Source organism: Gossypium hirsutum, chromosome D05 (genome assembly GCF_007990345.1).
Source record: "Gossypium hirsutum isolate 1008001.06 chromosome D05, Gossypium_hirsutum_v2.1, whole genome shotgun sequence".
Taxonomy (NCBI): Eukaryota; Viridiplantae; Streptophyta; class Magnoliopsida; order Malvales; family Malvaceae; genus Gossypium; species Gossypium hirsutum.
Window position 1 is genome coordinate 25,206,207 of NC_053441.1, and position 72,089 is coordinate 25,278,295.

A 72,089-nucleotide genomic window follows, 5' to 3' on the forward strand; every position below is an offset into this window, starting at 1 on the left:
TCCCTCTGTCTAATTTTGTCACTAAAGTTAACGGTATCAAGGGTAAAATAATTTTTTTACCCCTCAATATTTACAATTTTTTTTTATCAATTTGGTCATTACCCTTTAAAAGTACATACAAAATTCAAAAAAAATTCACATTTTAAATAGAAACTTAGAAATTTTAAAAAACTATAATTTTTAAAAAGTTAAACTAACAATTGAACCAATTTCAAAATGATCTAACCAATCGGTTAGATTGTTTTGGGAACAAATTGGTTAGACCATTTGAAATCTATTAAATTGTCAGTTTAATTTTTTAAAAATTATAAGCTTTTAAAATTTCTAAGCTTTTATTTAAAATAGGAAAAAAAATCATTTTTAAAATTTTTTATGTACTTTTAAAGAGTACGAAGCAAATTGATAAAAAAACTATAAATGTTGAGAGCTAAAAAAGTTATTTTACAACTTTAATAGAAAAATTAAACGAAAAATAAAAATTTTTAAATAAAAAAAGTTCAAGAACTTAATGTCTCAAAATTAAAGTATAGGGACTAAAATTTTAAATTTAAAAAAAAGAGTAGAAAAACCTTCTAAATATTTTTTTTTGGTTTAGACGCTACAATGTTACTCTTTTTAACTTTATAATTCATTTTTACATATTTAAAATATCTTAATTTTTAAGAGACTTTATAACATGTATTTGGTTTAATTCCGTAGAATTTAATATACGTATTATAAGGATTGGCAGATAAATGAAGTTGTATTCGAGACGTCTTCAAGCTCCATAGTTTTAACAGGGAAGAGTTTTTCTTGTATGTTGAAATAATTACAAATAAATCTAAGATTTTACATAAACTTGATGATCAGGAATGTCCCGTGGAATTGTTAGAAATGGCAGTAGAAACTTTCTTAACATGTTTGAGGGTGGATCTGATCCAACTCTTGCCACTAATCATGTTCTTAGTCAAGAAAATCTTCGCCTCTTCGGCCGTCAGCTTCTGCGACCATTCAACTCTTTTACTTGTATTAGCTCCTGGTCCGTAACATTTATACTCTCTATAGAACACCGTGCTACAAATATAAAAGAAATCAAAACAAAATGGTACTGCACCCTTTAATGAAATAAAATTTATTTTGGAAGTGAAAACTATTTTCGCAATTTTGTGGATGCCTCGATAAAGAAAAGGTGGTTTACTGAAGTCATAGTTTAATTACTCACCGATGTAGGAAGTGGATTGAAGATTTATATTAATAAAAAAAGGATTACCTTTTTTTTTGAGACATTAAAGCATAAAATTGTGAAAACCGTCCTCACAATATCTCATAACAGATATAATTTGAAAATTCTTAGATCAATAAACAAAGTGTTAATCTTGATTGATTTTGTCAATTTTTCGTTTACCTTTGCTTGGTTGCGTCTCCCCAGTCATCCCATCCTCGTGGCAGAATGACATTAGACATATAGGTCAAGACAAAAATGACCCTGGAATAAGAACCCCATGGCCTTCCTAATATAGCAGTCCTCTCCCCAGTTATCTTGCAACCCAAGAATATAAACCCTGTCTCCTCCGTCAGTGACCCCCTTTGTTGTGCTGTAATGGCTGAAAATTCTTCTGACAATGTATGCAAATGGCACCTCTAAAATAAATCCAAAAATAAAAATGGATTCCCAAAAAAAATTATAGTTTAATCTTCAAAGTACTTCAAATAAATAAATAAAAAGTTCGAAAATATTAAACACATTATTTGACACTTATTCGAGTAACATAAGTAACGCATACCTCAAAAAGGGAAGCGGCATTCCCACAAATGAAGTCAACAGCTCCTTCAATGTAACAGCCGCGAAAATAGTGTCTACCATTTTCATCTAGCAATGTATCTTGGTAACCTAAAATTTTGCATCCTAAGAAAACTACCTTATCTCCAGATACCCTTAATGCCACTGCTTGAATTCCATGATATCGGAACGTATTCTATTTACAAAAATAAAAAAAAAATCGATTAACTCGAGCCAAAATGTTTTAATATATGAACGGAATAGATGAATAAGAAAGTATAGAATCAATGTGATGTTTTATATACCTTAATCGTTATATATTGACCAACAAAATTCGAGGCCAACACAGTAAAAGTAGCGGATTCAATTATATTTCCACTATCATTCCTCGTTATTACCGTGCTATTTGTCTTGGAACCGCTTACCGTAATGAAAGGTTTGTCTTCAGGCACAATGATCTTTTCATTGTAGATTCCAGGCTTAACCAATATGAAAAAAGGTTGTTTGTTGTTTGATGGCACGGCATCAATAGCGTCTTGTATCTTTTTATAGTCTCCTTTCCCTGATTGGTCAACTCTTATAACTACAGCCGCAGCTGAAGTTTCAGCAGCATCTGCTCGAGGGGTGGTACTCGCCATCAACGTGAACATAGTTACAAAAAAGATGAAAGCAGCCATTGTTACAAAACTGAAGATTGTAATGAGCAGATTATGAAGGATATTGTTGTTTTATATAGTATGTGGGGGCCGATTTCTTGCCATGGAAGTGTTACACATAAACACATCAATTTTCAAGCAATCGTGTGTAGATTAACTCAACATTATGTCAGAAAAAAGAAAAGGGTGCGGTTTTCCCAAATTCAAGCAGCCGGCAACTGGAAAATTTGGCTTTTTTCCACCACTGAATGATTATAAAGGTGGATTTAGTTGAAAATGAAGATAAATTAATTATTTCTCTATGGTTAATTAATTGTTGGACTACTGTATCGTATTCATTAAACTAACATCTGATTTGATTTAATTTAACCCCAATTGAAAGGAATTTATTAGGTGCGGCTACTTGAGATTAAAGTTAGAAATGTTAATTGGAAAAATGAATTTTTTTTGCAATATCTTAATTTTTTTAAAAGATAAATTCATTAATTTATTTAATGAATAAGACCATATAAATTAGGGGAAAAATAATAAACTTCAACAACACAACAAAAACTTCAACTTCAGCATAAATCAACAAAAGAACCGAGCATCCACCAAACTAAAGAGGATGGCGACAAAACCAACCTAAAATCACTTGCAAAAACAAGACTTTATGCATAAACAAGACTAAAAAGCGTACTATAAGAGTAGACAAAAACTTCTAAAAGTGAAGAATTATAAAACGATGAAAAAACAAACAAAATATATATATAAAACTTAAGATAACACGAGTCCAAACCGACTTATGAAATCATTTATTATTCTGAAATACTCTCAAACTAAAAAAAAATTAAGAAGTCAATAAGGCACCATCATCTGTCCATCATAACTTGTGAAGACAACAAAAATATCCACAAAATAGATCTGCAAATTGAAAAGAGAGAAGACACCTAAAGCGAATGAGAAAGAAAAAGAGAATTGATGAGTAAGAGAAAAAGGCAGATGGTAGCTAACTTAGAAGCTAACACGGCTGCTAAATAAAAACAAAAAGATAAGAAACAAACAATTTTAAAAAAAAAAAGTTTTTGCAATATCTTAGTGTTGCAAAGCTTTGAAATTGCTTAAAATCTAACTACCCTTAGGATCTACCCTTTTCACCTGCTTGGGCTTTGTTTATATTTTGGTACTTTTGGGTCAGCCCATTGTTTAAGCTCCAAATCTAGTCAAAATGTGCTGAAAAGGTATCCATTAATTAAGGTTCAAATCTTTATCAGCCCAAGATCATTCAACTTATGTTGGATTAGACTTGTTGATGGATCCAATTGTTCATTCAAGCTCGTTATAGAAATCAATCTAACCTTGAATGTAGCATTTTATCTATGTTGGTACCAGCGTTTTTACTAATATGAAATTTTGAGGAAAAAAAAATCTTCTCCTATACTTGAAAGAAACATTGGGTAATTAGGGATTGAAAATTGGTAGAGCTGTAGTTGAACTCTTAGACATATGTCACTTGAATTCATTTGCAAGAAAATCCAAATTTTAGTTCAAATCAAATGACATTATTGGCTCCAATCATGTTCTTTGCCAAGAAAATTTCCGCCTCTTTGGTCGTTAACTGTTGCGACCATTCAACCCTTTTTCTATTATTGGCTCTTGGTCCATAATATTTATATTCTCTATAGAACAGTACCGTGCTGCAAATATCAAACAATAAATTTGTTAAGCATTGGTTCTGTCGAAACCTTTTTTTTGAAATCAACCTTTTATTTTTATTTTTAAAATGAAAATGGGAGTTGCCACCAATCCTTTTTATTAAGTGTGATCGGATCACCTCATAATTTGATCATTTTAATAAAAAGGTTAGATTTACTAAAACGATGGTTTTCGGTCTACAAAATCTAGGCAATGGGTTTGGGAGCCGGTTATGTATAAGGAAAGGTTATCACTCTCGTAACGCCCAAAATTGATACTTAGTTGATTAATTGATGTCTTAGTATCGAGAATAGAAAATTTAAACACAATCCTACATTGCATGATGATATTTGGTTAAGGTATCGCTTAACTAAATTTTGTGGAAAAAGGGCTTTATGTCGAGTTAATCGAGAAGGAAAGATCATGCCCCGTAAGTTAGAACACAATCCCTCAAATTATCGAAAAAAGTTAGAATAATCGCCATTTTGATCGTTACTTAAATCTTGTTTTTTTTGTTATTTTGAATAGGGTTTCGATTACTTTGGTTCTAGGAAGATGCTATACTCCGTAAGTTAAGAGCACGACTTCTTCGAATCCCAAAAATAATGAACATTGCCTTGGTTTTGAATATTTACTATGTATTACGTAAAACGAATATATATATTTTTAAAACGATATACATTTATTTGGACATAATGTAAAAACGGATAAATGTATTTTAACGGGACGGCACGATGATTAGTAAAATAAGGCAAAATAATAGGGGGTGAAGAAATAAAATAATGACATAAATAAATAAATAGATGAATAGAGAAAATAAATAAAAGGTAAAATAAAAATGTGATACTTGTGAGTAATAATAAATCAGATATAATGAAACATCAATTTATAACAATGATATCATGTTGTGATTGCTTATCATAACACGAATAATGGAATAATAATAATGACAAAAAAGAAAGAAAACAAATGCATAATGAAAATAAAATATAAATAATATCAAATTTAAATATTTTAAAGGTGAAAGAATAACAAATAAATAGATATAAAACAAATATAAATAATATTAAATTTAAATGTTTAAAAAGTAAAAGAAAAAAATAAATAGATAAAACAAATATTAGTAATATCAAAACTAAAATATTTAAAAATGTAAAAAGTAAAAAATAAATAAATAAATAAATAGATAAAACAAATATAAATAATATCAAATTTTAAGTATTAAAAAGAGCAAAAGAATAACGAATAAATAAATAAATAGATAAAACAAAAATAGATAATATCAAATTTAAATATTTAAAAGTAAAAGAATAACAAAAAAATAAATAGATATAACAAATATAAATAATATCAAATTTAAATATTTACAAGTAAAAGAATAAAAAATAAATAAATAGATAAATAAAATATAAATAAAATCAAATTTAAATATTAAAAAAGTAAAAGAATAATAAATAAATAGATAAAACAACTCATAAAAGGATGAAATTAATTGAAGGAAGGACTGAAGTGAAATTTAAACGAAATTAAAAGTATAAATCATAATAAAATAAATAAACTAAATAATAAAACAAAATAAAAGACTAAAATTGAACACGCGAAAAAGGACAGAGTTGGTAAAACTTTTATGAGGTTGATATTCTATAAACTAAAATTTTAATATTGCATAAAAATATATTTTAAAAATTTTATATAATATTATGACTTTCACGAGTCTAAGATTATTTGAAATTAAATTGAAGCCGATCATTAAGTTTGACAAATAAAAACATCACATAAATTAATTTCTTTCTTTAACTTTTCCCTTACAGAACTCTTGACCTTTTTACTTAATATATTACACAAACCCTAAACAATAAAACCTATAATTTGTGTGTGTGTTTTTTGTCAAATCTTAATAAGTAGGGGAGGATAAATTTATAATGATTAACTTTTAATTTGATATACATATCAAAATAACCGAATGAACGAATAAAATTTTACTTCTAATTAAGTAAAATACTTAATTCCTTTAAAATAGACCACTTAAATTTAGACTTAATTGGGTCCATCAAAATCAAGTAAAATTTTTATAAAATTTCCTTTCTGTTTAATGTTTAACTCGACTCAATTCAACTTATGAATAATTGACATTTGACAAACATGAATATTAAATATGGATGTTTTGGAATAAAAATAAAATCACCTTCAAATCAAATCAATGGGAGCCTCACATGTCATAACCCCCAAAATCTTGTCAATTAAGGTCGAATCTGCCTAAAAATTCATGCTGAAGCAGCTTCCACGTTTGTCCTTGCGACCATCGTACCCCTTTTGCAAACTTCCAAGCATGATTTCCCAACCAAAATTTTCAACTACACACACTGCATGCATCCATGCATGAAAACACCAAGACAAAGAAGGAAAAAAGATCGAAGGCCCAAAAGGGCTCCACATATCACTTCCCCATGGATCATAATTCTCAGGTTTACTAAATGAGACAATAATATTTTGCTTTGCCCCTACTTAACCTATATATAGTTCTATAGCTTTCAACTGAATTTATTTGTTTTGATTGGACAGAAAAAGAGTAAAAGTTTAATTACTAAAGCGAAAAGTTTCCACTTTCTTATAATATCTTTTTATGTTTAAAAGTTTTTGACATAATTATAAATGAATAAATGAATAAGTTTAATATGATTACATATACAAACGAATCTTATAAGAGGTAGAGAAAAAGAATAAAGAAATCAATATTACAACATGGGCTAACAATAATAAATTAATGTTGTGGATGATAAAGAATTAATGGGTGGTGGAATTGTTAGAAATGGCAGAAGAAGCTTTCTTGAAACGTTTGGGGGTAGATCTGATCCAGCTCTTGCCGCCAATCATGTTCTTTGTCAAGAAAATTTTCGCCTCTTTGGTCGTCAACTGTTGCGACCATTCAACCCTTTTCCTATTATTGGCTCCTGGTCCATAACATTTATATTCTCTATAGAATACCGTGCTGCAAATATCAGACAAGAAAATTGTTAAACTTCGGTTCAAATTTAAAATGATAAACAAATAGATAAACATATTACATTGCGCTTCTTTTATGTTACCTTTGCTTGGATGAGTCGCCCCAGTCATCCCAACCTTGGGGTAGTATGACATTGGACATATATGTTAGGGCAAAAATGACTCTAGAATATGGGCCCCATGGCCTTCCTAATACAGCAGTCCTCACCCCAGTTATCTTGCAACCCAGGAATGTAAACCCTGTCTCTTCTGATGGCGACTCCCTTCGTTGGGCTGTAATTGATGCACCTCCTTCTGAGAGCGTATGCAAATGACACCTCTGAAATAACCGCCACACAAATCCATATATAAGTTACTTTTCATTCAATTAAAATTCTCATATCCAACACGTACTTGGACATGATCATATGGGATATAATCACTTAAAAGAGCCTCCAAATATTTTGAACACATTTATGTATCCAACACTTATAGAATATTACCAAGTAACCGATTGCTAAAATATGTTACCTCAAAAAGGGAAGCGGCATTCCCAAAAATGAAGTCCACGGCTCCTTCAATGTAACAATTGCTGTAATAATGTCTTCCGGTGTCATCTAGCAATGTATCCTGGTAAGATAAAATTCTGCATCCAAAGAAAGCAGCCCTATCTCCAGACACTCGTAATGCCACTGCTTTAGCTCCAGCCCCGCACGTATTCTATTCACCAAAGTTGTACACAAACATTCAACTAACTCGAAAAATTAATTGTGCATTCTACACTCTACATGAGCATGGATGGAGATGTTATATATACCTGAATTGTGAGATATCGGCCAACAAAATCTGAAGCCAACACAGTGAAAGTAGCTGATTCAAATATATCCCCACTGTCACTCCCAGTAATTACAGTGTCATTTGGCTTTGAACCACTTAACGTAATAAAAGGCTTGTCGGCAGGCACAACAATCTTTTCATGATAGATTCCCGGATTAACCAATATGAAAACGACTTCTTTATTGTTTGATGGTACTGCATCAATGGCGTCTTGTATCTTTTCATAGTCTCCTTTCCCTGATTGGTCCACCCTTAAAAGTAAAGCTGCTGCTGAAGTTTGAGCAGCGTCTGCTTGAGAGGTACTCGCCATTAACGTGAATAGTGTTACGTAAAAGATGAAAGCAGCCATGGTTGCGAAACACAAGATTGCAATTAGATCAAGGATACGGTGAAGTAAATGAAGGAATGTTCTAAGATGACTGGTTTGTAATGAACAGATTATTGTGGATAGTGTTGTTTTATATAGTATGAGTGGGCTGATTTCTTGCGATGGAAGTGTGCTCTATAAATATCAAATTTGAAGCCACCGCGTGTTGATTAACATAACATTATATCAGAGAAAAGGCTGGGGTTGCCCCTAACACAAGCAGCCGGCAATTAGAAATTTTGGTAGAAAGTCGATAAGCTGTAGCCGTCATTTGATTGTGGTTCTAGCTAGCAACTTAATTTCACTTGTACTTTAAAATGAGTTTAATTAATATGGTTCATGAATCTCAATTGGAACAACATTAACACTAAAATTTATGCCAATTCTAAATTACAACAACAATTTTCGATGATTGACTGATTTAATTTAATTTAATTTAGCCCCAAATGAAAGGAATAGAATAAGTTGGGCTACTTGAGATTAAAGTTAGGAATGTTAATTTGGACAAATGTTGTAACTATTTTTGCAATATTTTAGATTACAAGTCTTGAGATTGCTTAAAAACTACCTTGCTATCCATTAACTTTCTGGTTCAAATTCTTTGTAATACTTGCTTCAATGTTTGAGTTGACCATCGCGTTGGTGGCTGTCCATTTGTCCTTTTACCTTTTCGCGCAGCCTTCGGCTTTGCTTATGCTTTTAGGATCTCATAATAAAATTGGAGTTAATTTTTTTTTTGAATTAAACATTAAAATTACTTTATAATTATTTTTATTTTTAAAATTAAATATATTACTCACCAACATTATCAAATCACCCCCAAAATGGATAGAAAAGTTAATATTTTTAACTTTGCTGGCGTCATCCATGCGGATGCCATGACAACAATTAGTTATTTTTCAAATATAAAAATTTAAAAAATATAATCATTATTAAAAAATATTTAAAATTTATAAAAATTAAATGAATGATTAAAATGATTTTTTTTGAAAGGAAATGAAATAATTAAATATAGAGATTTTTTTACATAACCTTTTTATAATACAATTATATAAAAATAAAAAGGGTTAAAAGTATATTTTACATATTAAAATTGTTTTTACCTTCCTTTGCCTAACTTTTGCTCCAATTTGAAGTAATTAAATAAAAAAATAAAAATAAAAACTATCCAACGAGAGAAATAAAATTTCTTTCTGTTGATTTTCTTACCTTTATTACTTCAATCCAAACATAAAGTTAAGTATTCTAACTTCGACTTCTTAAAAAGAATTCCCTTTTACGTATCTAAAATTTCATAATTAAGGATTATAATTTCCTTCACAAATTGATTTTGTATTATATACTTGTTGCGATTAAGGCAGTGTAAAAAGTTTAAAGAATGATATTTTATTATTATAGAATTACAGTACCAACGTAAGTATGGCTAACAAATTAAATTAGGGATTCATATCAAAGTATGTTGCGCGGAAGCGTGTGAAAGAGTAAAATTATTGTACTGAAAAATCACACTAAGTTCAATTCCCAGGAAAGAGAGGTGGATCACGAGGATCGCTTACATACCAGATCTTTCCTAGCCAGAATATCCCTCTATCGTAATTTAATAGCACAATAAATCACTACAATGACACTTGCAAAATATGCAGAACAAAAAATAAAGAACACTAGAATTTTAACGAGGTTCAGCAAATTTTGCCTACGTCCTCGGGCACTACCAAATATATTTCATTCCAAAAATACAAGTGAAAGTTTACAAATAGGGAGAGAGAACAATTGCCTTAAGTAGAGAATGGCAAGTGTGGGATGAAGAAAGTAAGAAATGGTTAGGCCTATTTATAGTTGAGGTTTAAGGATCAACTTGCAATGTCCCTATACAATTAGGGACCAAAATTGCAATTATCCCATGCCAACTAATCTTACTTTCTACTTTCGGTGCCTTTCGGTGACAACTTTCTGCCACTATTCATCTTTGAAAAGTCAAAGATTGTAGGTATCCAATAATCTCCACCTTGAAGATTTGATTAGGATAATCTTATCTTCACACAATTCTTTCTACCTTTGACAACAATACTTGATAGTGCCTTCTTCAACTGTTAAACTTGCAGGATATTGATCAAGTTCAAACAATGTTCGAACTTGGTTGTTGTTACCACCTTGGTCATCATATCTGCGGGATTATCTGCAGTCTTGATCTTCTGAAGACAAATTTTCCCCTCTTCAATAATTTCCCGCACAAAATGGAATCGTACGTCGATATGTTTTGTACGTGCATGATAGACTTGATTCTTTGCTAAATGAATAGCACTTTGACTATCACAATACACGTTAATATGCTCCTGAACCAACCCCAAGGTTTTAGCCATACCTTGTAACCAAATAGCCTCCTTTACAGCCTCTGTTACAGCCATGTATTCGGCTTCTGTGGTTGACAATGCAACTGTAGACTGTAGTGTAGACTTCCAACTTATTGGTCCTCCAGCAAGTGTAAACACATAACCGGTGGTTGATCTTCGCTTGTCCAAATCACCGGCATAGTCAGAATCAACGTACCCAATAACACCTTTACCAAGTGTATTATCCTGCTTGAACAGTAATCCAACATCCACGGCCTTCTGAATATACCGTAGAATCCATTTCACAGCTTGCCAATGTCCTTTTCCAGGATTATGCATATACCTGCTCACTATACTAACTGCCTGTGAAATGTCGGGTCTTGTACACACCATTGCATACATCAAGCTACCCACTGCATTAGAATACGGAACTTGCAACATGTATTCTCGTTCCGTATTCGTCGAAGGAGATAGTTGTGCAGAAAGCTTGAAATGAGAAGCCAACGGGGTACTTACAGGTTTGGTCTGCTCGTTCATGCCAAACTGCTGTAGTACTTTCTTCAAATACTGCTTCTGAGACAAGCTAACTCTGCCATGAGCTCTATCTCTACATATTTCCATGCCGAGAATCTTTTTAGCTTCTCCTAGATCTTTCATCTCAAACTCGAGATTGAGTTGAGTCTTCAATCTTTCAATCTCAACTTTGCTCTTAGATGCTATTAGCATATCATCAACATATAAGAGCAAGTATATGAAAGTTCCTTCTTGTAGCTTCTGAAAATACACGCAATGATCAAATTTACTTCTTGTGTACCTTTGCCCTTTCATGAACTGATCAAATCGCTTGTACCACTGCCTCGGAGATTGCTTCAATCCATAAAGCGACTTTGTCAGTTTGCAAACCCAATTTTCTTTTCCAGCAACCTTGAATCCATCTGGCTGAGTCATATAGATTTCCTCTTCCAAATCACCGTGTAAAAACGCGATCTTCACATCAAGCTGAACTAGTTCAAGATCATATTGCGCAACCAAGGCTAGCAAAATCCGAATAGACGAATGCTTCACAACTGGAGAAAACACTTCATTGTAGTCTATTCCTTTTTTCTGAGCGTAACCCTTTGCTACCAATCTAGCCTTGTATCGAATTTCATTTTTACCAGGAAATCCTTTCTTCTTTGCATATACCCATTTGCATCCAATTGCCTTCTTTCCCTTGGGCAGTCTCACCAACTCCCAAGTCCTATTTTTATGAAGAGACTGCATTTCTTCATTCATAGCTTGCTTCCACTTTACACCATCAGAGTTACTTATTGCTTCTGTGTAAGTGGAAGGAACATCATCATCTGCAATTGGAAGTGCATAGGCCACCATATCATCAAAGCGAGCAGGCTTACGAATCTCTCTTCTTGGCCTCCTATATGCAATTGAATCTTGTTGCTGTAGAAGTTCTTGGGTCGAAACTTCTTCATCATTTGTTCTTTCAATATTAGCTGGATCATCATTAACCTTTTCAAACTCCACCTGCTGCAAAGTACTACTGGTTTTGTCATCCTTTTGTGAATCCTCGTTCTTCATCATGGTTGATTCATCAAAAGTTACATCTCTACTGAAAACAATCTTCCTTGTATCAGGACACCAGAGACGGTATCCTTTTACACCACCAGTTATACCCATGAATAATGCTTTCTTTGCTCTTGGGTCTAACTTAGATTCTTTTACATGATAATATGCAGTGGAACCAAAAACATGTAAAGAATCATAATCAGTAGCAGGTTTACCAGTCCACATCTCCATAGGAGTTTTTCCATTTATTGCAGCTGATGCCAATCGGTTAATTAGATGGCACGCATATGTAACTGCCTCAGCCCAAAATTCCTTGCCCAATCCAGCATTGGACAACATACATCGAACTTTCTCCAGTATAGTCCGATTCATGCGTTCTGCCACCCCATTCTGCTGTGGTGTATCTCGAACAGTGAAGTGTCGCACAATGCCCTCATCTTGACATACTTGTAGAAATGGATCATTTTTGTACTCAGTACCATTATCTGATCGAAGTCGTTTGACCTTTCGACCTGTCTGAGTCTCCACTATCTTCTTCCACTTCAGAAATGCATCCAAAACTTCATTTTTTCTTTTCATTAGATACACCCATACTTTTCTTGAATAATCATCAAGAAAAGTGACAAAATAGTGCATACCTCCCAAAGAAGCCACTTTGGTAGGTCCCCACACATCACTGTGAACATAGTCCAGAATTCCTTTCGTATTGTGAATTGCTGAACCAAATTTTACCCTCGTCTGCTTGCCCAGAACACAATGTTCACAGAATTCCAATTTGCAAGAATTTGCACCTTTCAACAAGCCTTGCTTCGCCAAAGTCTGCAAAGCTTTTTCACCAGCATGTCCCAATCGCCTATGCCATAACCTGGTAGCCTCTGAATCTGCATCTTTCGCAGAAGCTGTTGATGTTGATCCAATAACTGTACTTCCATTTAAATAGTACAAGTTATTTCTTCTAGTGCCTTTCATCACCGTCAATACCCCAGCTACTACCTTTAGTAATCCATCTCTCAAAGTGATTGTGAGCCCTTTAGATTCTAGGGCCCCTAATGAGATGAGATTTTTCTTCAAGCTGGGTACATAGCGGACATCTGTCAGAACTTGGATTGAGCCGTCATGGTTCTTCAATTTGATTGTACCTACACCCATTGTCTTACAGGCACTATCATTGCCCATAAAAACAACTCCACCTTCTAGTTCTTCAAGACTAGAAAACCAGTCCTTATTAGGACACATATGGTAAGTACATCCCGAATCCAATATCCACTCATCCGTTTGACATGCCATTGCCATGCCAACCAAGCTAAAGTCTGACTCCTCATCATGCTCCGCTACACATGCATTAGAAATAGACTTGCCCTTTTGTAACTTAGGACAATTCTTTTTCCAATGCCCTTTCTCACGACAAAAGGCACATTCATCTTTGGCGGGTCTCCCTTTGGACTTACCCCTTCTACCAGGTTTGCTGCTGTGTGAACGACCTCTTACTGTTAAGACTTCTGCAGTTGTATCTCTGTGATCTCTTTTATCTTTCTTTCGAGTCTCAGATCTATACAACGCACTACAGACTTCATCAAATGTGATTGAATCTTTCCCATGAAGCAATGTGGTGGTAAGATGATCATATTCATCAGGAAGGGAATTCAACAACAATAATGCCTTGTCTTCATCTTCAAATTTCTCATCCAAATTTAGCAAGTCTGCTAAAATTTTATTGAATGAGTTCACATGGTCATTCATCGACATACCGGGTACATACGTGAACCGAAAAAGTTTCTTTTTCATATAAAGCCTATTTTCAAGACTTTTCGTTAGAAACTTTTCTTCCAATGTATCCCACAGCTTCTTCGCTGATGTCTCCCTCATGATGGAGTACTTCTGCTCTTTGGCCAAACATAGGCGGATTGTACCACACGCTTGTCTATTGATCTTGGCCCACTCCTTGTCATCCATCTTGTCAGGTTTTTCTTCAAGGGCTATATCCAGCTCTTGCTGACATAAGACATCCAAGATCTCACACTGCCACGTACCAAAATTATTGGTACCGTCAAATTTCTCTACTTTAAATTTTGCATTTGTCACAGTAGTCCTTGCTGATGACGATGCTGCTGCCATTTTTCTCCTCAATCCCAACTACTGTATACGTGAACAGTACCGTATACGTGAATAGTGCCGTATATGTGAATAGTACCGTATACGTGAATAGTGTCGTATACGTGAATAGTACCATAAACGGTCGTATTCCCCAAGTACGAACCTGGCTCTGGTACCAATTGTTGCGCGGAAGCGTGTGAAAGAGTAAAATTATTGTACTGAAAAATCACACTAAGTTCAATTCCCAGGAAAGAGAGGTGGATCACGAGGATCGCTTACATACCAGATCTTTCCTAGCCAGAATATCCCTCTATCGTAATTTAATAGCACAATAAATCACTACAATGACACTTGCAAAATATGCAGAACAAAAAATAAAGAACACTAGAATTTTAACGAGGTTCAGCAAATTTTGCCTACGTCCTCGGGCACTACCAAATATATTTCACTCCAAAAATACAAGTGAAAGTTTACAAATAGGGAGAGAGAACAATTGCCTTAAGTAGAGAATGGCAAGTGTGGGATGAAGAAAGTAAGAAATGGTTAGGCTTATTTATAGTTGAGGTTTAAGGATCAACTTGCAATGTCCCTATACAATTAGGGACCAAAATTGCAATTATCCCATGCCAACTAATCTTACTTTCTACTTTCGGTGCCTTTCGGTGCCAACTTTCTGCCACTATTCATCTTTGAAAAGTCAAAGATTGTAGGTATCCAATAAAGTAGTCACTATTGTGTTAATGAATATATCATTTTTATATTGGTATTAGTGTCACGGGTCACAGATCAAAACTCGTGACGATTGCACAAAAAACGTCTCATAGAGGTCAACTGATAAAATGAAGCTCATTTTATTTTATTTTGAAAAGCATAAATCAGACGAACTATTTAAACCATTTAACTAATATCCGACAGAAAATCCAAAACCAAAACTAAAGCCCGAAAATTAGTTCAAAAGTCCAAAAAATTTAATTAATAATTAAATTAAACCATCTTATGCAAGGGAAATCCAATCCGAGTCTATGAGATGTCGCCAATCCCAAATCCTGCGAATTACCTGAGGAGATAAAGTAAACGGGTGAGCTTTGAAGCTCAGTGTATGACTTAACTCAAGCATAAGTACAAATAATGTAATAAACAGATCATAATATCACAAAGAATTTTATGACGATCAATCAAGCAGAATTGAGAATGCATGATTATGTCAATGCAGTATTTTCTCAGAAAAGCATAATGCATATTTTAATTTCAAAAATTTCCTACTCAACTCCGCTAGACACCAAATAAAATTCCCCAGAATTTGTGTATCTACAACGCACCAACAGATAATTGTGGTCGAGTTACCATCTTTGCAGTCAAGCTACCAGAACAGATATGTGATTAAACCACCAGATATATAGTGCAGATCATTAAACTATCAGAACTTCCTCCTTACCATATCATCCCAACCCCATGCAATGAACGATAAACATGTTGAACATGCAATCTTATATTTAACATAAATCAATAGGCATGAGATTCCATGCCTTACAGAACAAATGTGTTAAACTCCAACAATAACAAATCAGATTCGCCATAAGTTACATGCAATATCAAATCTCATATCATGATATACCCAGATTAATCATGCTTAATTGCAAACACAGCAGACCAGAATGTGTTGATAGTGAATACAGATTTGTAGATCAGATATACCATTTTACACAACTTAGCATACTTTCAAAAAAATGTACATACATCATTAACATACCAAGCATTCTCTATCAGTTACAAACGTAACCATATAACAGATACAATACTATTGCTAACCTCGAACCAATAACCCAAACACAACCTATACTAATATGCTTGGAACGGACCCACACGTCCGTGTGGCCTACACGCTCTTACTGGCCACACGAGCCAACTACATGCTCGTATGGCTCACATGGCCCGACACACGACCAACCACGCGCCCGTGTGGCTCACACAACCCGACACACAACCGTGTGGCGTCGACTGACAAATTTGATTTTTGCATAGTTTTACTAATTTCCGTGTTAAAGACACACACCTGACTATTTTCTCGAGATGTTCACACCACAACAACAACCAAATTCTACAGACATATCAACAATTTGACCAATTAATAACCACATATAAAGATTCAACCCTTACTTCCTAAAACATTCGGCCATTATAAAAAAGGCATTCGACCCTAACAAGTTAATTTATCGCCAACCAGACCCTAACTTGGGTGTTTTGACACTTACCCTCGAAGAGAAAATTATCGAAACCCTCAACTCGTCGAAAGAGTTTGCGCCTTACAATCCCACCTAACCGAGTCATCATCAATTAGAACATCATTCAACCAAAATTAATCCAACAAACCTCCCAAGGAAACTGAAACAATCTTCTTAAAACAAAACTAACAAATTACACTTACTTGAAGATTAAAATAGGAAGAAACACAATCGAGATGGTGACAAGACAGAATATAGGGCGTCAATGAAGTGAACACCATAGTGCTATTTGCTATTTAATGGAACAAAAAAAAAGAAAAGAAACAATAAAAGAAGTAGGAAGCAAAAGAAGTTCGGTAGAAAGAGTTATAGCAAAAGAAATCACGTGAAAGAAAAAAAAAACAACAAAAAGAAGATTGAGGGGAAAGAAAGTGGGATTGTAACATCCCCACTTTAAAAAAAAAGAATATTTACGGTAGAAGTGTTTGAATAAGTGATCTATAAATAAATATTAGTATAAGAAATTGTGATGTTTTTAAAAAAACCGTCAAACATGAAAACACAGAGGATTATTAGTAGGAGTATATAGTTAAGTTATCGAGTTCAGGAATTAAATTGAATATGTTAGAAAAGTATAGAGACTAAAGTACAATTATTCTAATTTATTTTGATAGAAAGGACTTAATAGCAATTTTTCCACTACATAAAAAAACCAATGGTTTCATGATGACTTTTAAATAATTTTTTTATTAAGTAATAATATTTTATTAATTAATATTATAATATATATAAAAGAGAAAAAAAAGAGAGAAAGGTAACATCTTTCTCATCTTCTTTCTTTTTCACGTCAAACAAAGGAGGGGGGGGAAGACAAAAAAAAGTTCTTCCATCATTCTCCTTTAAATTCAAGTGGAAGGTATGGTTTTTCTTCAAAAAAAAAATTAGGTTTTGAATTTTTGAAGCTTGCTTTACATATATATATACCAATAATTTTTTATTTTATCAAGTATTTTGAAAGTTTTCATTAAAGGACATGGATGGAAGTTTAGAAAACTTAAGTGAAGTAGATATATTTTTGGGTAGAAAATTATTAGAAGATGAGTTCTAGCTTGTTAGAAGTATGAAAAAGAAACAAAAATAGATGAAAAGTTTATTTGGTATATTTGGCCATGTTAAAGGGGAAGTAGAGAACATTGGCCACTTTGTGTAATAATATTGGTGCTAAATGATAGCTTGTGTAGCAGTGAGTACTCTGGTGAAGACAGAATTGAAAACGGATAATCGAGCCTAAAGATATGCGAATTTCGGACTAGAAAACTTAAGTTGTCAATATGAATAATCATGCATATTTAAGTTTATTTTTATTAGTTTTTGTTTTAGAATGGATAAATGATGTTGTTTCGTAATGAATTACTCCTATTGTAGCTAAAAACAATGCGAACATCTTGAAGGAGAAAGGCGAAAAAAGAGTAAAGCGATTAAAACTTCGGTTTGTGCTAATATCTTATTTTCATTACATAAAGCTTTAAAATATTTAATTTAATATGACTAGTTATATTTATTTTATTTTTATGAGTTTTGGATGAGTTTGAATAATTTAGTTAATATTTATAAAATTATGTTTCGAGATGAATACTATGTTTTTCATAAGACTAAATTAGCGAATTCATTGTTATGATTTGAATTTGAGTATTATGATTTTAGATGATTGAGCAAGAAAATATTTAATATGTTTCAAATTGGAAGCCTATTTTACATTAGGCGATTTGTGATTTGAACATGAAACAGAATTGAAACTAGAATTATATGAAAATGGAATTGAAATGGATCATGGAATTTGGTTTTTACCCCGTTTCACTAAGTTAGACTAAATCATATATAGTTGGCATGCCATAGAGTCTTTATGTCAGAGAATTTAGATCTCCCCAATTCCCAGAGGGTTAAGGGAGAAAAGGCCAAGTCGGTCAGTTGTTATTATTGTTAGCCCCAATTCCCAGAGGGTCGTGGGTAGTCCCAATTCCCAGAGGGTCGTGGGCTACTCTGATAGCCATTGTTGCCAAACAATTCAGGGTGGTGGATTCGTGTATTTGGTTATGAGTCTAAACTTTAGTACAGGGTCTAAATTGAAAGAAAACAAATACAAAACTTGAATTTTTTTGATTTTCCATATTGTGCAAATTAAATTAATTCCTCGATTTTCTTTTATTGTGATGCTATTAATGATATTTATATTCATGTTTTAGTTTATTTCTATTAATTAGTTTGTGTCCAATGCTTATGTAATGATTTATATGATATTAGCACCACTGAGCATAAAAATTGCTCAGCATACAGTTTGTCTATTTTTCCGTGCGTAGATAGTTAGATTCGTTAGATCATTCTAGTAGCATCTGAAGAACCGAAGTTCAGCTCAAATAATGTTGGTGAAGAGTTTACTTTATAGTTGATGTAAATGGCATGTACCTAGGCTTATAAATATATAATATTATGACGTAAACTGAATTTAAATATTTTCATTATGTTTTCTTAGCTAGTATTTTATAACTAATCTTTTGATAAAATAGTAAAGTATAGAAATCTAGTTTATTGATATGTTTTGAGAAATCGTAATGCTGGGAGTTGATTTGGGAGATAATTTGTGAAAATCTAAATTTTGCAAGGGGTTTTATATAAAATAGGCAGAAATGCTGCTGAAATTTTTATAAAATAATTTTACCGCTACGTTTCCTTTTCAAAAAAAAATGGAAAAGTGAGTTGCTTCGGCGATGAAATGTGACATTTTATATCTGGATCCAACAACTGGGTTAGGTATAAGGTGTCACAGGGACGATCAAACGTTAGAGGTCTAAATCCTAATCAGATTTTCTCATTTTTAAATTCAATTCAATTTCTGATCGTATGAGTGACACAGTAAGGAGAAACAAAAATAATTCACATTTTGCACATAGTAAGATTCAAACTTAAAACTTAAGGGTCAGCTAAAGCCTTACCACTAAATCAACAAGCTTATTCTTGCTAACAACTCACCAAAAATAAAAGATAATCTAGATGTGGCAAGCTAGATATAGGAATAAAAATACTTAAAATTCAAGAGAAAAAATTTAACACAGGGCCTCAAGCACATAAAAAAAACTCTTAACCATTAAACCTAGCCAATTTTCTTTACATGATTCTTAGAACTTTAATCCCAAAATTTTTAATGACACACACTGCATGCATCCATGCATGAAAATACCAAGACGAAGAAGGAAAAAAGATCAAAGGCCCAAAAGGGCTCCACATATCACTTCCCCATGGATTACGGTTCTCAGGTTTACTAAAGGAGACAATAATATTTTGCTTTCCTTCTGCTTAACCTATATATAGTTCTATAGCTTTTAACTGATTTTATTTGTTTTGATTGTACAAAAAAAAAAAAAGTAAATGTTGACACCATTTTTTTTGACAAAAACGGGGTCGACTTGGGTTTTAATGAAAACAGAAAAAAACAGGAGTCGCCACCAATCCCTTTATTTAATGATGTGTGATTGGATCACCTCGAAAGTGGTTGTTTTTAATAAACGGTTTGATTTTATTAAAACAACGATTTTGGTCTACGTAATTCAAAAGAACGAGTTCGGGAGTCGGTTACGTACGAGGAAGGATTAGCACCCTCATAACGCCCAAAATTGGTACCTAGTTGATTAGTTAATGTCTTAATGTCGAGAATTGAAAACTTTGAAGAATTAAAAAAATACGATTATTGTATTAAAATGTTGAGAATTTTTGGGAAAAGAAGCATATTTCACGTTAATCGAGAAAAAAACATCATATCCAGTAAGTTAGGACACAATGTCTCGAATTCTCGATACGCGAATGAATGCCAAAATTTACTTGTTTAAAAGATATTTAATTATCTCGGGTTTAGAAAAGGGATCATGCCCAGTAAGTTAGGACATGATCTTTTCTTAATTCCCGAGATTGCTTAAAAAAATTGAGTTTGAAAAGAATCGTGTCTTTAGATTTATTGTGAAAGTCGAAACCCAGTAAGTTAGGGTACGACTTTCCCAAATCTAAACACGAAATTTTGTTTATTCAAAAAGTCATAATTCATACATTGAATGAAATAATTTAACACGAAATATTAGAAATAAGATACGATGTTAATATGCATAACTAAATAAATATGAATACGATGATGTAAAAACAACACGAGTAATTGCAACGAAAATAAGAAAAATAAAAAGCACAGACCAATAACATACAAAATAGCAATGTATACAAGCAAATAAAATTAAAGCATTCGTTCAAAATAATAATGAAAGTGTAAATAAATGAATAAACAAAGAAAATGTATAAAACTTTAAAAGTATAAAAGATATATATATGTGTACATACATAAAATTATGGAAATATAAAAATAATGAAATACATATAAAAAGTAGGTGTATATGTATAGGTTTACAAAAGTTAAAATATGCACCTATGTATTATAAGAAAGGTATGCATGTATATATATTTCCAAGAATAAAATAATAAAAAGTATATAGGTATATATGAATATATATATATATGATAAAACGTATGTATATAAGCTATAAAAAAAGGTTTATAAAGAGATATATATATAATAAGACATATAGATATATAATAAGATATAAAGATATATAGATATAAGGTATATATATATACGTATACGAAAATTAAAAATGGCATATAAATATGTAAATATGTAAGTAAATCTTAATATATATATATATAGAAATAATATACGCGCATATATAGTAAATGTAAAAAAAGAAGTAAGGCCTACTTATGATATTTTTTACTATACGTAGGTACATATACATATATAATAATCTTTTAGACATAAAAAAAAAAGAAAAAAAAAACACAAATGAAATAAAGACAATAATATCAATAAGAAAAAAATATTTAATTTAATGGGGAGAATAAGTATAGTAGTCGATTTAGGATCACAACAAATTTTAGGGCCGTAATTAAAGATAAAAGAGACAAAAAGGACTAAATTATAACACGCATGAAAAGCGGAGGACTAAATAGGGAAATAACCCCTGTCGATTAAACGACGCCGTTCCAACGAAGTCAAAGCGCATGGTTTAGGGACCAAACTGAAACAGAAACAAAATTCGATGCCAAAATTGCAAATATAAAAAAATTTGCATTGAATACGCCGCAAAGGAGGGAGGACCTATGTCGCAAATATCCCCCTAAGGCAAAACGCGCGGATCCTTCCCCCTGGGCCGGGTCACCGCGCAGGTCAAGGGGTCTCAAAACGACGCCGTTTTGTTAACTCATTAAAACTATTTTTTTTACAAAAATTCATTTTTTTAGTTGAAGATAAAAAAAAATTTCAAAACAATTTTTTCTCCTCTCTGTTTTTTTAAAAACGACGACCCCTCCCCTCCCTTCTCTCAAAACTTCGACCATTAAGGCCTTTTCGGCCTCCGGCGCACCGCAATCATGGCCCTAGGCCGACGGCGAGGGAAATGGGCTACTCGGCCCTCCCATCGCAGCGCACCAAAGCTCGGCCAACAACCCAAAGGACCGAGGGCTTTAGATCCCTCTTTAGAAACCTATTCCGACGACAGTAAGAGGTCCTCCGACGACGGAGCCACGGGTGATTCAGGTATATTTCATTTCCTTCTCCCCTTTTTTTGTTTTCGTATATACAAAAATAAAAAAAATAATAACAATAATAAGAGATCGAAATCTAAAAGAAACTAAGATGTAATCACCTTGAAACTAGTTTCTCTGTTTTTATTTTTGAATCTCTATTTCAATCTGTTTTTTTGTTACAAAAGTTCCCCCTTTTACAATCAGATGATGGAGGCTCTTATAGCCTGTTTACAATATTTGCTACTGTCTTTTTTTTCCTTGCTTGCAGGTGTTGACGCTGATGGAGTAGGTGGTGTGGTAGGGTGGCCGACGTGACAGAAGGCCAGGGGTTAGGTGCGGCAGTGGCATTGGCAATGGCGGCTGAGGGCAGGTAGGCTAGGGCTTCAGTTTTCTGAAACCCTAGTTTGACTGGGTTCTAGGCCTGTTGGGCCTATTGGGCCAACTGTATTGGGTCGTTTGGGCTCTGCTGGTTGGGCTTGTTTTGTTTGGGTTAGGCTGGGCAAATATTGGGCTGTACAGTAAAAGTTTAATTACTAAAGCGAAAAGTTTCTACTTTTTTATAATATCTTTTTATGTTTAAAAGTTTTTGACATAATTACAAATGAATAAATGAATAACTTTAATATGATTACATATACAAACGAATCTTATAAGAGGTAGAGAAAAAGAATAAATAAATCAATATTACAACATGGGCTAACAATAATTAATTAATGTTGTGGATGATAAAGAATTAATAGGTGGTGGAATTGTTAGAAATGGCAGAAGAAGCTTTCTTGAAACATTTGGGGGTAGATCTGATCCAGCTCTTGCCGCCAATCACGTTCTTTGTCAAGAAAATCTCCGCCTCTTTGGTCGTCAACTGTTGCGACCATTCAACCCTTTTCCTATTATTGGCTCCTGGTCCATAACATTTATATTCTTTGTAGAATACCGTGCTGCAAATATCAGACAAGAAAATTGTTAAACTTCGGTTCAAATTTAAAATGATAAACAAATAGATAAACATATTACATTGCGTTTCTTTTATGTTACCTTTGCTTGGATGAGTCACCCCAGTCATCCCAACCCTGGGGTAGTATGACATTGGACATATATGTTAGGGCAAATATGACTCTGGAATATAGGCCCCATGGCCTTCCTAATACAGCAGTCCTCACCCCAGTTATCTTGCAACCCGGGAATGTAAACCCTGTCTCTTCTGATGGTGACTCCCTTCGTTGGGCTGTAATTGATGCATCTCCTTCTGAGAGCGTATGTAAATGACACCTCTGAAATAACTGCCACACAAATTCATATGTAAGTTACTCTTCATTCAATTAAAATTCTCATATCCAACACATACTTGGACATGATCATATGGGATATAATCTCTTAAAGATCCTCCAAATATTTTGAACACATTTATGCATCCAACACTTATAGAATATTACCAAGTAATCGATTGCTAAAATATGTTACCTCAAAAAGGGAAGCGGCATTCCCAAAAATGAAGTCCACGGCTCCTTCAATGTAACAATTGCTGTAATAATGTCTTCCGGTGTCATCTAGCAATGTATCTTGGTAAGATAGAATTCTGCATCCAAAGAAAGCAGCCCTATCTCCAGACACTCGTAATGCCACTGCTTTAGCTCCAGGCCCGTACGTATTCTATTCACCAAAGTTATACACAAACATTCAGTTAACTTGAAAAATTAATTGTGCATTCTATACTCTACATTTACATGCATGGAGATGTTATATATACCTGAATTGTGAGATATCGGCCAACAAAATCTGAAGACAACACAGTGAAAGTAGCTGATTCAAATATATTCCCACTGTCACTCCCAGTAATTACAGTACCATTTGGCTTTGAACCACTTAACGTAATAAAAGGTTTATCAGTAGGAACTACAATCTTTTCATTATAGATTCCAGGCTCAACCAATATGAAAACAACTTCTTTGTTGTCTGATGGCACAGCATCAATAGCGTCTTGTATCTTCTCATAGTCTCCTTTTCCTGATTGGTCGACTCTTATAAATAAAGCTGTTGTTGAAGTTTGAGTAGCGTTTGCTCGAGGGGTACTCGCCATTAACGTGAATAATGTTATGAAAAAGATGAAAGCAGCCATCGTTGCAAAACACAAGATTGTAATTAGCTCAAGGATATGGTGAAGTAAATGATGAAGAAATGTTAATGTACGATGACTGGTTTTGTTATGAACAAATTGTGGTGGATATTGTTGTTTTTATATTTTCGAGGGGCTGATTTCTTGCGATGGAAGTGTGACATATAAACATGAAATTTGAAGCCACCGTGTGTGGATTAACATAACATTATATCAAAGAAAAAGGCTGCGGTTGCCGCTTACACAAGCTGCCGGCAACTAGAAATTTTGTTAGAAACTCGGCACTTGTAATTTAAAATGAGTTTAATAATGGTTCATGAATCTCAATTAGGGATGGGAAACTAGTACGTAACCGTTGATTCCGACCAAATAATCTTAGTAGAATTTTCTTTAACTGGGTTATATCGAGAGAATTGATTTTTTATTAAATATATGGTCTGTACAAATTAATTTTATTTATCTAAAGATATTAGTGTTTCTTACCGTATGTAATTGTGATATACGAGTCTCTGTCTCATCTTCTTGTATGTTATATGTAAGTTTTGTTCAATTGTTTTTGGTTTTTTATCTAGTTTTACGTCTTGTGCTTTGTACTAGTTTAATTTTACTTTGTAGTTGATCACATATATATCAATAATATATTGTACTTGCGAATGTACTGTATTTATAATAGTAAACTCTAAAAAAAAAGACTTATTTCATCACATGCGATTCATAAAAAATTTTAAAAAAAATTTAACAAATCTCGAAAAATAATTTTTTTTGCACCAATAAAAAAGTATACTTAGATTGAAAACAAATAAAAGTTTAACAATTCAGTCAACTTTTACATCTAAAAAAATTTATCTAAACTTTAAGGATTAAAACTAAAATTTCTAAAGAAAATAAAATAAAAAACAGGAGAATGATAAGGATTAAATACGTCAATTATAAATTAGAACAAAGTTTTTTAAGCATTGAATGATTATAGAAGTACATTTAGTGGAAAATTAATAAAACAAATTAATTTTATTAATTATCTCTCTACGGTAGTAATAATTTATTTAATTGTCAAATTCAAGAAACTAATTTAATTTAGCCTCAATTGAAAGGAATAGATTAGGTTGGGCTTCTTGAAATTGAAGTTAGAACTGTTCATTTGGACAAATGTTGTAACTATTTTTGCAATATTTTTAATTGCAAGTCTTGAGATTGCTTAAAAACTACCTTACGGTCTATCAACTTTCTGGTTCAAATTCTTTGTTGGCTTTTGACCTTTGCAAACTGGCTTGGGCTTTGCTTATGTTTTAATACTTTTGGGTCAGCTGATTGATTAAGTTTCAAATGTAGTCACAATCTACCTGAAAAGGAGTCTATTGATTAAGGCCAACTCTTCATCAATCCGGGTTAAATTATCTTATCTTTAAGTTGAAATGTTAGAGCAGTTGAATTAAAATGTTAAACTAAATGAGAATTAGATGTCAAAATTTTTAATTATATTTCTTCTCCAATCCCATGCCGACGACTCTTTGTATTTTTTTTAAAAGGTATACAACTACTTATTTAAAATTAAATTAGTGTAAAGCACAATAGACGAAGGATTCAAATTTAGCATTGCTCCAATTGAACTATTAGTAGAAATATGTCATTTGAATTCATTTGCACCAAATCCAAATTCTACCTCAAACAAACAACACCTTAATTTTGAGTTTTGTGACGATGGAAAATAAATGTGGGAGAGAGTGGTAATACTTTTATGAGGTTTGTAATAGGCCAATTTGCCCGGCCCGTAATAAAATCAAATCAAAACAATAAAATAAACCAAACAAAATTAATAACAGTCCAAATGTCCATTTACAGACCCACCAAGCCCAAATAACCCAAAATTACATCAAACCCAAGACCCGAAAAATAGCTAAACCTAACCCAAAACCAAATCGGCCCAAATGGCCCAACACCAGAAAACCCAAATTGGAAATGGAAAATTCCTAGGGTTTCCAGAGGATCTAAGCGCCGCAAGCTCTACCCCCGCACAAGCCACTCCCCACGCACGCAGTGCCATCACGAGCCTCCAGCTGGCCTCGTACGGCCTCGCACCTGCAAAGCAAAGGACAAGCAAACGAAAACAAACCAGCAACAGCAGAAATACACACGAAAAAAGGTAGCAAAGAGGAGGGGAAAAAAACAGATAACTGGAGGATTTTGATTTTTATTTTTTGTATTTTTTTGGGGGATATAAAACCCCATTTTTCTGTATTGAAAGGGGCTTCTTTTTCCTCTACACACGAGATCAACACACACAGACACACATTGTAAAAAAGAGGGGTAGAAAATCAATACAAAAAAGAAAGGTTTTCTTTTCTTCGGTTCTCTTTTCTTCTCCGATGGTTTTTTTTTCTTTTTTCGTTTTGTTATTAGCCTCGTATAAGCATATATATATATAGAGCAAATAATAAAAAAAGGGGAAGTTAGAGCTCGTAACTGGCAGTGCAGTTTTAGCCCTCTTCGTCGTCACCGGAGAATGGGTTAAGACCGGCAACTGTTCGAATGCTCAGTACCTAGAGTGGCGCCGAACCCCTCCTCCGTTCCGGCCGAGATGAATAGGCGAAGGGGGGTTTGATTTTGAAACGGCGCAGAGTGCTTAGGGTATTTTGGTTTTAGTTTTTTAGCACATTAGGTTTAGATTAGGTTTTTTTAGTATTTTATGTTAATTATAGAAACGGCGCCGTATGGAGCCATGACCCGATGACCCGATCCGATCGTGGCTTGACCCGTGTGTTTTGGAAGGGGAGGGTTATTTGCGCTCCAGGTCCTCCTTGTTTGTGTTTGGTTTCAAGTTAGTTTATGCTGCTTCTTTTAAATTTGGCTTATCATTTTATTTTTGTTTTATTTTAGTCCAGTTCAGACGCTGCGTTTTGAGAGGGCGGGGATTATTTCTGATTAGTCCTCCATGTTATTCGCGCGTTGCACATTGGCCTTTATTTTGTTTTATTTACGATTATTCCCCGATTAATTTCGTTTTAGTTGCAATTTAATCTTTTTTTGTGTTATTTGTTTCTTTTTAGTAAGTTTAATATTAATCTATTATTATTATTTGTTATTTTTATTGACATTATTTTTATATTTGGTTACATTTTCGGTTACCCTTTTTTTACATATGTATATTACTTTATTATACACTATTACTTTTAAATCTTTTTATTTTATTATTATATATTATTATCTTACTTTGTGGTGAATTATTTTTTATTAATCTAATATAATATATTTTTAATAAATTTTATTTTATAATCTACTTTTAAATTTATTGAGATACTATTATTTTATGAAGTATTTGTTTTTAACTATATTTTCGATTTATTTCAAGCTTTCATGTATATATATATCATTTCAAACTTATTTTAATATATAATTTCCCTTCTTCCATGTTTTTTTTTTTGTTTTTTTTATTTAAAAACTTGTTACATTTCATTTAATTCGCTTATTACTTTTTTTTAAAATTAACTTTTTAATTCATTTTGCTTGCTAATATGGATGTTAGTATTTGCATAATGTAGGATATAAAATTGTTGCTCTTATGTATAAGATATTGTCTATTCGTATATGTTGTACCTTTGCTATTCATTAGTGTATGTTTTAGTTATGAATTATTATTTCGCGTTGTACGTTATTATCCAATCGTTTTTTTTTAAAATATATTACAAATGTCAAAGTTATCTCATGCAAAAGTTTTCAAAAATCTTCAAAATACTCGAAGTTTGGAATCTTCGAAGGAATTGAGCCCTAACGTATTGGGTTCAAATTTTCCTCATTGAATCTAAATAATCGAGATTATTCTTTAACCAAAACACCATAAATAAAAGCTCATTCTCGGGAATTTGACGCGTTGTGTCCTAACGCATTGAATATGACGTATTGTTTTCTCGAGACGAGGATTTTTCTAACAAATGCAATATTCGATATTTAGGAATATTGTGAAATCGAGCCCTAACTTACTGGGTCTTGATTTTCTCATTTAATCCAAATAATCGGATATCCTTCTCAAAACGCATAGGTTTTGAAAAATCAAAGGATAAGCTTAATTTTGAGGATTTGAAATGTTGCATTCTAACTTACTGAGTGTAACAATTTATTTCTTTAAAATAAATGAGCCTTATCTTCCAATTCATTCAAAATAAAAGGATCGTATTTTAAAATCTTTTCAAAATTTTGACATTAAGACATTAAACAATCAAATTGGTACCAATTTTGGGCATCACGAGAGTGTTAACCCTTCCTCGTGCGTAACCGACTCTCGAACATGTTTTCTCAAAATTCGCAGACCTGAAATTGTTTTAAGGTGTACCGATCACGCCTTCAATAAAGGTCGGTGGCGACTCCCATTTCTATTTTTAAAAGTCGATCCCCATTTTTCAAGTTTAAAAATGGTTTCGACAGCTTAGCGACTCCTCATGGGACCCATTTAGAGAGTCAAGCCGTAAAATTGATTGTTTCTTGTCTTATTATCGAAAATTGAAAATTTGATTTGAAAAATTTCGATCCTTTCTTTGCATTTGTTTGTATAATTACTGTTTTATACCTTGGCATCATATTGTATAAAGACTGTAGGTCTTTCCTGTTTAAGTGGGAGTGAGAAACTAGTCCTTCGTGAGGTTTTCACCTCCGTGCAAGATAGTGGATCGCTTCCGGGATACATCCATACCTATGTCTTCGTGAGATTTTCATCTCCATACAGCCATAGGGAAATGTGTTCCCCTAAACCAAACTCGGTCTGTATGAGCCTATAATGGGTAAAGATCGAGGAATCTGCTGGTTCGGGTACCCTATCTTTAGAACCAACCCTCATATAGTGGACTTAGGAACTTAACCTATGTAGAACCACTCCAAACCCCTAGTGGTTACCTGATTAGGTACTTTTTGTTTTCCGTACTTGCTTATGTTTTGTTCTAACCCCTCTTGTTGTGTTTTGATTATGATTGCATTACATTGCATTTGCATCTTAGAAGAGAGATATTGATTCAAGTCCAATTACTAAATTAGAAAGCTTGTCATGGAATACGTATTCCTTGATAAAGTGGAAAATAATACGACTTCCCGAATATATTCTGAGAAACACAAGAATGGCAATGGAAGAGTTCATGACCCTGCTTCGTGGCCTGAGGATTCAAGGCGATCGTCTGAGAGTCTTCGACGTTCCAACCCCTTAAAGAAGCTGACTAGCCTTATAAAGACGGGTAGGTGGTGGATCGCGGCCAAGATCAAGAGAATGAGCTAGCAATGGCATCTATTGGCGAGATTACCTCAAACATGCAGATGAAGGAAAAGATCGATCTTGTTTCTTGGAATATGAGGGTGAGGCCGTACATGTATCCGTTTTATGTAAAGGAATTTGCTTTCTAGAGAAGTTTCCTGAATGTAATTGAATCAAAATCAATATCTCTTTAGGCATACATTTCATGCATTCGCATTACATGCATTAAAGTCCATTGAAAGGGTCTAATTGAGTAAATTTGTTTCAGCTAATCTAGAAACCGACAAAAGCTCACCCATTAAGCACCAATACGGTACTCGTCGAAAGACTAAGGAAATGGACCAAATATTAGAGAAACTGGAGCAAATGCAAAAGGATATGCAAGAATAGTTACAAGTACAAATGCAAGAGCGGCTAGATAAAATTCAAGAAGACATAACGAAAAAATTGATCAAGGCTCAAAAAGATGCGATGACTGAATTGACCCACCTACTGACTAAAGGTGTAAATAAGAGGAAGGGTCCTATGGTTAAAGATGAAGGAGAAGACAATGATAGACCTATCTATCCTCTAGACTTTACGCCTCTACAAGCGCAGATTCAGACCGAGGTACCTCCGCGCAGATCCTCTGTTTCAATTGAGCCTCAGCGGTTTCAAACTGATGATTCAATACCAATGAACTTTCAGGCTGGATCAGGTTCTAATCTTAGAGATAACCCAGTGAATCTTGTCATTCCTGATTTCGATGAAATGGCTGAAAAAGAGAAGGCAAATGTCGAACTGTCAAAACAATGGGAGGATAGGTGTAAATGGCTGGAGGAAAAATTCAAAGCCCTAGAAAGCGCCGATAGTCACCATGGAATCGATGCGAAAGATTTGAGCTTGGTTCCAGACTTAGTACTCCTTCACAAGTTTAAGATGCCTTAATTTGAAAAGTATAGTGGGACCAGTTGCCCAGAAGCCCATATCACCATGTTCTGTAGGAGAATGACTGGGTATATTAACAATGATCAGCTATTAATACATTGTTTTCAGGATAGCCTCATTGGAGCAGCGTCGAAATGGTACAATCAGTTGGGCCATACCGAGATTGGTTCTTGGAGGGACTTAGCACAGGCATTCATGAAACAATACGGTCATGTAACGGATGTGGTTCCCGATAGAATCACCTTGTAAAACATAGAAAAGAAATCGGGCGAAAGTTTTAGGCAGTATGCACAGAGGTGGAGGGAAGTTACAGTCCAGGTTCAGCCACCCCTCTTGGAGAAAGAGACAACGATGCTTTTCATTAATACATTGAAGGCCTCGTTTATTACGCACATGTTAGGAAGTGCTACAAAAAGTTTTTCTGACATAGTCATGAGCGGTGAAATGATTGAAAATGCTATAAGAGACTGAAAAATTGAGGCGAAAGAGAGTGATAAGAGGTCAACCCCAAGAAGAAGAGAAAATGAGGTGAATAACACAGCTTACTCAAGGTCAGTAAGTCATCCAGGTAAAGGGATTGCTAGTCAACAGGGTTCATCAAGACAAGAATCTTATGTGAAACAAGGCAATGAGAACCTCCAGTTCACGCCAATTCCGATGTCGTATAAGGAGTTGTATCAGAGCTTATTCGACGAGCGCATTGTTGCCCCTCTCTACACAAAGCCTCAACAGCCTCCGTACCCCAGATGGCACGACGCAAATGCACAATGCGAATATCATGCGGGAAATACGGGGCATTCTATAGAAAATTGCATTGCCTTTAAAAAGTTGATTAAAAGGCTTATCAGTATGGGCTCGTTAAATTTGATGATTCCTCCAGTACGGAAAATCCATTACCCAATCATAATTGATAATGGAGTGAATGCAATGCATGGAGAAGAGTGGGAGGTGTTCACATCGATGAAAAGCAACTGAATGAGGGACTTTGTTAGATATCCGCCCTTATAAATGTAGAAGTGTTCTAAGCAATTAGACTGCGGAAGAAATCCCTATAGTTTTTAGAGCTTATCTAGAGTAATGTTCAGAACGTGTTTGTTGTTTTTAGCCTAAAAATGATAGATATTCCTTTGTGAAATAAGCTTATATCTGAATGTTATTATTTCAATGAAATACATCTTTGCGATTATTTTTGAGCCAATATTTTCATTCTTTACGGATAATTCTATATTCTTTCATTCTTTTAGATTTTCTTCCAAACCATCATTCATAGTCATATTGTATAAATAATTATTCATAAATTTATACATTCTTTTGTATATTCTTTGGTGCTTATTATGGGTCCTTAGATATCAATGACATCAATGACACTGTTACAGACTCAGATTTTCCTTTTGAGCAAGACATGTGTTCAAAGGGATTTTAGGACTTTGAAAATGACAAAGATTGTAGCTTACCTCCGGACTTATTGAGGATGGTTGAGCAGGAGGATAGACAGATCCTACCTCACAAGGAATCATTAGGAATTCTGAGCTTGGTAAAGATTAGAATTGACTTGTCCTCAAAGATGAAGCAAGACCTTGTTCAAAGATGTCTTTGTAGGATTATACCAGGATATTCCAAGGATAAACACTGATAATGAAGTTTGCGCAACAACACAATGTGCAGTGTGAATGACGCAATGAAAATTCTTTGCCGAGGCAATGCCTTTCTTGTTAACTCAGTATAACTTTGCCCGTTTGAAGTCGAGTTTCTACCTCTTCAAGTTTTGTTGGATTTTATCCTGATTGAAGAGGAGGATCCAAAATCTTCTATCGTAGTTTCGCCCCAGAAGGCTCTATGAAAGAAACCTGATACCAAAGAGGGTTTTTCGCATACAAGATGAAAGTGAGAAATCTCATCTGTAAAAACATTGATTCTGATCGAAAGGGTTCATATTGAAAATAAAAAAAATCAAGATCAAAACGAAAAGAAAAATAAAAAATCAAAGTCAAAATGAAAATGAAAAAGAGAAAACAAAAAGAAAAAGGAAAAAGAAAAGGAGAGGTCAAGGCGAAAACCCGCAGAAGGTGCTTTGTGACCAAATGTGGTTTTGAGTTGAAAACCCGAAAAGGGTGACTCAAATTTCGAGCAAATTGGGGCATGGGCATCACCATTATCGAAGACTTCTAATGGGCATTGCTTCACTATTGAGATCATTAATTACTTCATCAAATGGATAGAGGCTACTGCATGCGTCAATGTCATCATATGCCGATATAATACTCTAGAGAGGGTGGTATTGGAATTTGCATTGAACTTGAATGACAGCACGATAGCTGAGGGCTGTAATCAGTTCAAAATTAGACATCACAATTTGTCATCGTACTGCAAGACAATGAAAAAAGATGATGAAAAGTGAAAAATGAAAGAGTAAAAATGGAGAGGCTAAGGGGAAAACCCGCAAAGGGCGCCTTAGGCCAAAGGGGATTTGAGTTGAAAACCCGAAAAGGGCGGCTTAAATATTGTTCAGAATGGGGCATGAAGTGATCAGAGCAACTCAAATCTTGATCAAGATTGGGGCATGTGGTAATGTTGCTATGCCTGAATCGACAGGAAAGGATAGGCGACATCTTGGGGCATCGACAGAGCACTTTAGATCTCCTAAACACATGTCCAACTCAAAATGGTCCTCAGAAAGTTTGTACAGAGAAGTTCAAGCTACGATATCTGGGGCACCCAATTCTCATATTATTTGTTGTTCTCGGAATACCTTTCCTTTCCAAGATATACATTCTCAATTAATTTCTTTGTCATCCTTCTTTACTATTTTCGATAATTTGTTCTTTCGAGCTATGCTCAGAACCAAATTTATTCTAATCCATTGTTATGACCTTTTTGCAAACATGTTGCATTGGAATAATGATTAATGAACTAATAAAACTTTCACAAAGGAAGTTTTGCATATTACTCTGAAAAGTTTCTAAATAATATAGGAGCCTGAAACAGGACTATTGTTTAGAGCACACCAAATTTAAAGGTTGGAAATTTGAGAAGGAATAGTCTAAATTTAGACTTTTTCTTTGGATTTTTGTCAAATGCGTTGATTGACAAGACGCCATGTTGGTGACAAAGCTTACATAAACGAGCAAAAAATGATCATCAGGAAATAGGAAGAGGTTACCTCAGAAAAGAGAGCCTCCATTTGCGCAAGAGTCTTTGGTACGACACCCTGGGAATGGTATAAGGAACCAGAACGACATAGATCTTGTATCCTTGAATTGGACAAGAGAGGATTGAGGAAAAGCCATATTTCTACCCTTGGATTACAGTGGGAGAATGATGGTACAATTTTTGTGCCCCAGTGGGGGGCAACCTGGCTAAATGTTTTTCAGAAAAGCCGGTCAAGCGAGAAGGCGTTGTAGCACGTCAGTCACAGAGCCTTAATAAACTTCGAGTAATGACAACCTGAGCAGGATCGTTCTCGAAAAAAATAAAATTATGCATTCATGCAAACACCATTCACACATGTCTAGTTATGAGCATTTGATTCATTTTGATCATGTCATCCTAATCATTAGGCATAATTAGGTTCATTATACAGGTCATGTTCCCCAGAGAACAGATCAGTGAAGATAAAAAACAAAGCCTTGCCTCCATCGATTGCAGTGGAGCTAGTTAAAGAAGTAGATCTTGCCTTCCTACAGATCAGCGAAGCAGATCGAAAACAAAGCCTTGCCTCCATCAATTGCAGTGAAGCTGGTTAAAGAAGCAGATCTTGCCTTCCTACAGATCAGCGAAGCAGATCGAAAACAAAGCCTTACCTCCATCGGTTGCAGTGGAGCTGGTTAAAGATAACAGATGTTGCCCTCCTGCGTCGACAGTGAAGCAGATCGGACATTACAAGTCCTATGTCCCTGACCAGCAGTGGAATAGGTTGGAAATTACAAGTTTTATCTCCCTCAACAGTAGTGGAGCGGACAGAAGAAATCGATCATATCTCCTTGAAGTTGCAGTGGAGCGGATTGAAACGATAGATTTTATCTCCCTAAGCAGTAGTGGAGCAGATCGCATCAAGTCTTGCCGACTAGAGATAGCAAATTTTGTTCTTTTTAGAAGCCACAAGCTACGAATCCTATCTCCCCGACGTTGCGGTGGAACGGGTCAAGACACTAATTCCTATACCTCTGAAGATGCAGTAGGATGGAATAGATCCACTTGAAGAAGAAGAGCACCAAGGTTCAGCATGACCGGGCAAAATTGGCCATTTTGAAGTCTTTGCTTCATTCCCATTACACGACAATGAGCAAAGAGGGGCAGCTGTAATAGGCCAATTTGCCCGGCCCGTAATAAAATCAAATCAAAACAATAAAATAAACCAAACAAAATTAATAACAGTCCAAATGTCCATTTACAGACCCACCGAGCCCAAATAACCTAAAGTTACATCAAACCCAAAACCCGAAAAATAGCTAAACCTAACCCTGGCCCAAGTAATTTACCCAGACACAAATACCCAGAAATGAAACCTAACCCAAAACCAAATCGGCCCAAATGACACAACACCAGAAAACCCAAATCGGAAATGGAAAATTCCTAGGGTTTCTAGAGGATCTAAGTGCCGCAAGCTCTACCCCCGCACGAGCCACTCCCCACGCACGCAGTGCCATCACGAGCCTCCAGCTGGCCTCGTACGGCCTCGCACCTGCAAAGCAAAGGACAAGCAAACGAAAACAAACCAGCAACAGCAGAAATACACACGAAAAAAGGCAGCAAAGAGGAGGGGAAAAAAAAGATAACAGGAGGATTTTGATTTTGATTTTTTATATTTTTTCGGGGGATATAAAACCCCATTTTTCTGTATTGAAAGGGGCTTCTTTTTCCTCTACACACGAGATCAACACACACAGACACACATATTGTAAAAAAGAGGGGCAGAAAATCAATACAAAAAAGAAAGGTTTTCTTTTCCTTCGGTTCTCTTTTCTTATCCGATGGTTTTGTTTCTTTTTTCGTTTTGTTATTAGCCTCGTATAAGCATATATATATAGAGCAAATAATAAAAAAGGGGAAGTTAGAGCTCGTACCTGGCAGTGCAGTTTTAGCCCTCTCCGTCGTCATCGGAGAATGGGTTAAGACCGGCAATTGTTAGAATGCTCAGTACCTAGAGTGGCGCCGAACCCCTCCTCCGTTCCGGCCGAGATGAATAGGCGATGGGGGTTTGATTTTGAAACGGCGCAGAGTGCTTAAGGTATTTTGGTTTTAGTTTTTTAGCGATTAGGTTTAGATTAGGTTTTTTTAGTATTTTATGTTAATTATAGAAACGGCGCCGTATGGAGCCATGACCCGATGACCCGATCCGATCGTGGCTTGACCTGCGTGTTTTGGAATGGGAGGGTTATTTGCGCTCCAGGTCCTCCTTGTTTGTGTTTGGTTTCAAGTTAGTTTATGCTGCTTCTTTAAAATTTGGCTTATCATTTTATTTTTGTTTCATTTTAGTCCAGTTCAGACGCTGCGTTTTGAGAGGCCGGGGATTATTTCTGATTAGTCCTCCATGTTATTCGCGCGTTGCACATTGGCCTTTATTTTGTTTTATTTACGATTATTTCCCGATTAATTTCGCTTTAGTTGCAATTTAATCCTTTTTTGTGTTATTTGTTTCTTTTTAGTAAGTTTAATATTAATCTATTATTATTATTATTTGTTATTTTCATTGACATTATTTTTATATTTGGTTACATTTTCGGTTACCCTTTTTTTTACATATGTATATTACTTTATTATACACTATTACTTTTAAATCCTTTTATTTTATTATTATTATATATTATTATCTTACTTTGTGGTGAATTATTTTTTATTAATCTAATATAATATATTTTTAATAAATTTTATTTTATAATCTACTTTTAAATTTATTGGGATACTATTATTTTATGAAGTATTTGTTTTCAACTATATTTTCGATTTATTTCAAACTTTCATGTATATATATCATTTCAAACTTATTTTAATATATAATTTCCCTTCTTCCATGTTTTTTTTTTTGTTTTTGTTATTTAAAACTTGTTACATTTCATTTAATTCGCTTATTACTTTTTTTTAAATTAACTTTTTAATTCATTTTGCTTGCTAATATGGATGTTAGTATTTGCATAATGTAGGATATAAAATTGTTGCTCTTATGTATATGATATTGTCTATTCGTATATGTTGTACCTTTGCTATTCATTAGTGTATGTTTTAGTTTATGAATTATTATTTCGTGTTGTACGTTATTATCCTATCGTTTTTTTTAAAAAACATATTACAAATGTCAAAGTTATCTCATGCAAAAGTTTTCAAAAATCTTCAAAATACTCGAAGTTTGGAATCTTCAGAGGAATTGAGCTCTAACTTATTGAGTTCAAATTTTTCTCGTTGAATCTAAATAATCGAGATTATTCTTTAACCAAAACACCATAAATAAAAGCTCATTCTCGGGAATTTGACGCGTTGTGTCCTAACGCATTGAATATGACGTATTGTTCATGATTTCTAACAAATGCAATATTCGATATTTAGGAATATTGTGAAATCGAGCCCTAACTTACTGGGTCTTGATTTTCTCATTTAATCCAAATAATCGGATATCCTTCTCAAAACGCATAGGTTTTAAAAAATCAAAGGATAAGCTTAATTTTGAGGATTTGAAATGTTGCATTCTAACTTACTGAGTGTAACAATTTATTTCTTTAAAATAAATGAGTCTTATCTTCCAATTCATTCAAAATAAAAGGATCGTATTTTAAAATCTTTTCAAAATTTCGATATTAAGACATTAAATAATCAAATCGGTACCAATTTTGGGCGTCACGAGGGTGCTAACCCTTCCTCGTGCGTAACCGACTCCCGAACCTGTTTTCTCAAAATTCGCAGACCTGAAATTGTTTTAAGGTGTACCGATCACACCTTCAATAAAGGTCTGTGGTGACTCCCATTTCTATTTTTAAAAGTCGATCCCCATTTTTCAAGTTTAAAAATGGTTTCGACAAGGTTGATATTCTCTAAACTAAAATTTTAATATTGTACAAAAAAAATATTTTAAAATTTTTATATAATATTATGACTTTCACGAGTCTAAGATTATTTGAAGTTAAATTGAAGTCAATTATTAGGTTTGACAAATAAAAACATCACATAAATTAATTTCTCTCTCTTTACCTTTTCCCTTACCGAACTCTTGGCCTTTTTACTTAATATATTACATAAACCCTAAACGATAAAACCTATAATTTTAGTGTGTGTTTTTTTTTTGTCAAATCTTAATAAGTAAGGGAGGATAAATTTATAATGATTAACTTTTAATTTGATATACCCATCAAGTAACCGAATGAACGAACAAGATTTTACTTCTATAATTAAGCAAAATACTTGTGTTGACACCATTTTTTTAAGAAAACGGGGTCGACTTGGATTTTGAAAACGAAAACGGGAGTCGCCACCAATCCTTTTTGATAAGGTGTGATTGGATCACCTTGAAAAGAGGTTGTTTTTAATAAACGATTTGATTTTATTAAAACAACGATTTTGGTTCACGAAATTCAGAAAAACGGGTTCGGGAGTCAGTTACGTACGAGGAAGGATTAGCACCCTCATAACGCCAAAAAATTGGTACCTAGTTGATTAACTAATGTCTAAATACCGAAATTTGAAAATTTGAAAAAGCAAATTGAAATGCGATCCATTTTTATTGATGTACACTTAAAAATCGTTTGAGTAAATTTGAAAATGGGTTAAAGACCCGCTTATTCCAAAGTAACGAAATGTTACGCCCCGTAAGTTGGGACGCGATATTTGAAACTTTAGAGAATAAACTTGACTTTAATTTTTATTGAAATTTTATATTTTAAAATTAAAGGGAACATTTCACCATTTAAGTTTAATGAGAAAAATCGAAACCCCGTAAGTTAGGGTACAATTTCTCGAATCACCCAAAAAGCGAAATGTTACCTTATAACGAAATTTCTTTTATTATTTTGAAATTCAAAAAGGGTTCTTTGCTATTTAGGCCTAACAAAAAAAACCAAAACCCCGTAAGTTAGGGTTCGATTTTCTCGAATGGCCAAAATGCAAAGCATGGCCTTATAACAAAATTTCTTTTTTATTTTGAAATTCAAAAAGGGTTCTTTGCTATTTGGGCCTAACAAAAAAATCGAAACCCCGTAAGTTAGGGTTCGATTTTCTCAAATGGCCAAAACGCAAAGCATGGCCTTATAACAAAATTCTTACTTTGCATATTTGGATAAAAAAATTTAATGTAACATTTAAAACAATGCGTGAATGAAGGGTTACATTGATGGAATGATAAAATTATGAAAATACGAGCACACGATTCACAACTCGCATGATAGCAATAATCGCACTATGTACAATATTTTAAAGCCTACTAATAGTCAAAGCACATGAAATGAAATCACATAATAACAATGTAAAATAAATAATGAAGATTTGAAATGAATACTATGAGATGCTCAAAATTAACAATATATATTTAACATAAATAAAACTTGGGATAGTTTGAGATAAACACTTTAAGCAATTCAAAATAAACACTACATAAAATGATTTAAAAAAATTACATAAAAAAAGGTTTAAAATAAGTAACATATAAAATCAAATTAGAAAAGATAATCAAACAATTTAATATAAGTAATTAAAACGAAGTGCCAGTTATTAAATAGGTAAAAAAGAATTGAAATGAAATAATAAATATATTAATTGAGAGATAAAAATGAAACACATTAAAGACCGAATTGGAATTAAAATAAAAATAGTGGGCGAAATTTAAAAATGGAAAGAAATTGAAGTCGATTGGAACACACGTAAAAGTGCGAGGGGCCAATCGGGAAATTAATCCATGACCCTTATACGCATCCATTCAAACGGGACTAAAATGAAATGTCAACAAAATTACGCGGGAAAATTTAAAAAAATAAAAGGACACCATTAAGAATTGAATCAAAAGCGGAGGGGTTAACCGCGAAAATAACCCTTTTCATTCGGCCCAATACGACGCCGTTTATAATACAGGTGGATGCGCATGTCTCTAAGATCAAATTACAATGCAAATAAAATTATGAGCCGAAATCAAAATGAACAAGAACTACATTGAACATGACCACAAAAGCGGGGGACTAAATGCGCAAATGTCTCCCCCCAAAGAAACGCGCGGATCCTCAGAGTCTGATGGGTCGGGTCGCGGGTTTTGAAGCCAAACGACGTCGTTTTTGGCCACTAATGCTAAGGTCCAAAACGACGTCATACGTTTTACACCTTTATAAATACTAAAAAAGCAACAAAAAAATCCTTTCCCCTTTCATTTTTCAAAAAAAAAAAAGCAGAGAATCATCGGTCTCTCTCCCTTTCGGCGTTTCCCCCAACATCCGGCCAAGTTTTGGGCCGTGGCCGCCGCCGTAGCGGTTGCCAGCAGTGCGCAAATGGGGCTATTTTGAGCTCCGTTTCAAACCCCGAATGAAACCCTAGGGGTTTCCACGACTCGGCCGAACGGACGGAGGCCTCCAACGGCGGCGCACCGCGAGGGATGTGTATTTCAAAACCCTCTTCTTTGTCGTTGTTTATTTATTTAGTATGCGAAAACAAAAAATAAAAATAAAAATAGAAGCTTCATATTATTTAATGTGAGCCGTATTAAAACGAAATCAATTACATTAATTCATATTAATCCATGTATTTGTATAAAATATATTTTTAAGTGAATTTTAGAATTACCTTACATAACCCGATCATCACTTAAACAGTTAATTGACCAACCAAACTCTTTGTATTTTGCAATGATGAAATCAAGAAAGATTGAGCGATTATCTTGATAGTTTATCCTTTATATTTTTTAATATTTATTTCATTTGAATGTTTTATAGAAAAAATTATTATTACAATCACAATTAGATGACATTGTTGATTTATTAATTTGTTAAAGGCACATATGACCAATTAAAATTTGGATCAATCTTTTATAAAAAAATATATGAAGTTGATCTTATCCTATTTGAATTATTATTTAATAGTTAATATTATTTAATTTTAACTTTAAGAACGCAAAAACATTAATATAAAATTATTTTAAATTGGACAATTTTGATAGGTACATAAGTACATTATTTTAAGCTTTATTTGTTCACTTTTCAAATGTCTTTTTTAAGTGTTGTTTAATAATTTGTCGTTGTAGCGACCTAAAATTTTGGGTACTAGTCAAAGTAATTATTGAAAATTTGAAAACAGAATCTCGATTTTATTTGAAACAGGAGTCGCCACCGATCTTTTTTCCTAAGTGTGATCGGACACCCAATAAATTCTCTTTTTAGAAGAAAAATTTATTTTTAAATTTTTCTAAAAAAAAAGTAATTTTAGGTCTACGTGAAAGTCCATAGAAAATTAGAGTTCGAGAGTCGGTTACGCGCGAGGAAGGTATTAGCACCCTCGTGACGCCCAAAATTGGTATCTCGTTAAACGCGCGTTGTCTTAATTTTCAAAAACACAAGTTTTTTTAAAACACGAAGATTTTTGAAACAATTTTTATTTTTGAGCACACGAAAATTTTTTAAAACACGAGAATTTTAGAGACACGAAAATTCTTAAAAACACGAAAATTTTTGAAAACACGACAATTTTGAAACACGAGAATTTTAAAACACGAGAATTGTTTTTTTGAAAACACGATTTTTTTTGAAACTCGAAAATTTGAGAAATACGAGAGTTGTTGAAAACAAGAAAACTCATAAAACACGAAAATTTTTGAAACATGGAAGTTTTTAGAAAACAGGAAAAATTTCTTTGATCATCAGAATTTTTGAAAACACGAAAATTTTTGAAACACGAAAGTTTTAAAAACACGAGGATTTTTGAAACACATGAATTTTTTAAAAACATGAAAAATTTTGAAAATTTGAATTTTTTGAAAACACGGGAATTTTTTTTGAAAACATGAAAATTTTTGAAACACGGGAATTTTTGAAAACACGAATTTTTTTGAATTTTTGTTAAGCACGTATCGTATTTAACACGAACATGTGATATTCAGTCAACATAGCAATGAAATCAACGAATTAGTGTCAAATCAATTCGTTGCCCTATTTTTGAAAAAGCGAATATATTTTTTGAAACACGAGAAGATTTTTTTTAAGACACGAAAATTTCAAAATACGAGAATTTGTTTGAAAACACGAAGTTTTTTTTTGAATATTTTTTATTTTTTTAAAAAGGGTGTATCGTGTTTAACACAAACCGTTAATATTCACCCAACATAGCGATGAAATCAACGGCTTATTGTTAAATTGACTAGTTGCCTTATTTAAATTTTTTAGAAATAAAATAAAATTAACTTATAAAAAATTAAATACGAAAAATAAAATGCTTAAAAATATATCAACAATATTAAAAACATCATTCAAATACGCGAATTAAATTAAAAATAGGTAAAAGAGAAATTACTAAAAAGCTCAAAATACGAGATTGACCGATCAAAAATACGAGCTTGACCGAGAGGGCTACATGACTCGAGCCTTCCTTTTTTCCTTTTTCCCTTTTTTTTCTTTTTCTCTTTCCCTTTTTTTTTCTCTTTTCTTTTTTTCATTCTTTTTCCTTCGGCCTGCTTCAGATTGGGCCTAGGACTGCTGGGCCTGCCACTGCACTGGACCCCGCTGTTGGACTGGGTCGGCTAGTGGGCCTGCGCTATTGGGCTGCTGCTGGTTTGGGCTGGTCTGCTGCGGGCTTCTTCTTTTTTTTTTGCTTTGGGGGTTTTCTCTTTTTTTTGGGTCTTTTTTATTTGGTTTTTTTTTGGGTAGGGTTCGGGTCAAATGCGGGTCGAGTTGGAAGGATCGTGGGTCGATCAGTCGGGTCGGGTCGGGTCGGCCCGATTAAAAATTTATTTTCTTTCTTCTTCCTCTTTTCTTATTTCTTTCTTTCTTTTCTTTCTTCTTCTTCTTCTCCGTTTGGTCTCCTTCGCCGCCGTCGACGCCTCTGCTCGTGCTGCTACTGGTGGTTCGCCGGTGGTTCACCGATGGCCGGCCTCTCCTCCTCCCCTCTCTTCTTTTCCTTTTCTTTCTCTTTTTCAAAGCCTTTATTTTTCTTTTTCTTTGTATTTTTTTGATCTTTTTTTCATGTGTGTCCTTATTTTTGGGGTTTAAACCCCTTTTATAGCTGATTTTGTGCTTCTTTTTGCAGGTAGCAAGTGGGCTAGGAAGGGCTAGGCCAGCCGCCGCCTGTTGCAGGTGCAACTCGCGTGGTGGCTGTCAAAAGGACTGAATCGTAAATGCAGCAAAAGTTTTGAGGCAAAAGTGTAATTTTGAGAAAGTTTAGGGGTTAAAATGAAATTTTAAAAATGTAGGGGTCAAAATGTAATTTAGAAAAGTTTAGGAGTCAAATTACAATTTTTTTTAAAAATTTTAACACGAAATTATTCCCGGACAAAATTCAGTGATTACAGTTGCCCTTCTTTGCTCATCTCTGTGAAACAGGGATAGAGCAAAGACTTAAAAGCACTGAATTTTGTTCGACCATCCAAAATTTTTCTTTTTACTTGAAAAACAGAAATCGAGAATAGCTCGGCGTGCAACCCGAGGCCCAACTCACCTCTAGCAATATGAGTTAATTTTTTTGAAAAGCAAGAATTGAAAAATATCTCGACGTGACTCGAGGCTCAACTCACCTCTCGCAATATGAGTTGATTTTGGAAAAATAGAAATTGAAAAATACCTCGACGTGACTCGAGGCTCAACTCACCCTCGCAATATGAGTTGATTTTTGAAAAACAGAAATTTAAAATACCTCAGCGTGCGACCCGAGGCTCAACTCACCTCTCGCAATATAAGTTGCTTTTTTTGAAAAGCAAAAATTGAAAAATACCTCGACGTGACTCGAGGCTCAACTCAGCTCTCGCAATATGAGTTGATTTTTGAAAAACAAAAATTTAAAATACCTCAGCGTGCGACCCGAGGCTCAACTCACCTCTCGCAATATGAGTTGATTTTTGAAAAACAGAAATTTAAAAATACCTTGACATGAGTCGAGGCTCAACTCACCTCTAGCAATATGAGTTGATTTTTGAAGAACAGAAATTTAAAAGAAATACCTCGGCGTGTGACCCGAGGCTCAACTCACATCTCGCAATATGAGTTGATTTTTTAAAAAAAGAATTAAAAAATAAAATAAAATAAAATACCTCGGCATGCGACCCGAGGCTCAACTCACCCCTTGCAATATGAGTTGATTTTTGAAAAACATAAACTTAAAAGAAATACATCGGCGTGTGACCCAAGGCTCAACCCATCTCTCGCAATATGAGTTGATTTTTGAACAACAGAAATTGAAAAATACCTTAGCGTGACCCGAGGCTCAACTCACCTCTCGCAATATGAGTTGATTTTGAGAAACAAAAATTGAAAAATACCTCGGTATGTGACCCGAGGCTCAACTCACCTCTTGCAATATGAGCTGATTTTTTTTTGAAAAAACAGAAATTGAAAATATAATTCTTGAAAGCAACAGGGTTTCAAAAACATCAAGTGAAACTAAAAGCCTTCTTCTTCGTTGATTCTGTGCAGCTTTCTATGCCGCTTTCTCCCAAAATTTCTTGCTCTATTGGTATACCTGTATATGTCATGTATGATGTTATTATGATATGCACATGTTCGTCCTAAATGCTTTCGTGTCTACATGATCATGCCATGCACATGCCCCACTTTTGATTTTCGTGAGGGTCCGCATTCATTTCCTTAATTCTTGACTTTTCTCCAGTTTCGTACTCGTCCTCAAGTCCTGTGAGTGATCCACGTTTCTTCGTATACAATCTTCCTGCCCCATTATTGAACTTTGTTTCTGCTTTGGGGACCTTGTACTTATCAAATTCTCATCCAGGCAATGTTCAACATTCCTTCTGTTTAGAGTATGGCATCTTACTATTTATCATTTAAATGAAATCAAACACAAGACGCATGAAAAAAATGGCAAAGTAGGCATGAAAGAAATACATCACATTCAATTTTTTCAAAAGTAGCAAACAAACTGACAAAGAAAAGTTCAAAGAAAGCATCAAAAGGAAAGGAAAGTGAATTCAATGGCCACAAATGCTCTAGATATCCAACTCATGAACTTCTCCATGTTTCTTCGTCCTGGATCCTTTCGAGCACAGCTCATTGTGTAGAAGATTTCGAGCTTTTGAGAATGCTTCAAATGTTGCAACCTCGACATTCGACTCCCCGTTCAAGTTGTCTTGCTCCTTGAGTCCGAATCCGCTTCATTAGGACGCCCTTTCGGGTTTTCATCCTAATCTTTCTTTTCGTTTATCAAAACGCCCTTTTCGGGTTTTCATCTTGATTTTTTCTTCCCTTTTTTTTTACTTTTTTGTTTTTTTGTTTTTGTTTTGTTTTTTTGTTTTTGTTTTTTTGTTTGTTTTTTAGGCATAATATTTCTTCACAGCATCCGAATTCACTGGATTAGGTAATTCTTTCCCATCCATCTCAGTGAGAATCAGAGCCCCTCTTGAGAATGCCTTTTTTACAACGTATAGCCCTTCCCAATTTGGTGACCATTTTCCTCGAAAGTCCTTTTGTATCGGGAGAATCTTTCTTAAAACGAGCTCCCCTTCGTGAAATTCTCTTGGCCGCACCTTTTTATCATGGGCCGTGATCATTCTCTTCTGATACATCTGTCCATGACAAATTGCCTTCAAGCGTTTCCCTTCAATAAGGTTTAGCTGATCATATCGAGCGCGAACCCACTCTGATTCTTCTAATCTTGTCTCCATCAAGACGCGCAAGGATGGGATCTCTACTTCGATAGGCAGAACGGCTTCCATCCCGTAGACCAGAGAAAAAGGCGTTGCCCCCGTAGACGTCCGTACCGAGGTGCGATATGCGTACAAAGTGAATGGTAGCTTCTCGTACCAGTCTTTATATGTCTCAGTCATCTTCCCGATAATCCTCTTGATATTCTTATTAGCTGCTTCTACTGCTCCGTTCATCTTCAAACGATAGGGTAAAGAATTATGATACTTTATCTGAAATTGCTCGCATACTTCTTTCATCATCTTGTTGTTCAAATTTAAAGCATTATCTGAAATGATTCTTTCAGGCAGACCGTATCGAAATATGATCTCCTTTTTTAAGAACCTACAGACTGCAGCCTTTGTCATGTTGGCAAACGAAGTGGCTTTTACCTATTTTGTGAAGTAGTCTATAACCACAAAGATGAATCGATGTCCATTGGAAGCTTTCGGGGAAATTGGTCCTATAACATCCATGCCTCACATAGAAAAAGGCCACGGAGAAGTCATGACATGAAGGGGCGACGAAGCTGCATGAATTTTATCGCCATAAATTTGACATTTGTGGCACTTTCGTGCGTAACCAATGCAATCCCTTTCCATCGTCAGCCAATAATAACCAAGTCTTATAATCTGCCTGGCCATGGTGAAACCACTAGCATGCATTTCACAAATTCCTTCATGAGCCTCTTCGAGTATCTTTCTAGCTTCAACAGCGTCCACGCATCTCAGGAGCACTTGATCTTTTCCTATTTTGTATAGGATATCCCCGTCAAGAACAAATCCAATCGCCATTCTCCTGAGAGTTCTTTTGTCATTCTCGTTTGCTTGCTCGGTGTACTTTTGATTCTTGATATATTCCAAGATATCATGGAACCATAGTCGTCCATCTGACTCCTCATCAATGCTAAAATAGTGTGCAGGGGTCTCATATATGCTCATTTGAATAGGCATTATTTCAGTTTATCTGTTTGCTTTGAATATTGAAGCTAAGGTGGCCAGAGCATCAGCCAATTGGTTATCTTCCAGTGGACAGTAGTTAAAAGTCACTTCTTTGAATTATTTGACCAATTTCGCAACGAGATCGTGGTACTTGATTAATTTTGGATCTCTCACTTCCCAATCTCCACGAATTTGATAAATGACTAATGCTGAGTCCCCGTGTACCTTTAAAATTTTGATTTTCCTCCAGATAACTGCAAGAAGTCCCATGATGCAAGCTTCATACTCCGCTATATTATTGGTACAGAAGAAATCCAATCTGGCAGTGAGTGGGTAATGGTCCCCTTCAGGTGACGCTAAGACTACTCCAATCCCATGCCCCAATGCATTTGATGCACCATCAAAGCTCATCTTCCATGATTTCTCTTTTGATGACTCACCCTCTTCTTCTGAAATGCACATCAAATCTTCATCTAGGAAATCAAATCTCAAAGGCTCGTATTCCTCCGTTGTTCGACTTGCCAAGAAGTCAGCTATTGCGCTTCCCTTTATCGAATTTTTGCTCACATATACAATGTAATACTCAGTCAATAGGATCTGCCATCGTGCCATTATCCCTAAGAGTGCAGGTGACTCTATCATGTACTTTATTGGATCCAGTTTTGAAATTAACCATGTCGTATGATACAATATGTATTGTCTGAGCCTTCAAACCGTCTAAATCAATGCACAACAAAACTTCTCAATTGAAGGGTATTTTGCCTCATATTCTGTGAACTTTTTTGCTGAGGTAGTAAATCACATTTTCTCTTTTCCTTGACTTATCATGTTGTCCCAGTACACAACCCATTGAGTTTTCAAACACGGTCAAGTATAATATTAAGGCTTTTCCAAGGGTCAGCGGTACCAATACCGGAGGATTAGACAAATACTATTTTACCTTGTCAAAGGTCACTTGGCACTCCTCGTTCCATTCTCCCGGATTATGTTTTCGAAGGAGTCGAAAAATTGGATCACACTGATTGGTAAGTTGAGCAATGAATCGGGCAATGTAATTCAACCTTCCTAAAAATCCTCTGACTTCTTTTCGAGTGCACGGGGAGGCAGTTCTTGTATAGCTTTTATCTTGTCTGGATCAACCTCGATACCTCTCTCGCTGACAATGAAACCTAGCAGTTTTCCCGAGGTAGCCCCAAACGTACACTTGGTCGGGTTAAGCTTCAACTGAAATTTTCTTAATCTTTCGAACAGCTTCCTAAGGATCCCAACATGCTCTTCTTCTCCCTGGGACTTTGCAATCATATCATCGACATAAACTTCTATTTTTTTGTGCATCCTGTCATGAAACAGCATCACCATGGCTCTTTAATATGCTGCCCCAGCATTCTTCAATCTGAATGGCATCACTTTGTAGCAGAACATTCCCCACATTGTCATGAATGTGGTTTTCTCCATGTCTTCAAGAGCCATATTTATTTGATTATAACCCGAGAAACCATTCATGAAAGAAAATAGAGAATGCTTTGTCGTATTATCTACCAAAGTGTCGATGTGTGGTAAAGGAAAGTTATCCTTAGGGCTTGCTTGATTCAGATCACGATAATCCACGCACATTCGTACCTTGCCATCTTTCTTCGGCACTGGGACTATATTTGCTACCCATGCCGGATATTTAGAGACCTGTAAGAAGCCAGCATCATATTGTTTCTTGACTTCTTCTTTTATCTTCAACAGCATTTCGGGTCTCATCCTTCTTAGCTTCTGTTGAACAGGTTTGCATTCTGGTTTCAGTGGGAACTTATGGACCACAATATCTGTGTTCAACCCTGGCATATCCTGATAAGACCAGGCAAACACATCCATGTACTCACGGAGCAAGGCGATCAAATTTTGTTTGGTGTTCTCTGAAATAGAAGTCTCAATCTTCACTTCTTGTTTCTTTTCTTCACTTTTCAAGTTCACTGTCTTAACAGATTCTTGATGGGGTAAAATTTATTTCTCTTATTGTTCAACCATTCTCAGTAAGTCATGAGGCAGGTCACAATTTTCAGCATCTTCCTCGGCTTCGAATTCTCCTAAACAAACAACCTTCTCGAAATCGATTTCAGGACTTGTAACAGGATTATTCATGCTATGGATATCTGAGCACCTGAAAGGCGGGTAGAAAAGACAGCTATAGAGGAGTATCAAAGAATTGGAATCAACACACAACGATATGAGATGGTATGAAATACATGTAGGGAAATGATGTGAAGAGAAGGGATAATTACTAAGATAATGGAAATAAAAAGACCATGACAAAATGCATCTTCATTGATGTTCATTGAAATGATAAAGAGCAAACACAAGCTCTTACAAAAGGAATCCCACTATTTAAGGACACACAAAATAATGGAGAATTAACATTGGGCATTACTCTGGAGAGGACTTAAAAACTACAAGGAGTTCCACAGCAGTCTAATTGTTCAAAACATATCCTGGAGGACAGGGGTGTATCATTGAAACATCCTCAATCGTATCACTCTCATTGAGTTCAACATCCATATCTCTAGCTCTTAGATGTGTTCTATAAGAATGGCGTGATTCCAGACTTATAGGTTCACAACTGTGGATTGTGTGGTTCTAGCCTTGATGAATGGTTAGGGTGATATGTACATGCAATGCATGAATGATTGAATGGATGACAAGTGAATTTTAGTCATGAATAAATATACAAGAATTTGGTGTTGATTTCAAGATAGCCCCATATTTTGGCGTTTCATAATCAAAAGAGCCCATTACAAAACATTTTTCCATCTTGGACTGAACAGTTACACAAATTCCCTAGCCACATCGCCTTGTTTCTTCACTCGTCTTAGGAACTCCGACATGCTTGATCTTTGGCTTAGAAAGAATTGCCAACTGAGAGCTTCGGCCTCATCTGATAATTGTACAATTTGCACAGCTGCCTTGCGAATTTCATTGACTAAACTTCAACCCATATATCAATCATCCATGTCAACTTCATTAGCTTTTTCTTGAAGGTCATCGGTTTAGACTCCTTCACATATATCTTGTTGAGTTGCGCATTGCCAATGTGAAGCAAGGCAGTACATCTTCTATAGTCGGAGTCATATCTTCCGAATTGAAAGTGAAACACTGATAGGCTGGGTCACAGAATCGAACCATGGCTTGGATCAGCTGCTCGTTCACATTGATTGCGATCAAGTGAGCTATGTCCCCGTACTTTTCGGTGAAGATGCCCCTAGTATCTGAATTTCATTGTCCCCAGATCCTAATCAAGTCTTCGAGATCATTCTGACAAGCATTCAAAGTCACACGCTCGGGAAGATCAGAGGTATATCCTTCCTTTAAACTGTCCCATTTCGCTTTTTGAGTACTCAAAGACCAATCTCGGACTACAGCATTTTTCTCATTTACTTGTGTAATCGACTCCTCCATCAAAAACCCGTTTTTGGCAACCAATCTTTAATCAACACATTCCTAATGAGATGTCTACGATGCATGATGAAAAATAAAATGAAGAACAAGTAACGTTGGTTAGAGATCACAACAGATATAAACAGAAGAAAAAAGAAAAATAAAGACTATGAAAAAATTAACAAATTAAGCTATTCAACCATGCAATTTGGTAGAACAGACCTACACATTTTTTTTGCCCCAACATTTATTAAACAGACTCAATTCGTTTCCAAATAAGTGTAAATGTAAAAGAAATAAAAGGTAAGAGGCGTTTCTCCCGTGTACTTATTTTGGTGACTATTCAACGGACAGAGGTTCGACATGGCTCTAATCGGATGGCTCGTACGGTTCGCTATATGCGGTTTTGGTTCTAAAAAGGTACTCGAATTGTCTATACTGTCACCTACTAAGGCTAGTACGAAGCCTCGGTTATCGCCCGTCAGGGCTCGCGAGCTCAATTCAAGGGATTACATTTACTTATGCCTATGCGGAGGGACAAGTTAACTCACGAAAGCATAAGTCATATGTAACCCGGAAGTAATTCACTAGCCTGTGCGGAGGGACGAGTTAACTCACGAAGGCGTAGCGTTTACTTCCACTTAAACGGACGGAGCCCGGGTAGAGAGCTCATGTTATGCAAGAATGCAAGTGCACAGTGTGTGAGGAGAAACTCACAAACCTTTTTTTTTACTAAAAAAACAAACTAAAATCATAAAACTTAGAGCTGAAAATAGAAAAAAAAACAATTTAGAAAAATATTAATTTAAAAACCGAATGCAGATGCATGACTTTTCAAAAATAAAATTCAAGGATCACGATTAAAAATTAATTTGAACAAGAACTTTTGAAAATTTTGACAACACGCATTCAACACCAGACTCGACTCTCAAAAAAAAGTCCCCAGTGGAGTCGCTAGCTGTAGCGACCTAAAATTTTGGGTACTAGTCGAAGTAATTATTGAAAATTTGAAAAAAGAATCTCGATTTTATTTGAAATAGGAGTCGCCACCGATCTTTTTTCTTAGGTGTGATCGGACACCTAATAAATTCTCTTTTTAGAAGAAAAATTTATTTTTAAATTTTTCTAAAAAAAAAGTAATTTTAGGTCTACGTGAAAGTCTAGAGAAAATTAGAGTTCGAGAGTCGGTTACGCGCGAGGAAGGTATTAGCACCCTCGCGACGCCCAAAATTGGTATCTCGTTAAACGCGCGTTGTCTTAATTTTCAAAAACACAAGTTTTTTTAAAACACGAAGATTTTTGAAACAATTTTTATTTTTGAGCACACGAAAATTTTTTAAAACACGAGAATTTTAGAGACACGAAAATTCTTAAAAACACGAAAATTTTTGAAAACACGACAATTTTGAAACACGAGAATTTTAAAACACGAGAATTGTTTTTTGAAAACACGATTTTTTTTGAAACTCGAAAATTTGAGAAATACGAGAGTTGTTGAAAACAAGAAAACTCATAAACACGAAAATTTTTGAAACATGGAAGTTTTTAGAAAACAGGAAAAATTTCTTTGATCATCGGAATTTTTGAAAATACAAAAATTTTTGAAACACGAAAGTTTTAAAAACACGAGGATTTTTGAAACACGGGAATTTTTTGAAAACATGAAAAATTTTGAAAATTTGAATTTTTTGAAAACACGGGAAATTTTTTTGAAAACATGAAAATATTTGAAACACGGGAATTTTTGAAAACACGAAATTTTTTTGATTTTTTATTAAGCACGTATCGTATTTAACACGAACATGTGATATTCAGTCAACATAGCAATGAAATCAACGAATTAGTGTCAAATCGATTCGTTGCCCTATTTTTGAAAACGCGAATATATTTTTTTGAAACACGAGAAGATTTTTTTTAAGACACGAAAATTTCAAAATACGAGAATTTGTTTGAAAACATAAAGTTTTTTTTTGAATATTTTTTATTTTTTTAAAAAGGGTGTATCGTGTTTAACACAAACCGTTAATATTCACTCAACATAGCGATGAAATCAACGGCTTATTGTTAAATTGACTAGTTGCCTTATTTAAATTTTTTAGAAATAAAATAAAATTAACTTATAAAAAATTAAATACGAAAAATAAAATGTTTAAAAATATATCAACAATATTAAAAACATCATTCAAATACGCGAATTAAATTAAAAATAGGTAAAAGAGAAATTACCAAAAAGCTCAAAATACGAGATTGACTGATCAAAAATACGAGCTTGACCGAGAGGGCTACATGACTCGAGCCTTCCTTTTTTCTTTTTTTCCTTTTTTTTCTTTTTCTCTTTCCCTTTTTTTTCTCTTTTCTTTTTTTCATTCTTTTTCCTTCGGCCTGCTTCAGATTGGGCCTGGGACTTCTGGGCCTGCCACTGCACTGGACCCCGCTGCTGGACTGGGTCGGATAGTGGGCCTGCGCTATTGGGCTGCTGCTGGTTTGGGCTGGTCTGCTGCGGGCTTCTTCTTTTTTTTTGCTTTGGGGTTTTTCTTTTTTTTTTGGGTCTTTTTTATTTGGTTTTTTTTGGGTAGGGTTCGGGTCAAATGCGGGTCGGGTTGGAAGGGTCGTGGGCCGGTCAGTCGGGTCGGGTCGGCCCGATTAAAAATTTATTTTCTTTCTTCTTCCTCTTTTCTTCTTTCTTTCTTTCTTTTCTTTCTTCTTCTTCTTCTCCGTTTGGTCTCCTTCGCCGCCGTCGACGCCTCTGCTCGTGCTGCTGTCGGTGGTTCGCCGGTGGTTCACCGATGGCCGGCCTCTCCTCCTCCCCTCTCTTCTTTTCCTTTTCTTTCTCTTTTTCAAAGCCTTTTTTTTTCTTTTTCTTTGTATTTTTTTGATCTTTTTTTCATGTGTGTCCTTATTTTTGGGGTTTAAACCCCTTTTATAGCTGATTTTGTGCTTCTTTTTGCAGGTAGCAAGTGGGCTAGGAAGGGCTAGGCCAGCCGCCGCCTGTTGCAGGTGCAACTCGCGTGGTGGCTGTCAGAAGGACTGAATCGTAAATGCAGCAAAAGTTTTGAGGTAAAAGTGTAATTTTGAGAAAGTTTAGGGGTTAAAATATAATTTTAAAAAATTTAGGGGTCAAAATGTAATTTAGAAAATTTTAGGAGTCAAATTGCAATTTTTTTTAAAAAAATTTTAACACGAAATTATTCCCGGACAAAATTCAGTGATTATAGTCGTAATTTGATACGTTAAGGTTCTTTGATGCATTTGAGGAGCTTATCCTCAAGCAATTTAGTTTTCTTTTATATGTTTTTTTTATTTTTAGTTTTGTTTTTAATATTTTGTTTTTATTAGTTTTAAGGCATTTTTTAGACCCAAATTGGCCAATCATGCCATGGGGAACCTAACAAGCTGACGCGGTTTTGTCAGGAGTCGCCGGTGACCCGAACGTGAAGAGAACACCACCTAGAAGTGGGTATCGAGATATCGAAGTATGAAAGTCGTGATACCCCAGACAGTGCTAAAATGAAGAGAATCGATGTCAACTACAGTGATATATGGTGATATAGAGACATCCCAAGACCATCGATTTCAAGACTGTTATGGGTATTGTGATACCCAACTGCTACCTAACGGTTGAAAAAACTACAGAGACAATTTTACGTATCCAACAAGCTTAAGTTAAGGGAAAAATGGTCGATATTAGGTTAAATGTTAGTAGGCTATAATAAACCTTTGAATTCAAATGTTGTTGGCTAAAAACATTTTCTTTAGTTTCTTAACTCTTAGTTTAGGTTTTCTTTTCTCTTATTTTTCTCTTTCTTTTTATTTTTGTTGTAGTATTTTTATTTCTTCATTTTTGTTGGAACATTGTGAAGGGAAATGTATTAAATGCTCGTGCTTTACCAGATATTTATCTATTAATGAGCATTTTCTCAACCCGTATCTTTTACATTTTATGCTTACTATGCGTTTGTTAAAATGCTTGTGTGGAATTCAAGTTTAATCATGTGCTAAATTATTTTATTGGTTGATTGATGAGTGGGTTACTTAGCTAAGTTATGATTTATGCATTAATTAGTTGTTTGTTGAAGTGTGTTAAATTGCATATTACACTAGAATTGACGCCTCTAGTGGAAAGATCTAGATAGACGAGACCGAGAGGAGATGCTTTCGTGTAAGACTTTGATACACTTGTACCGAATAGTGAGACCGAGAGGAAAGCTTAGGTGATATATTTTAATTTAGAATGAGGTCGAGAGGAGATTTCTAACTAAAGTGACAAACAATACAATCACCATAAATTTATTAGCTTAATTAGTAATTCATGAATCATTCAACCTACATTTCAATCCATTTACATTAATTCCAATAAAAAGAAAGAAAATTGATTTAGTATTTTTATTTGTTAATTTAGATATAACTTAAATATTATTTTATTTAACCCAGGTCATGAATAGTTGAGACCCATGATTACTAAATATCATTTTTTATTTCTTATTTTTAAAAAGGCCATCCTCAAATAAAATAACAGACATTTTTCTTTAAATGGAAGCCTTACATGTCATAACCCTCAAAATCATGTCAAGGTCGAATCTAGCGAAGAAATTCATGTGGATGCAGCTTCCACGTTTACCTTGCGAGCATCGTACTCAGTTTCGCAAACTTCCAAATTGCAAAAACATGTCCCACCCAAAATTTGTCAATCACACACAGTGCATGCATTCATGCATGAAATGATCAAGAATTGGAAAAAAAAACAAAAAACAAAGGCCAAAAAACTGAACTGATGGTCGAATATGTCGAAACTCTTTTTTTTTAATTGATTTTATTTTAAAAAATAAAAATAGGAATCACTACCAATCACTTTTATGATGTATGATCGGATCACCTCATAAGTTGATCTTTTTAATAAGAGGTTTAGTTTATTGAAACGATGTTTTTTGGTCTACAAAATCTAGAAAATACGCACGAGAAAGGATTAACACCCTTGTTACGCCCAAATTTTGTACTTAATTGATTATTCGATGTCTTAGTGTTGAAAATTAAAAATTTGAAGAGAATTTAAAATGCGATCTATTTGTATTAAGATATTTTAATAGAAAAGGTTTTATTTCGAATTAATCAAGAAGAAGGATCATGCTCCGTGAGTTAGGACACAACGCCTTTAGTTTTCGAAAACCAGAATAATCACCGTTTTAATTGTTACTCAAATTTTATTTATTTTTTTGTTATTTTAAATAGGATATTCAATTATTTTAGTTCTAGAAAAATGTCGTACTCCATAAGTTAGCAGCACGGCTTCTTCGAATCCCAAAAATAATGAACATTACCTCGGTTTTGAACATTTTATATGTTATATAAAACGAAGATAACCCCTCTTTTTTAAAACAATATAATTTTTTTTAAAACAAATGATGATAATAATGCAACTACAATAATAATGAGAATACCAAATTAATAATAATAATATCAATTTTATAATAATGGTACTAATCATAGCATAGTTATCATATATAAGTAAGTAAAATAATGATAATAACAAAGATAAAATAGAATAACATGTATAAATAAATGATATAGTAGATTGATAAAATAAAATAAAATGGCTATATAGGTAGGATATTAGAATGATAAAATATAAATAAATAAAGGGATACTATAATAACAATAATGTTATCATAATAATAAAATAGATAAGGTACGTAACTTAAAATAAAATAAACGGAAGATGCATGATTGAAAAGGCATGACATGAAAGTGCCAAAAAAATAATAATAAAATAACAATAAAAAATCTTGGCCCTCCCCTAATCCGGCCTTGGCACTGGCAAGTCTCCGCTATGGCCACCGATCATTGGTGACGGAGACCCCGGCCTCCGATGGCTGGAGATTCCAAAAAGGGGGTCTTTTCATCCCTGTTTTCTGGGGAACCCGGATCTGGGGTCGAAATCCCTAGATCCGGTCGAAATTTGACAGTAACAAGGAGGGGCTTTTTGACTTCCAATCGTCCCCAAAACGGCTTCAGGCAAACCCCGAGGGTGCGGCAGCCTTTTAAGTCAGAAGGGACTCCAGCGACGGCGTCGAGGTAAGAACCCTTTTTATTTCTCGTTTTATGTTTTTACATAAAAAAATAGATTCAAAAAAAGAATAAATAAAAAAGAATCACCTTCACAATTTGGTATTTTGTTTTTCTATTGTTTCGTGTATCCGTTACATAGTTTTTTTGTTTTGGCTTTTTAACATAGTTTTTTTGTTTTGGCTTTTTTATAGCCGAATACATTACATTGTTTTTTACTGTTTTTACTATTGTTCTTTGTGTGTTCTTGTTTCTGTTCTTGTTCTTTCTTTTTGCATGTGTCCCTATCCGACGGCGACGACTGGCAGACGAGGCGTCAGACCTCGGGCGACAAAACCGCTGGCGAAGTGGAAGCGGCAGCGCACAGAAACCTTAGGGTTTCTGACTCTTCTGCAAACAGTTTAGGTTTTTGGGTTTATTGGGCTTTGGGTTGCTAATTTGGGTAGTGGATTTTAAATTTGGGCCTAGCATTTGTAAATGGACTGTTTTTGAATTTTGATATCTTTTATATTTATTATTTTCTTGTTTGGTTTCTGTTTGGGCCTAGGCTAAATTGGCCTATTACAGAATCTATCATACCATTAATTCTTGATTTAATTGATTTAAGTGGTTTAAAGGAAATTAATTATTAAAAATAAAAAATATTAAAAATTATAAATATTGGTTCGGTCGTAATTCAATCAATTTTTTTAGTCCGATTCAATAAATTTGTTCCAATTTGTAAAATAATTAATTTTGTACCTCTTATCAGATCAATATTTCTATCGATTCCACAATCCAATGAATCAATCTAATTCTATTTCGATAATTTTGTCCAGAAAGACTCTACTTGACCTAATTCCATTTATTTGTTTTTATCTGATAAAAAAATTTAGAAGTTTCAATGTTTCATTACAGTGGCAAACAGTTTCCCCTATTTATATAATATGTATTTAAAATATAATTCTTTTTGAATTAATTACAAATGAATAAATGAATAAGTTTAATAGGATTACATATACAAATGAATCTTATAAGAGGTAGAGAAAAAAGAATAAAGAAATCAACATGGGCTAACAATAATTAATTAATGTTGTGGATGACGAAAAATTAATGGGTGGTGGAATTGTTTGAAATGGCAGAAGAAACTTTCTTGAAACGTTTGGGGTAGATTTGATCCAACTTTTGCCCCAAATCATGTTTTTTGTCAAGAAAATTTCCGCCTCTTTGGCCGTCAATTGTTGCGACCATTCAACCCTTTTCCTATTATTGGCTTCTAGTCCATAACATTTATATTCTCTATAGAACACCATGCTGCAAATATCAAACATGAAAATTGTTAAGCATCAGTTCAAATTTCAAATGATAAACAAATAGATAAACATATTACATTGCACTTCTATGTTACCTTTGCCTGGATGAGTCGCCCCAGTCATCCCAACCCTGGGGTAGTATGACATTGGACATATATGTTAGGGCAAAAATGACTCTGGAATATGGGCCCCATGGCCTTCCTAATACATCAGTCTTCACCCCAGTTATCTTGCAACCCTGGAATATAAATCTTGTCTTTTCTGATGGTGACTCCTTTCGTTGGGCTATAATTGATGCACCTCCTTCTGAGAGCGTATGTAAATGACACCTCTAAAATAACTGCCACACGAATTCATATGTAAGTTACTCTTCATTTCACTTAAAATTCTCATATCTAACACATACTTGGACATTATCATATAGGATATAATCTCTTAAAGATCCTCCAAATATTTTGAACACATTTGACACTTGCAGAATATTACCAAGTAACCGATTGCTAAAATGTGTTACCTCAAAAAGGGAAGTGGCATTCCCAAAAATGAAGTCTACGGCTCCTTCAATGTAACAATTGTTGTAATAATGTCTTCCGGTGTCATCTAGCAATGTATCCTAGTAAGATAGAATTCTGCATCCAAAGAAAGCAGCCCTATCTCCAGACACCCGTAATGCCACTACTTTAGCTCCAGGCCCGTACGTATTTTATTCACCAAAGTTATACACAAACATTCAGTTAACTCAAAAAATTGATTGTACATTCTATACTCTACATGTACATGTATGGAGATGTTATATATACCTGAATTGTGAGATATTGGCCAACAAAATCTGAAGCCAACATAGTGAAAGTAGCTGATTCAAATATATTCCCACTGTCACTCCCAGTAATTATAGTGCCATTTGGCTTTGAACCACTTAATGTAATAAAAGGCTTGTCAGTTGGCACAACAATCTTTTCATTATAGATTCCAGGCTCAACCAATATGAAAACAGCTTCTCTATTGTCTGATGGCACGGCATCAATAGCGTCTTGTATCTTTTCATAGTCTCCTTTTCCTAATTGGTCCACCCTTAAAAGTAAAGCTGCTGCTGAAATTTGAGCAGCGTCTGCTCGAGGGGTACTCGCCATTAACATGAATAATGTTACGAAAAAGATGAAAGCAGCCATCGTTGCAAAACACAGGATTGTAATTAGCTCAAGGATATGCTGAAGTAAATGATGAAGAAATGTTAATGTAAGATGACTGGTTTTGTTATGAACAGATTGTGGTGGATATTGTTTTTTTTTATATAACCAGGGGCTGATTTCTTGCGATGGAAGTGTGACATGTAAACGTCAAATTTGAAGCCACCGTGTGTAGATTAACATAACATTATATCAAAGAAAAAGGCTGCAGTTGCCGCTAACACAAGCTGCCGGTAACTAGAAATTTTGATAGAAACTCGATAAGTCGTAGCCGCCATTTGATTTTGGTTCTAGCTAGCAACTTAGTTCACTTGTACTTTAAAATGAGTTTATATGATTTTTATTTTTTATTTTGTTCAACCAGTTTATATGATTCATGAATCACAATTAGGAATGGAAACTAATACGTAACCGTTGATTTTGACCAAAAAAGTCAGTAAATTTGTGTTTTTTTTCTTTTAATTTCGATTTTACATGGCAGATTTAATTTTTATTAAATATATTATCGAATTTTCTAAATAAAATTTACTCGGCCTTAAGATATTTATTAAAACAAACTCCTTCCATCCCATCATCACATGTAATTCTTAAAAAAAAAACCTCATAATTTTTAAAAATATTTATCTACATCAATAAAGAGGTACACATAAATTGTCATATTAGTGTCGCTAAAATTTTAATAGTTAAATCACTTGTTTTATTCAAATAAAATCAATTTGATTAAATTTTAAAAATCAATGAATTGTGTGAATTCTAAATTAGAATAATGAATTTGTATAGACATGCATTTTCAGATTTTCTATTAATTTTCAACTTTTTATTTAAAAAGGTTGTAAATTGTTACAAAATTAATTATCTCTCCAGGGTAGTAATAATTTGATTAATTGTTGGGCTAGTGTATCAAATTCAATAAACTAACTTCTGATTTAATTTAATTTAATTTAGCCCCGAATGAAAGGAATTGATTAGGTTCGGCTGCTTGAGATTAAAGTTAGAAATGTTAATTTGGACAAATGTTGTAACTATTTTGCAATGTTTTTAATTGCAAGTCTTGAGATTGCTTAAAAACTACCTTACCATCTATCAACTTTGTTTTAATGGTTGATTTGACCATGGCATCGGTGGCTGTTCATTTGTCTTTTGACCTTTGATTAAGGCCCTTTCTTAATACTTTTGGGGCAGCCCATTGATTAAGGTCGTATTAACTTACAATTAAAAAGGAGTCCACTGATTACAACCTGTGCTTGTATTTTAGTGGATCTAATTATCCATCTAAACTCAAATTTTAAGTTCTATTTTAGGAGTTGAATAAAAGCTTGTCCAATTTTTCTTAATTATATTTCTTCTCCAATCCCTAACCAAGGACTCTTTGTATTCTTTTTAAAAGGTTTAATATTATAAGTAGATTTAAATAATTATAATATAAAATCAAACTAGCATTAAACATATCAAATCAAGAATTGAAAGGTATCCAACGTTAAATGTTTGAGTTTAGTGACTGAGTATTGCAGAAAAAATTTTCTATCTATTTGACATTTGACTCGACTCGATTTAATTTATGAATAATTAAGATTCATTAATATCTAATATCAAATATCAATATTTTTATTAAAAAAATCATCATTACATCAAAGAATAAACTTTTTCCTTTAAATGAGAGCCTAACGTTTCTTAGCCCCAAAATCATGTCAGGTGGAATCAGGCGATGAAATTCATGTAGATGCAGCTTCCACGTTTGTCCTTGCGAGAACCTCGTACGAGTTCTTGCACACTTCCAAACTACAAAAACATGATTTTCCATCCAAAATTTGTCAATCACACACGGTGCATGCATTCATGCATGGAAAGATCGAGAAGAAGGGAAAAGAAAAAGAAAAGAACAGACATCTCACCTCCCCAAGGATCGATCATGATGCTTGGGTTTTCTAAAATAGACAATAAAATTTTGCTTTGCTTCTACTTAACCTATAACTCTATAGCTTTTGGCTGCATTTATTTGTTTTTATATGATTAAAAGTAGAAGCTTCATTACTAAAGCAAACAGTTCCCCTTTTTCTTTTTTTTTTCCCCAAAATCTTCTTCTTGTATAATACAAAGAGAGAGGCACCTAATTTAGCACTTTAATTTGCTGGAAACCAATTGAGTTATGCAAGCTTATTGATGTTGTTACGCATTCATTGCCATTTTCATTCTCTAATTCTATCAAATTATGGAGAATATAATAGCTGCTTGCCACAAATCAGTTACACCAATATTATTACAGTTCTATTCCATTCCATTTAGCCAAACAATTAAATTACTATTATAGTTCTATTCCATTAATACAGCTCTAGTCTATTATAGCGAATCAAACGTGCACTAAATGTTTCCACATTCTAAAATTTTTTAATATAATTAACACTTAACTAGTAATTTTTTGAGTTTAACAAGGTCTATAATTTGATACACACTTTTGTCTAATGTAATACTTGTGTTTTTGACAAAAGTTATATATTTTGGTACCCGAAAGTAATAGTGTTAACCTTTTTCTAGTATTTAATTCGGGTATTGGAGTTGATTTGATAAAAATTCATAATTAGCAAATAATATTAGAAGTCAACTATTATCAAACCAATATTAAAACTCAAATTAAACCACATCTATCGGATTGTATTTGGAAAATTAAATGCAAAATTAAATAAATTCGCAATCAACACTAAATTTATTTTTTAAAATCATGAAAAATTCAAACCTAATAGTATTAGCAATTAACTTTCATAAATTCACAATCAACATGAAATTTATTCTACAAAATCATGAAAAATTCAAACATAGTAGTATTAGTAATTTAACTTTCATCAAATTAATCTTAAAACCCAAATTAAATATTAAAATGTTAACACCATTATTTTTTAGTACCAAAACATATATGAAGATACTAAATAATAGGCTAAATTAGTCATATGTGTCGTGTTTTTTTTTAATTGGCCTTTTAGGTCGTTTTTTTTAATTAGGAAAATAGGTTATATAGAATGCGCTTTCGCACTTTCTCTCCAATTAAAAAAATCGACATCTACTACTAATTTAGCCCACATAATATATTTAGTATTTAAGAATTTATATTTAAATATAAAATTAAACTTTAAAAGGAATTCATTAAAACTAAATTATTCATTGTACCTTCATTATATTGTAGCATGTTCAACTATTTTGAACATGTTTATCCACGTCTTAATCATACTTTGATCGTGCTGGGATTTTTTCTTCTTATGTATGAAGATATCATTATGTGTTTGGCCTGTATTACCATATCAAAACTAATTTCGAATCAAAACTACATTATTTACAAAAAATATATATATTTAAAAATTAAAATCACTAGAAAAAAAGAAAAGAAATGTTTTAAGCAGTCAGGTCAAGGTCTCCTCCAGCCAGTACGCGGTTGGTGGGTGGACCCTAATGCTTTGAAAACCACAGCTAACAAACATTTAGGACGGAAAATAAAATTAAAACACAAGTTAAATACTATATACTAAATTAACAAAATGATTAAGAAAACTGTTGTGCAATTTATTTAATCAATTTGAGTATTGATGGTTGAAGAGAAAAATAGCCATAGTCCTTGCTATAATTCGGGCATGGACGGAAAGAATCATTCTCTATCTACTTATTTTTATTTAAAACTATTTTAAAAATTAAATTAAATTATTGTGGGTCTAATCTAGCATTTTCTTTTTGATGGACATGATTTAATTTGTATCGGCCGAAGTTCATTGAGGCCACTAAGCTTTCCTTTTCCTTTTGAATCCCATCTAATTAATTAGTTGCAATTTGCCATGAATATTTTCGTACAATTTATCTATTATTTTGTCAATTATGACTACTTCCATCAAAGCTTAACCACAACTTAAGGTTTCATCAACAGCACAGCAAAACAGGTTTTTAGCGGTGTTTTTTTGGGCCTACTAAAATTTTTGCGGCGTTTATGTGGAAAAATGCCGCTATAGAACATGACCTTCTAATGCGGAAAACCCAGATCTAGACACAAGAGAAACACAAATTAGAAATAAAATGAGAATAAATAAAATTAGTTAAATAATAATAAAAAAAAGAAAAAAAAGATAGATTTGCCCTATGGAACCCTTGGTAACTTGTAACCAAAAACGCCAATGATTGAGCGGCTCCCTACGAAACCACTAGAAGAAGAACCTCTAGAAACACCGATGAACGGGAAAAAAAATGAATATTTGTAACTCCGAAATATCCTCGAAAGTAACAAACTCCAAACTAAATAGCAAGAGAAGAATCACTCTACTCTCAAAAATTTGCCTCACACAAATTTGGAAGAAAACAAAATACTTTCTTTTTTTTATTGCCCCCCACCAATGTGTAGAAAGCAAGCCTATTTATAGGCAAATTACAAGAGTAATTGAATCCTAATAAAACTCTTTCAAGAGTAATTGAATCCTAATAAAAACTCTTTAAAATTATCTAAGAAAATAAATAAATAATAACCTAACCAATAAAATTACTTAACTCATAAGTGATGGGTCCCAACCAATGAGAATTAAGTAAATAATAATAATAATAAGATACATAAAAGATTAATCCACCAATTTATGGGCTTTCACTATTCCAAGATTGGTCCAGTGAATTGCATTCCCGTATTTGTCAACGTCACGAACATGATGACTTAAATTTGTAGCAACAAAGTCTTGGACAAAAGCATTCATCTTTGATTTTAATTGTCGTGCCTTGCTTCGAGTGATTGGACCACTAGGAAAAACAACCCCTTGAGTGTCACCTCCTTGGCTCGTATCATTCTCCCCCTCTTCAAGAAGATTCGTCCTCGAATCTGAACCTACATCAAATTCAAAAGGAGAAAGATCAAAAACATTGAAAGTAGCACTAACACTATAATCACCAGGAAGATCAATGCGATAAGTATTGTCATTTATTTTCTCGAGTACTTGGAATGGTCCATCCCCTCGTGCATCAAGTTTATTCTTTCTCTTAGAAGGAAATCGTCCCTTCCTCATATGTACCCATACCCAATCTCCAGGTTCAAACAAGACTTGCTTTCACCCTTTATTAGCTCGATGTGCATTGGACTCATTCTTTTTCTCAATGGCTTTACGAGCCTTCTCATGGATCTCTTTCACTAAATCAGCTTTCCTTTCACCATCTAAATTAGCAATCTCATTCAAAGGTAAAGGAAGCAAATCTAAAACAGTAAGTGGATTAAAGCCATATACAATCTCAAAAGGAGTAAAACCTGTGGAAGAATGAACAAACGATTATAAGTAAACTCAACATAGGGTATCCATTCTTCCCAAGATTTAACATTCTTACCTATTATGGCTCTAAGCAAAGATCCAAAAACTCGATTTACCACATCGGTTTGACCATCAGTTTGAGGGTGGCATGTAGTAGAGTAAAGTAGTTTAGTACCTAACTTACCTCATAACACCTTCCAAAAGTGACTAAGAAATTTTGCATCTCTATCGGAAACGATAGTCCTTGGGATTCCATGTAATCTCACAACTTCACGGAAAAATAGATCGGCAATATGGGTTGCATCATCAGTCTTATGGCATGGAATGAAATGAGCCATTTTAGAAAATCGATCCACAACCACAAAGATGCTATCTCGTCCACGCTTTGTCATTGGTAAACCTATTACAAAATCCATTGAAATGTCAGTTCAAGGTGAACTAGGAATAGGAAGAGGAGTATATAGACCATAAGGTATCATAGTGGATTTAGCTTGTTTACAAGTATTGCAAGTAGAGCAAATTTTCTCAACAATTTTTCGCATGTTAGGCCAATAAAAATGCTCATGTAAAACATCATAAGTCTTAGTGACTCCAAAATGACCCATAAGACCACCACTATGAGCCTCTCGAACCAACAATTCTCGCATTGAACACTTTGGTAAGCATAGTCTATTATTTCGAAAAAGATGGCCATCATGCTTATAAAATTTGTGAAATGCACCATGTTCACATGCGTCATAAATGCTTGCAAAATCAGAATCAGTGGCATATAAATCTTTGAGATACTCAAAACCTAATAACTTAGTATGCAAAGTACTAAGTAAAGTGTACCTCTTTGATAGAGCATCAGCCACAATATTATCTTTACATTTCTTATACCTTATAACATAAGGAAAAGATTCAATGAATTCAACCCACCTCGCATGTCGCTTGTTCAACTTACCTTGTCCCTTTAAGTGCTTAAGTGATTCATGGTCAGTGTGAATCACAAACTCCTTTGGTAAAAGGTAATGTTGTCAAACTTCTAATGCCCTTACCAAGGCATACAACTCTTTATCATAGGTCGAATAGTTCAAATGTGCTCCACCAAGTTTCTCACTAAAGTAGGCTAGTGGTTTACTATCTTGCATGAGGACGTCACCTATACCTACACCAGAAGCATCACATTCAATCTCAAAGGTCTTTTCAAAATTAGGTAAAACAAGAATAAAAGCATTACACAATTTATCTTTAAGTTCATTAAATGCTAATTCTTGCTTATCTGTCCAATGAAAAGATACATCCTTTTTAATAAGTGCAGTCAAAGGCAAAGCAATTGTGGAAAAGTTACGAACAAACCTGCGGTAGAAACTAGCTAACCCAAGGAAAGACCTTACCTCAGAAACAGTTTTAGCTTTACCTTCTCCTCATCCACATGGATTCCTGTAGAACTTATCACAAAACCCAAAAAAACAAGCTTATCCATACAAAATGTGCATTTTTCAAGATTAGCAAAGAGTCGTTCATGCCTTAACACATCTAATACTAATTTAACATGCCCAACATGATCATTCAAAGTTTTGCTATAAATCAGTATGTCATCAAAATACACAACGACAAATTTTCCTAAAAAAGGTCTAAGTATGTGGTTCATTAATCTCATGAATGCGCTAGTGTCACGGGCCACAGTTCAAAGCCCGTGACCATCGCACCAAATGCATCCAATGGAGGTCTATTGCTCAGATGGGGATCATTTGGCCCACGAGAACTGGCCCGATTCAATGAGATATTGGAGAAGCTTGTCAGATTGAAGCTTGGTTGGCCCGATAGCGAAGAGATGGCAACTTAGGCTAATATGGTAACTAATCTTAGAAGATAGAGAGAATCATATCTTGTAAAGATTAGATTAGATTTGATATGGCATATCTTGTAAATCCCTAAAATAAAGGGATATGGTTAATCTCGTCCGTCGATGTATTTGTATCTTAACTGTTAGTTTTGGGGGAGCTCAACTATAAATAGAGAGCCTCCCCCTCATTTGTACTCACTCCTGAATTGTTTCATTACTCCTTGTGAATAAGAGAAATAGAGAGCATTTACTCAAACACTTTGCGAGCGCTCTTTCTGTTGTTCTTTTGCTTAGCTTCTTTTGGCATAAATCGCTTCCGCTGTTCAATTGGTGCCTTGGAGGAGTTCTTAAAGAATCCTCATTGAGATAAGGCTGACTTGGGCGAGTTTGGAGCAAACGGATCGCCTAAGGCCGCACGGATTGCGAGACGAAAGGTCTAGCCCCGTGACACTAGGAGCATTAGTTAAGCCAAATGGCATGACTAACCACTTATACAGGCCATACTTAGTCTTAAAAGCAGTTTTCCATTCATCACCTTGTTTCATTCTTATTTGATGGTAACCACTTTTTAAGTCAATTTTAGAGAAAATACATGTACCATTAAGCTCATCCAACATATCATCTAATCGAGGAATTGGATATCGATACTTTACAGTGATCTTATTGACAGCATAACAATCAACATACATTATCTAAGAACCATCTTTTTTTGGGACGAGAAGTATAGGGACCGTACACGGGCTTAGACTCTCACGAATCAACCCTTTCTCTAAGAGATCTTCAATTTGCCTTTGCAACTCCTTAGTTTCTTCAGGATTGCTTCGATAGACTGGTCTATTCGAAATACTCGAACCAGGCACAAAGTCAATTTGATGTTCAATCCCTCGTAAAGGAGGTAATCCCTTAGGCATTTCAGAAGGAAATACATCCTCAAAATCCTGCAAAAGATCAACAAAACAACTAGGCAACAAACAACTAGGCAAATATGTATTAGGGTTAGTCAAAACAAAGTTTTCCTTAAACCTAATAATTACAAATGTTTGTTTTGTACAAAGAGCAAATTTGATATCTCGAAACCTAGCGAATAAACTCACTTTCTCATCTCATGACTTGTGTGTGCAATCACTCACCAGTGTTGGGCCTTTAAGTTGGCTTTTAACACTAACGGTCTCTTTACTTTCAGCCTTTTTCAATGGTTTTACCTCACTTCCCTTACCCATCTCACTAGCAAGTTTGAGTTGATCATTGTAAACTTCTTGAGGAGGAAGTGGAGCCAAAGTAAACTTCTTTCCAAGGAACACAAAGGTATATTGGTTAAGGAAACCATCATGATTTACTCGTCGATCAAACTGCCATGGCCGCCCAAGTAATATGTGCCCAGCTTGCATTGGAACAACATCACACAAAACTTTATCAGGGTATCTACCAATGGAAAGTGAAACTAAGCATTGTTTAGATACTTTTACCTCCCCACTATCATTCAGCCATTGCAAGCGGTATGGCCTTAGATGCTTCACACAATGTAGGCCAAGTTTCTCAACAAGGGAAGAACTTACCACATTAGTGCAACTTCCACTATCGATGATCAATGAACTAGGTTGTCCACTAATCAAACATCTCGTGTGGAAAATGTTATCTCTTTATTCGCGTCATTCTTCTTTAAACTGGACATTTAAAGCCTTTCGAGCAACAAGTGCTTTCTCACCATACTTCAAGTATTCTTCATACTCATCATGAGTATGCACATTATCAACATCTTCCAAAGGAGGCATCTCATCTTCGTTATCAGACACAAAATCAACCTCGCCATCTTCTCGAATCACCAATGACTTTTTATTAAGGCATTCTCGAGCATAGTGACCCTTTCCTTGGCATTTGAAGTAGGTAATATCTTTTGGCTGCTTAATGGCACTAGGAGAAGTAGAAGAAAAAGATGGAGCTCAATTAGCAGAAGTAGAACCTTTAAGTGAATTAGGCATACATCTATCTTTGGAGTAAGTTCTAGGCTTATTTGTCTTGAACTGTGCATCTCTCCCATTCCACAATCTATCATCTTGTTTTTGCCAATTTCCTCTCCAAGCAGGATTAGAAACTGAACTAACACCCATTGTTGTCCCTTTCTTTCGTAATTGCTTTTCAATGGTGAGTGCGGTTTGAAGCATCTCCTCAACATCCATGTAGTGTTGTAACTCAACTCGATTTGCAATCTCAGGCTTTAGGCCGGCAAGGAATCTAGCCATAGTCACCTCAGCCTCTTCAACAAGATTGGCTCTAATCTGAATAGCCTCCATCTCTTTGTAGTAGTCATCCACAAATCTATCTCATTGAACAAAATGTTGGAGTCTTTGATGGAGTTCTTGATAATAGTATGGTGGAACAAACCGTTTTCGCAAGATGCGCTTCATTTCAACCCAAGTAGTAACAGGTCGCTCTCTATAAAGAATCCTACTTTTACATAATTAATTCCACCGTGTTAGTGCATAATTAATGAACTCAGCGACAGCGTATGTTACCTTTTTCTCATCAGAGTAATTGTAACAAGCAAAGACTGCTTCCATCTTTTCCTCCCAATCAAGGTAAGCATCAGGATCATTCTTCCCTGAGAAAGAAGGAAATTTTGGTTTGGGATGTCATTGTTTCGTTCCAACCTTTCTCTAGGTACATACTCGGACTCAAAGTCATCATCAAAAACATGGTCCTCCCTTCGTTTAAAAGTTCGATGTCGCAAATTTGATCGGCTTATAAAGGCTTCGTTCAACTTCTTGTAATTATCGGCAATGTATCTCTCTTGAGTTGTAAGTTTTGTATCAAGATACTCCATTTGCTCTTGTAACATCTGGGTCATGCGATATTCGAATTGAGTTTGTAACTTTTTCATCTCTTTTTGTAACAACTCGACCAAAGGATCGTTCTCTCTTTTTTGCTCATCCTCTTCATTTTTACTAGTTTGGGATCTAGTGAGCGGCATGGTATCTGCGAAAGATCAAACAAACAGGAACAAGAAAGAAAAAATAATAATAACCTCACTCGTTAGCTCTCAAAAGAATAACTCTCTGAATGATTCAAAACTTGTAAATATGTTTGGAGAGGGTTACTAATCAAGATCAAATAACGGATGTGCAAACTTCAAAGAGACAATGAAGACCCTAATTGCTCTAAGAGGCCAATAAACTTGATGAGGCAATTTGTAATGGAGGCTACACGGATGAAGGAATTGTGCGTGCCTTTAATATCTGCTAACACAAGAAGAAACAAAGTGTTAGAAAGCGTAAGAGAAACAAAAAAAAAACATAGACCTGCAACGATCCCTAACTCTAGAGTCAAAGAAAAGCTTTAATAAGAAGAACACTTAAGAAAACTCTACCCAATTAAAAAAACAAAAGTCGGAAACGTTTGGTGTCTTAAGATTTTAAAAAATTGAAGCTTTAATTATACTTGAGTCAAGAAAAGAAGAAGGAAAAGAAATTCAATTTTGGGAAAAATAAAAATAATAACAATAATAGGAAAAGAAGAAACCTACGTATGAAAGGTAGGCAACTTTTTTTTGCGGTTTTTTTTTTTCGCTTTTTGCTTCTTCTTTTTTTTTGCTATTTTTTTAAAGAATAAGATGAGAATAAACACAAACTTCAAAAAAAAAAGAATCGACGAAACCGATGAAAAGTGTTTTTGGTATTTTGACTCGTTTCAGATTTGATTTTAGCTTCAAAAATAACACCGAATGGCCTGAAACTGATACCAACTGATGCAGAAAACCCGGATCTAGACACAAGAAAAACAAAAATTAGAAATAAAATGAGAATAAATAAAATTAGTTAAATAATAATAAATAAATAAAAGAAAAAAAAGGATAGATTTGCCCTATGGAACCCTTGGTTAACTTGTAACCAAAAACGCCAATAATTGAGCGGCTCCCTACAAAACCCTTAGAAGAAGAACCTCTAGAAACACCGATGAACGGGAAAAAAAATTGAATATTTGTAACTCCGAAATACCCTCGAAAGTAAAAAACCCCAAACTAAATAGCAAGAGAAGAATCACTTTACTTTCAAAAATTTGTCTCACATAAATTTGGAAGAAAACAAAATACTTTCTTTCCCCCTCCAATGTGTAGAAAGCAAGCCTATTTATAGGCAAATTACAAGAGTAATTGAATCCTAATAAAAACTCTTTAAAATTATCTAAGAAAATAAATAAATAATAACCTAACCAATAAAATTACTTAACTCATAAGTGATGTGTCCCAACCAATGAGAATTAAGTAAATAATAATAATATACATAAAAGATTAATTCACCAATTTATGGGCATTCACTATTCCAAGATTGGTCCAGTGAATTGCATTCCCGTATTTGTCAACGTCACAAACATGATGACTTAAATTTATAGCAACAAAGTCTTGGACAAAAGCATTCATCTTTGATTTTAATTGTCGTGCCTTGCTTCGAGTGATTGGACCACTAGGAAAAACAACCCCTTGAGTGTCACCTCCTTGGCTCGTATTACCTTCAGCAGCGACTTCCCCATAAACACCGCTATAGAATATGACCTTTAACAGCGCTTTCCCGACAATCACCGATAAAGAATATGACCTTTAACGGCGCTTTCCCCACAAACGTCGTTAAAGAACATGGCCTTTAGCGACACTATCCCCACAAACGCCGCTGAAGAACATGACCTTTAGTGGCACTTTCCCCACAAATGCCACTAAAGAACATGGCTTTTAGCGGTGCTTTTCCCACAAACGCCATTAACTTTAGTAGATTTTTAACAACCCATTTTCATTCATATAGAACCGGAATTGTCAACATAGTTTCCTATAACATCAAATCCAACCAAAAACTACAAATCTAAATGATACTTCAAATCCAACGAAAGAAATATGTATATGATCTAAATTAATAAATGAAATAACAAAATTTATTATATTCAAAAGTTATATTATTAAAATATTCTCACAATAAGAAAAAAATGTCTAAGATGGCGGATTCTGCGACTGCTGAGACATCTTCATTATATTCTAAAGCTGTAATTGGAGTTCGTCATATTTTCTACTTGCCTCTGCTTCCCTCGTTGCTGCCTCCGCTTTAAGTTGTAGCTGGAGTTCTTCATATTTTCTTTGAGTCTCTGCTTCTCTCGATATTGTCTCCGCTTTAAGTTGAGCAATTTACTAAACTGTGTTTGCTTGCATCTGAGCCATCTAATCTCTTAACCTCTAAATTGTATGTATTGCTGCAAGCTAAATCCAAAATATTGGGTTGGGTTAACAAAAGATCCTTGAAATCGAACCCGACCATACTTTTTAGGACCCAAAACTTCAGTAATAATTCAGTTATCAATATCGTCAAGATTAACAAAACTATCACTCGAAACGATCGCTTCATACTCCGCCCTTTTATCCATTAGTTTCTCCTAATAAATCAATCAAAGAGTTAGAAACGAAATATATAATCAAAACAAGAGCGAAATTTATAATCAAAACAAGTGCAACATAACTTAACATTATTTGCATTACAAATGACGAATTAAATCATTAAAATTAAACATGATAAATATTAAAAATAATTCAAATTTTATTAAGTAAATATACCATAATTTCTGCAGCTTCAATAGTCATAAGAGATTCATCTTTCTTTCTATGTGTAATGTCAAAAAGCTGAAGGCGTCCAACTTTTTGACCAGACGACAGTTTCAACAATATAGTAGGGAAAATATTATTTAGTATGTTGACACCATTTTTTTGATTGAAAAACTGGGTCGACTTGGGTTTTAAAAAACGAAAAAACAGGAGTCGCCACCAATCCTTTTTAATGAGGTGTGATTGGATCACCTCGAAAAGTGGTTGTTTTTAATAAACGGCTTGGTTTTATTAAAACAACAAGCTTGGTCCACGAAATTCAGAAAAACGGGTACGGGAGTCGGTTACGCACGAGGAAGGATTAGCACCCTCGATACGCCCAAAATTGGTACCTAGTTGATTACTTAATGTCTTAATGTCGAGAATTGAAAATTTTAAAGAGATTTAAAATACAATCCTTTGTTTTAAGAGACTTATATAAAAAGTTGCTTGTCTAAAAAAAACTCATATGATAAAATTTAAAAAGGGTATTCAATTGTCCAAGTCAGATGAGAAAATTGCAGCCCAATACGTTAGGGCACAATGTCTCAACTTTCCAAACATTGAATATTGCCTTTGTTATTTTTAAGAAAATCCTCATCCCGAGAAAAGCAACGTGTCACATCCAATGCGTTAGGACACGACATATTGAATTCTCGATAATGAGCTTTTATTCATTTAAAAAAAAGTAATCTCGATTATTTAGATCCAACAAAGAAAATCGGAACCCAATGCGTTAGGGCTCGATTCTCTCGAAGATTTAAAATACTGAATATTACTTATTTTTAAAATTTCCCTTTTTTTTGAAATCTAAATAAAAATGGGTGTAATAGAATAATGATGATAATGTAAGTAAATAATACAAGCACAACTAAGATGAGCAACAAATAAAATACATAATAAACAAATCAAAAATACATGAAATAATAAATGAATAAAAAATCTAAAGCATTTCATAAAAATAATGAACACTTCAATAAATGAATAAATATCAAATAAAACAATGATAACAATACGAATTATAAAAATGAAATATTTATGTATGTGCCTCTATATATATTTAAATTATAAATTAAAAATTATATGAACGTATATACATATATAAAAAAAATATGCATATCTATGTATATATATAAATTATAAAGCATAAAAAACATAAGTATATATATATAGGTATAAATTGAGAAATATATGCATATGCGTACATATATATGAAGTGTAAAGTATATATATCATATAAGTATTTATATCTATATAAAATAAAAAGGTTATGTACGTATATATATTATAAATGTGTATGTATGCGCACATATATACATAT

The 72,089-nt window shown here is 34.1% G+C and overlaps 3 protein-coding genes and 1 pseudogene across 3 annotated transcripts; all 4 read right to left on the reverse strand.

The window, feature by feature from the left end:
• Positions 1–761: 761 nt before the first annotated feature.
• On the reverse strand, positions 762–2,441 carry LOC107903127 (putative pectinesterase 11). The gene is made up of 4 exons (XM_016829175.1): positions 2,065–2,441; positions 1,764–1,955; positions 1,385–1,620; positions 762–1,053 (listed from the first exon to the last, which is right to left on the reverse strand). The coding sequence occupies exons 1-4, from the start codon at positions 2,434–2,436 to the stop codon at positions 846–848; spliced, it is 1,008 nt and encodes a 335-aa protein (XP_016684664.1). The 5' UTR covers positions 2,437–2,441; the 3' UTR covers positions 762–845.
• A 4,367-nt stretch (positions 2,442–6,808) lies between these two features.
• Positions 6,809–8,317, reverse strand: LOC107903126 (putative pectinesterase 11). The gene is made up of 4 exons (XM_016829174.2): positions 7,889–8,317; positions 7,603–7,791; positions 7,176–7,411; positions 6,809–7,078 (listed from the first exon to the last, which is right to left on the reverse strand). The coding sequence occupies exons 1-4, from the start codon at positions 8,255–8,257 to the stop codon at positions 6,874–6,876; spliced, it is 999 nt and encodes a 332-aa protein (XP_016684663.1). The 5' UTR covers positions 8,258–8,317; the 3' UTR covers positions 6,809–6,873.
• Positions 8,318–22,802: 14,485 nt separating this feature from the next.
• Positions 22,803–24,275, reverse strand: LOC107903125 (putative pectinesterase 11). Its single transcript, XM_016829173.2, has 4 exons — positions 23,851–24,275; positions 23,565–23,753; positions 23,139–23,374; positions 22,803–23,041 (listed from the first exon to the last, which is right to left on the reverse strand). The coding sequence occupies exons 1-4, from the start codon at positions 24,217–24,219 to the stop codon at positions 22,837–22,839; spliced, it is 999 nt and encodes a 332-aa protein (XP_016684662.2). The 5' UTR covers positions 24,220–24,275; the 3' UTR covers positions 22,803–22,836.
• Positions 24,276–56,644: 32,369 nt separating this feature from the next.
• Positions 56,645–58,053, reverse strand: LOC107902572 (putative pectinesterase 11; annotated as a pseudogene).
• Positions 58,054–72,089: the final 14,036 nt, after the last annotated feature.

Excerpts from the sequence above, each read along its gene's own strand:
- LOC107903127 (XM_016829175.1), bottom strand. The coding sequence starts at position 2,436 with ATGGCTGCTTTCATCTTTTTTGTAACTATGTTCACGTTGATGGCGAGT. Across the intron at positions 1,956-2,064 it reads GTCAATATATAACGATTAAG|AATACGTTCCGATATCATGG; the intron begins GTATATAAAACA and ends TTTTGTAAATAG. Across the intron at positions 1,054-1,384 it reads GGAGACGCAACCAAGCAAAG|CACGGTGTTCTATAGAGAGT; the intron begins GTAAACGAAAAA and ends TTATATTTGTAG.
- LOC107903126 (XM_016829174.2), bottom strand. The coding sequence starts at position 8,257 with ATGGCTGCTTTCATCTTTTACGTAACACTATTCACGTTAATGGCGAGT. Across the intron at positions 7,792-7,888 it reads GCCGATATCTCACAATTCAG|AATACGTGCGGGGCTGGAGC; the intron begins GTATATATAACA and ends TTTGGTGAATAG. Across the intron at positions 7,079-7,175 it reads GGCGACTCATCCAAGCAAAG|CACGGTATTCTATAGAGAAT; the intron begins GTAACATAAAAG and ends TGATATTTGCAG.
- LOC107903125 (XM_016829173.2), bottom strand. The coding sequence starts at position 24,219 with ATGGCTGCTTTCATCTTTTTCATAACATTATTCACGTTAATGGCGAGT. Across the intron at positions 23,375-23,564 it reads ATGCCGCTTCCCTTTTTGAG|AGGTGTCATTTACATACGCT; the intron begins GTAACATATTTT and ends CAGTTATTTCAG. Across the intron at positions 23,042-23,138 it reads GGTGACTCATCCAAGCAAAG|CACGGTATTCTACAAAGAAT; the intron begins GTAACATAAAAG and ends TGATATTTGCAG.